This window comes from Carettochelys insculpta, chromosome 28, assembly GCF_033958435.1.
Source record: "Carettochelys insculpta isolate YL-2023 chromosome 28, ASM3395843v1, whole genome shotgun sequence".
NCBI lineage: Eukaryota > Metazoa > Chordata > Testudines > Carettochelyidae > Carettochelys > Carettochelys insculpta.
The window spans coordinates 4,265,105-4,326,052 of NC_134164.1; the positions used below are offsets into that span (position 1 = coordinate 4,265,105).

At 66.7% G+C, this 60,948-nt stretch overlaps 2 protein-coding genes across 3 annotated transcripts; one reads left to right on the forward strand and one right to left on the reverse strand.

Moving 5' to 3' along the window:
- Positions 1 to 11,646: 11,646 nt before the first annotated feature.
- On the forward strand, positions 11,647 to 46,051 carry THRA (thyroid hormone receptor alpha). Of its 2 annotated transcripts, none has more exons than XM_074979338.1 (10): positions 11,647 to 11,786; positions 27,116 to 27,194; positions 33,454 to 33,716; positions 37,773 to 37,834; positions 38,646 to 38,746; positions 39,232 to 39,379; positions 40,294 to 40,499; positions 41,681 to 41,827; positions 42,009 to 42,267; positions 43,283 to 46,051. In XM_074979338.1, the coding sequence occupies exons 3-10, from the start codon at positions 33,664 to 33,666 to the stop codon at positions 43,531 to 43,533; spliced, it is 1,227 nt and encodes a 408-aa protein (XP_074835439.1). In that variant the 5' UTR covers positions 11,647 to 11,786; positions 27,116 to 27,194; positions 33,454 to 33,663; the 3' UTR covers positions 43,534 to 46,051. The 2 variants fall into 2 exon arrangements, with proteins under 2 accessions (XP_074835439.1, XP_074835440.1); XM_074979339.1 differs by lacking the exon at positions 11,647 to 11,786 and adding an exon at positions 12,372 to 12,389.
- Positions 46,052 to 50,479: 4,428 nt separating this feature from the next.
- On the reverse strand, positions 50,480 to 60,456 carry NR1D1 (nuclear receptor subfamily 1 group D member 1). Its single transcript, XM_074979337.1, has 8 exons — positions 60,213 to 60,456; positions 54,813 to 55,136; positions 54,237 to 54,325; positions 53,226 to 53,370; positions 51,913 to 52,529; positions 51,534 to 51,719; positions 51,075 to 51,285; positions 50,480 to 50,886 (listed from the first exon to the last, which is right to left on the reverse strand). Exons 1-8 carry the CDS (start codon positions 60,262 to 60,264, stop codon positions 50,687 to 50,689), a joined length of 1,824 nt encoding a protein of 607 aa, XP_074835438.1. The 5' UTR covers positions 60,265 to 60,456; the 3' UTR covers positions 50,480 to 50,686.
- Positions 60,457 to 60,948: the final 492 nt, after the last annotated feature.

Below are 60,948 nucleotides of genomic sequence, written 5' to 3' on the forward strand. Positions count from 1 at the left end.
CGGGGGCCATTCAACAGGCTGGGGAAAGGCCTCGTCTTCCAACGCTGGTGCCACCGCACCGACAGCCCTGGAAGGAGCCGCTTGCCCTGGCGATGTCAAAACCCACAGCCCCCCACACGCACCCCGCCAGGCCTCCTGCACTGGCTCCATCTCCCTGGCGCCCCTCACTCCCGACCCGCAGCCCTGCGTGACGTGGATCTGCACATGCAGGGTCTCCCCACATGCCCAGCCAAGCTCTGCAAAGCCCTTGTCCGCTGCCCCTGGCTCACAGCAGCCCTTCCCCGGGGTGTGGCCTGTCTGCGGCAGGGCGGAGCCCCAAGCCAGTGACCCCAGGGCTGCCCCCCACATGCTGTGGCTGAGTCGTAGGAGAGAGATACCACAGCAAGGGTGGGGGAGGGCTGAAGCAATGGGGTGAGAAGTTCAGCGTAAAAGGGGGTGCTGGAGGGGACCCTCCCCCCTCTGCACGCAGTGGCCCCTCACAGTGCTGTGAGAGCTGTGTTACTCAGGAGCCTGCGCTGATGGAAGTCCTGGCCTGACAAGCCCTGGCTGGGCTGGTTTCGTTGGGGTCAGTCCTGCCTTGGGCTGGGGGCTGGACCTGATGACCTCCTGAGGTCCCTTCCAGCCCCAGGGTTCTCTGATTCAAAGCACTTTGCAGCTCAGGTGCCGTACTGTAGTGCTACAGATGGGGAAACTGAGGTCGGGGACAGCCTTAGTCCCTGGCCCCGCCCAGCGCTGCCGTCAGAGGAAAGGTGCCGGCTCTGGTCTCACCCCGGGAGAGGTCTGGGCTGCAGTGGGAGCTCTGGCCATGGGCTGTCCCACCTGGGGCCCTGGGGGCTCCAACCGCAGCCCAGGAGCTGGCGGGGTCGCAGCCAGGAGCAGCTGGCCAGCGTCAAGTGAGTTCCACAGAGTCAACAGCAAGCAGCTGGGGCTGGCCATGCAGACCGGGGCTAAAATATTTGGGTCGTTACAACATCGATGTCAGAAACAAAGATCGCGGTGCTGGAAACCGCCAGCCCCTGGGTCCAGTGCTGGAAAGGAGCTGGGGCCCTTTGTCCTTCGGGCGGTGGGACGGGCAAAGCTCTGGCAGCTCTGCCCAAGGACACCCGCTAGCACTGGAGCGTGTACGGGCTGCCGAGGGGGCAGCGGGGCTGGTGGCATGCTGGCCCTGGCGTGAGTCTGTGCAGCCGATCCTAGCTGAGTCCCGCTCCACCCAGCCAGCGCTGGGCCCTCCTGGCCACTGGGATACCTGCGCCCAGGCTGAGGGAGGGCCCTGCCTCCCACAGCTTCCCCGTTACAGGGCGCGCAGTGCAGCCCTCGTTCTAGAGCAGGGTTCTTAGTTATTCTAGAGCAGGGCACGTCCCCGGGTGCATGCTCGGGTAGGGAGAAGGTCTGGGTGGGTGGACCTAGTGCGCCAACGTTCTGGAACAGCGCGTTCTAGAGCAGAGGGTCCCTGGGTGTTCTAGAGCAGGGCATGATCTGGAAAGGGGAAGGTCTGGGCCAGTGTGGTCTGTGCCATGACATTCTGGAGCAGGGGAGGGGTATTCTGGAGCATGGCGTTAAGAGGGACGGTACCCCTGAACCCTTCCTCCCCCCGGGCAGCGAGGCACTCAGGGTGTGGCCGGTCTCCTGTGGCAGCAGCGGGGACAGGCTGTGGGGCAAGAAGCTGGATGAACTGGGGGGCGGGGAGGCACAGACTGCTGTGTCCTGGCGATGTTGGAGCCAGGTACATAGATGGAGCTCACTCTGCATCCCGCTGGCTCCCGGGGGCTGGCGCCTGTGCTGGGTGGGGAGCAGCCCCAGGGGATCACCTAAGAGCTCCAGCCTGAGACGCTGTAGCCGAGACAGGGCAGCCCCTAGCCCCACGTGCCCCAGCCCCTGGGACAGGGTGGGCTGCGGCCTGGGGCTGGGTCCAGGCCAGCTTTGCTCCTGGCCTAGAGGGGACGAACCGTGCACAGGCTCAGGGGCCGGTCAATTTGCTTCACTGCCCGGTCTGCCCCGGCCTGGCCAGCATCCCACCTCCTGCCCTCCCCCGGGGCCTCCTTGGGGGCTGCCTGACCCCTGCCCCCTCCCCCAGGGCACTTGCTCTGGGCTCAGCACTGCCCAGCTGGGGGCCCGCCCTGCCAAGGATGGACGCAGGGAGCTGGGAAGGGCGCAGCCCCGTGCCCAGAGCCCCCCGCCCGCCTCCACCCCCAGCCAAGGCCCGGCCCAGCCCAGGGAGTGGGCCAGGGGCTGCGCACCCGCTCCAGCCATCCCGCTAATGGGAAGTAACAAAGGCCACTTAATTCCCAGCCTTGTTTATTCATCCGGGCCCCGCGGAGCTCAAATCCCCCTGCCGGGGAGCGGGATTAGCGGGCTCCGGGCGCTGCCGGCCCGGCTGGGGGACGTGCCTCGGGGAAAGGGCAGCCGGCGCTGGAGGGGCCCGGCCGGGGCGCTGGGTATTCATAAAGGCAGATTTCCTGGGGGCCCAGGCGGCGCAGCTGCGAGCTGCGGGGGCTGCCAGGGGGCCGCGGGTTCGAATCCGGCCTGGGGGGGCGGGGAGCAGCGGCGGCTCCAGCGGGGGGGGGGCGGCTCCCGGACGGGGCCCTGGCCGGGTCCAAGGCGCGGGCGTAGCCGGTGGCACGGCTGGGCTGTCCCGTAGGCTGAGCGCCATCCCCCCCCCCCCCACCCGCTCAGGCCGGGAGGGGGTCTGCTCCCTGGCCAGGCGACGCCCAGGCGGCCACCCCTGAACCCGCTCCGGGTGGGGGTGGGGGGAACCGGCTGCCCCGAGGGCGGGGGTGCGGCTCAAGAGTGAAGTGGGGGGGCAGGCCCAGAGCGGGGCGGCCCAGGGCGCTTAGCTGCGCTGGCCGTTCCCTGTTTAGGAAGGAGGCCCTTTCCCGCCCCCCCCACCACAACGGGGGTGGGGGGCTGCGGCGGCTTTTCAGCCAGCGTCCCCCTCCTGGGAGCAGCCTTGGCGGGGAGCCCTGGCCCAGCTGCTTGCAGCCCCCTGGCAGCCGCTGCTGGGCTCCCACGGCCCGGGGAGGAGGGGGCTGCAGCCGTTCCCACCCCCCTGCAGACCTGGGCGAGCCCTGGCCCGGGGGAGCCTAGCCGGCCGCTCCCGGCGTTGCACCCCCTGCCCCGGTGCTGTAGGGCGAGGTGGGGCTGCCCGGCGCTCTGGAGCTAAGGGGCGGGCTCGCCCCGGCCACGGGTTCGAATCCAGGCCCCCTCCCCCGCACAGGGCAGTGAGGAAGGGGCGCGAAGCCACCTGTGCCCACGGGCAGAGCTCCCGCACCGACCCCGACCCCACCCCCTCCCCCAGCCGGCGATGGAACCCAGGAGTCCTGGCCCAAGCCCTTCCCCCTCTCCCCAGGTTGTCTTCCTGAACCCCTGAACCCCCCCCCCCCCATTGAGCGGCCCATCTCTCGCCCCTGGTTTCGGGGGCAGCTGCGCCCCGGACGGGTGTCTGGGGCGGGGGAGAGTGGGGTGGCTGCCTCCCTGCTTCCTGCATTGGTGTCCCCGCTAACGAGGGGGGGCAAAGGCAGCTTTCTGGGGCGCGATCGCTAACACCCGGGTTTACCGAGGGGTAAACTGAGGCAGGGAGCAAGTCCGGGCCATCGGGCCCAGCAGGGAAAAGAACCCGGGAGTCCTGGCTCCCCCCACCCCCATTCCAGCCTCCTCCCCATGCACAAGCCGCTGCCTGGTTCCCAGCACGGCTCCCCCAGCGCCTGACCCCCCCGCCCCCCACGCATTGTGCAACATCCTGGCTGGATCGGGGACGGAGCAGCCGCCAGCACCACGGGAACGGCCTGTCCCGCACTGGGGTTTAGCTGCGCATGGCTGCGGGTGCCTCGGCGGTGCCCCCGAGCGTGCTGAGCCTGGGGGCGGGCAGGGCCCGCGGGGCGCCGCAGCCCCCGGGGGGAAGAGAGGAGCCACTGTCCCCTGCAGAGCCCCCCGGGCACCCCACCTTCTCCAGCATTAGCTAAGCAAGAGCAGGGAAACTGAGGCACGGGGGGGGGCGACCTCCGGAGGCTGCAGAGCAGGGGGCAGAGAGAGCGGCCTGCGCTGCTGAGCGGGGGCTGGGCTGTACCCCAGAGCTGGGCGCATCCTCGGCAGGGGGAGGAGCCCCCCGGCTCGGAGCGGTTTGGCACGGACGGGGCTGGCGAGATGAGCAGCGGGCGGGTTGCAAGGGGCTGCAGCGACCACTTCGCCTCCGGCTGTGCCCGCGGGGGCCCCTTGCCGCACGGGAGGGGCCGGCGGGACCCGGCTGGGGCGCGTCCCTCTCCCAGCTGCACTGGGCTGGAACAAACTCAGGGGAACGCAGCCTGCGGCGCGGCGTCCGCGGGCCCGGCTGGGTGTGTCCCGGCCCCCCCCGCCCAGCCCGGGGAACAGCCGGGGGACCGCTCCGCAGCGGCTGGTGCGTCAGAGCTGCGCGCTGGGACCTGAGCGGGAACAGCAGCTCGGGCCTTGCACCGTCCCTGACCGCCAGCCCCGGGCTCTCGAGCCTGCCCCAAGCCCCTCCAGCTCTCCCTCCATCCCAACCCCGCAGGCCCCATCCCAGCCTCGGGGCTCCCGTGCCAGGGCCCTGTGCCAGCCTGCGTAGGTGCCCAATGCCAGACTCAAAGCTGGTCACCTCCCCCGGGGCCTGGCTGATCCCAGCTGCAACCCTAGTGGGCCCCACGTCACCCCAGCTGCTGTCTCACTGCGGGGGAGGGAGGCTGGGTCTCTGGCAGCAGCCTGGGGAGCAAATCTGCAGGGAAGCCACATGGCCACCCCCAAGCTTCAGGGCCAGAGCCCAGAGGTCAGGCTGTGGTCAGGAAGGGATGATCCTTGTCCCATCCCTACCCTTGTGGGAGGGTGGAGAGCAGGGGGGTCTGGGAACCAGGACTCCTGGGTTCCAGTCCCAGCTCTGTGCCTCATTCCCCCATGGGAATGTGGGTGAGCCCCTTCCCTGTGCATGACTCAGTTTCCCCCTCTCTTACCTGAGGCCGGTGATCCTGCCCCTCCCAGAGTGGGCTCAGCTGGCCTGCACAGACTACGCCCTTTGTGATCCATGGAGGGGAAGCCTGGGGGCTGCTCTGGGGTGTCACTCACTGGAACACCCCCCCCACACGCACCCTGGGGGCAGGGCAGTACATGCTAGGGGAGCCCTGGGGACATGGACTCCCCCATGCCTTGCCGAACAGGCCCCAGCGGATGAGCTCAGCCCTGGCGGGGTCCTTATCGCAGCCAGACACCACCGCAGACGCTGCTTATTTGCAGAGGATAAAGTGTACGGTACAGTGAGGGCCAGGGTGGGGGGAGCTGCACGGTCCCATCCCCACCCCCACCCTGGCTTGCTGCCTCCACACGGGGAGAGGGATGGATGGCTGTCAGGGGAAGAGGCAACCCAGGGTCCGGCTCCCAGCCTGGCAGGGGAACCGCTAACAGCCCTACAGCTAGCCCAGGGGAACCCTTCGGGCTCTGTGATGGGGGCAGGGGTCGCGGCCCACAGCAGACAGGGATGAGTGGCAGATGCCAGTTCTGTGGGTGACACGGTGCCTGCTCCCCCATCTACTCTCAGACAGCGGCTCTGTGCCCTTACCCAGCTGTGGGGTATTAGGGGAGGAAAGGTAGCGGGACACCCATTGGGCTGAGCCAGTGCCCCAGGCAGGGCTCGTTACCTCCCGCTGGGTTCCCTGGTAATATGACAAGGTCCCCAGAGTTCACGCCCACATGTCAGTCCACCAGGTGATGAGGTGGCACTGGCCCTTTAAGAACGGGTATTCTGGGACTTGTAGTGCCCAGGTGGGTGGGAGGAGCTGCAGCAATGCCTGCTGGGAGAGGAGACAAGGTATAAAAGCCAAGGGCTGGTGCAGCTCCAGTTCTGGGGGAGGTGGTACAGCTGGTGCTGGCAGAGCTCCTGAGGGTGCAGCTGTGCTGGGGTGGCGGGGCGGGGGTGGTCTGGTCTGGTCTGGTCTGGTAAGCTAAGTGGGGACCCTGTTCTGTATGCTAATGAACCTGCCCTGGTGGGGGACAGTGCTGGGGCAAGGTGACCACTCTCCAGGGCAATGGGGGGGGTAGAGGTGGTGATGGGGGGGTGTTTTTGGGACATGTCCCTGTCATGGAGCATGGGGGGGGTTCCCCTGGCCTTGCCCCCCACCCACAGGCAGACGTGACTCTCAGTTGGCAGGGGGAACAGGAGGGTTACGGGGTGACAGGGACCCGGCGCAGAACAGACTTGTCAGCACAGGAAGCAGAAGCCATCAGCACTGTCCATCTTGGGGAGAAGGGCCTGGGGGGGGGTCCCCCTTCCTCCCTCTCCAGCCAGACCAGACAGCCCCACACAACTGCCCAGCTCCAGTTCAAACCAGCCAGGCCCCTCCTCCCGCTTCTGTCCCATTTCCTGGGGAAGAAAGTTGTCCCCTGGTTGCCCAGGTTACAGGCCATTCAGCCCCATTGCCTACGTGTGAGAAGTCATCACACGGAAACTCCTGTCACTGCTGCTGTGCCTGGGGAAACTGAGGCACCAGCTGGTGTTCCTGTGGGACAGTAGAAAACACCTGCAGCCCAACCAGGGGGATAAAATCCCCACACACCCCACAGCCTCCAACCTTGGCTGGCTGTGGAGCGGGGGCTGGCTGGGATGTGCAGGAAGTAGGGTGGGGAAGAGACAGCTGGGAGAGGAGAAGCTGCCCAGATGGTGGAGGGCAGGGCCACAGCCAGGGCTGGTGACTGGTAACCAGGGGCGCCAGCACTGGGGGTGCAGAGCCTAGCATGCCAGTGGGCGACCCCATCTGTAGCACAGCCCCGCGCTGTGCCCCCCGCATCCTCCGAGGTTTCTGAGTGCAGGTGCCTGGATCTCCCCAGGGCTCTGGGAACACAGAGCTCTCCGCAGTCAGAGCTCCAGGATCCCCACGACACGCGGCTGCAAATCCGGGTTGTCTTCTCTCCGGCTGGACATGCTCCTGCACAATTTGGCCAGGCCAGGCCCTCGAGCAGGGGGCTGGGGCTGTAGAACAGATGGCAGCCCCCTCCCTGCCTGTGTCTGGGTGGGCCAGCACCATCCCTAGGGTGGGTTACAGGGAACGCAGCAGGCGTTGGACCCCTGCACTCGTTGTGGCTGCAGGAGATATGGAACTGGAGCGACCCAGCAGCCTGCGCTGATTGCAGGAGTGGAGCAGAATGGAGGGCCAGGGCTGAGGCTCTCTGCTTCCCACTACCACAGGCTCGGTGAGCTGGGGGGGACCCCTGCTGCCAGCCCCTGCCATCTGCCCTAGGGTCCACAGCTAACATGGATATGGGGGATCATCCTGTCCATAGGCCTTGGCTCCCTCTCCCCATGTTCCTTCTAATCTTTCCCACCCATGTGCGAGAGTTTTCTGTCCATGTGTAAAATAAATTTGCAGGTGCACCGAGGCTTAGCTGAATGTACACCACCGGCAGAAACAAAACCTGGCTGTGGGAGCTCTGCAAATCAGCTGGGCGGCACCTGAGCCTCTCCTGAGCCCAAGGGCCCAGGGTATGAGGAACACTGACCCCTGCCCCACTGGGAATGATCATTTTCACAACTAGGCCAAACCTTAACTGGAAGAAAAAAATTCCTGCTCAGTGACCCCTCTGCTTGCCCTGGCTGCTGCCTGTGCAGGGAAAGGAGCTCAGTGCTGTGTGTCTCAGGGTACCCTCTTTTAATGCCCTTCTCGCCTGCCGTGCTGGTCCCTTATTTGCTGGCTCAGACACCTGTGCTGCTTAGCCAAAGGATTGCTGCACACAACTCCAAAATGCAGCCACTTCTGGGGTGGGCTAAGGCAGCTGTTTAACCCCACGCAGCAACAGTGAGTTGCCGTTCAGTCTGGAAGGGGGCTGTGCTCAGCTGACACTGCAGCAGGGACTTTGGGGTGACAGAACAGAATGAGTCGAGTTGCTCTGTGGCTGGGACGCCGGGGTTCCCTGTAAGCTGAGTGCTGAGGTAGCCACATGGGAGCGATTCAGGGGCCGCCCACCTGATCAGCAGAGCTCCCCCAGCCAGCAGCCCGTGTCTCTGTTGGTGGTGCACCTCTGCACATGTCACAGTGCACGCAAAATTTATCCTGCCCAGGGATGGAAAAAGTTAGAGGGATCCCTGGTTCACACCCCAGCTCCTGCCAGGTTTGCCGTTTCCTGTGACGGGAGCATGAAGCACCTCTGAAACCCGGGCCCAGGAGACAGAGCAGAGCCGTGTCCTCGGACTGGCTGAGCACGACTAGACTCACTGGGGGCGTAGCTGTGTGGACCTTCCATCAGCGAGTCCCCATCCCCCATCCCTGGGCTGGTGCAGGCTGTGCGGTCCTGCCCGGCTCTGCCTGTGGGTACAGAGAACGTTTTCACTGCCAAGATCAGGGCTGAGTTCTGGTCCTGGCCTCCCCTGCTGGCACGCTTTCCTCCCCAGCTGATTTACGAGCCTGTCTGGGTGTGAGTGCATGGGCGCCTGTGTGTGTGTGTGAACCTGGCTGCACCTCTGTGTGTGCATGCAGAGGCCTGTGTGTGCATGGTGTGCGTGTCTGCGTGCAGCGGGGCACTTATCGCTGCCCAGGTGAACACATACATTTGCACGCCACCTACTTCTCTACCTTGCCAGGAATTTGTGTCCCCCTCCTGAGCCAGGTGTGAGCACGGCCGTGTTTTGCATGCACCAGCCCCTCTGCAGGGGTGTTTGCACACAGTGTGTGTTTGTATCTTGGTGCGTGTGTGGAATCACTCTTGGGTGGTTCCAGCTGGCCCTGAATTTCTAAGCTCTTCCTGGACCTCTGCCCGCCTGCTCCCAGCTACCTTGTTATCTTCCTGTCTGCTGTGGGCAGGAGAGACCCTGTTTTTGGAGCAGCCTCCCCAGGGATTTCCACCTTCCAATCCTGTGGCCACCTGGGGAGATGCTAGCCAGTGCAGAGGACTTAGAGCAGCAGTGCAACGAGGCTGGTGAGCTAAGCACGCCACTGATCCTGCCCAATGTTTGCAGCTACTTCCCTGGTGCTGTCCCTGGATATCCACCTGGGGCCTCAACTTGCCCTTGGATTGCAAACTCGGTGATGCAAAGACTGTCTCCCATTTTCACACCAGCTTGTGAGGCATCTCATCATCTGAACAATCCCTCAGGATTTCCCTGGGGGAACCGCTCAGGCTCCACAATCTTTTGATGGGGTCCAAAAGCAGGGAGAAATGACCAGGGTTCCCTCTAAGCTGAATGCTTGGGTGGCCACCCAGGAGAGATTCAGGTGCTGCCCAACTGATTAGCAGCAAGCCTACAGCCAGCAGCGTGTGTGTTTATGGGTGGTGCACATCCACACATCCCTGGATGCACATAAAATTTATTCTGCCCAAGGATGAAAAAAAATATATAGACAGAATCCTGGAAATGCCCCAGGGAATTTATTCCGATCTGCAGGAGGGTGGGTGTGAGTTGGCATTATTTTTAAACCATCCTCCAGCTCTCCAGAGCAGCAAGCAAACCTGCCGTGGGACGTACTGGAAGCCTGCAAACTGGTGATTACTTGTGTTCAGGTGGGCAGAGCTTTTCTAGCAAGGGGAGAGGGAAAGGAGATGTGTTCATGGTGCATGCAGCAGCATTGGCCAGCCACTGCTGCTTGGCTCCTTTGCCTCCCATCCCCATATTCCTCCCTACGTGGAGGGCTCTGCTTTAGATGCTGTCATTTATTATCATGAATGAAATTAACCTGCATGTTTCCTGTCTTCAAAGGGATTCATAAAACTCAGCTAATCCTGACTACACCCTGGAAGTTGCATGAAACGTAGGTCCAGCCGGTGTCTAGACTCAGCAGTGGATAAATCTCCCAGGCGCGGTGCTTGGAGCCCTGAAAATCTCTGTTCAGCCCTAAGCCGCCTGGGGACCTGTATGGTTATTATCTGACTAGCAGCAACAGCTGAAAGCACCTGCCATACGCCAGGCCCCATGGTGCTGGGTGCTGTTCAAACATGGACCACTGGGATGGTCCCTCCCTTCCTCAATGCACAGGATGCTAGGCCACAGACAGACAGGAGCATGCAGTAAAGGGGCTATGACACACAGTAGAGCAGCTCTTTGGGCAGCCAGCAGGGAGGCGCAGTGTGCATCAGCAGTGGAAAAAGTACCCAACAAGTTACTTGAGTAAAAGTGAAGCTGCTTTGGGGAGAATGTACTTAAGTACACGTCACCAGTGTCCCTCTGGAAAACTACTTGAGTAAAAGTAAACACACTTGTGCACAAGCACACACCCACGTCACTTCCTTATTGCACTCAAGTACATGGACGTGAAAGCAACTGCACTTTCACTCAGGTAAAACTTGCACCACTGGTGTGCATGCACCACACCCCGGCATGTGGTGGTATTCATGTTTGATAAGTGGGGAAACTGAGGCACCGGGCAGGGATCCTGGCAGCTGCTGGGACTAGAATCCAGGAGTCCTGATTCACAGGCTACTTTACTAGAGCACGTTGTTTAAAATGATAAAATAATCAGGATGCCTGTGCCCTGGAGGGCCTGGGGGGAGGGGCAGTGAGATGGGGTCAGGGCAGAGGGGCTGGAAGAGGGTCAGGGTGGGGTGCAGCATTCCCTGTTCTCTGTAGCAGCTCTGGAGAGAGTCCAGTGCCGCCCAGCTGGTTAGCAGAGCACCCCCCACCAGCCAGGTCTGTTTCTCCTGGTGGTACACATAAAAATTTATTCTGCACTTAGATGGACAAGGCGAGAGGGAACAGTGGTGGGGTGGGAAGGAAGGAGGTGCAGGGAAATGGGGTGCTGGAGCTGGGGAGGTAGGGCCAGGGCCTGGGGAGGGCTCGGGGTGCAGGAGCTGCAGGCCCTGTAAATGGGGGTGCAGTGGAACAGGGGCGTGCAGGGGAATGAGGCCACAGTGTAGGGGCTGGGACGTAAGGCCCAGGCCCAGGAAGCAGATATCAAGGAGGCAGACACCAGGCCTAGGGAGCAAGGAATGGGGAGTGCCAGGAAGGGAATGGGTATATAGGGGCAGTGCAGAGACAGAGGTGGTTCGGGGCCCAGCCTGGACAGCGGGGCATGGGGGCGCCCACGGGAATGCAGTGAGGTGGGGGCTGCAGTGCCATGGAAAGCCAGACTGGGTGCAGGGCCCAGTTGCAGGGAGTGGGAGGGCAGTGCTGGGACAAGGGCATGCCCAGGAGAATGGGGTCAGAGGGGGCGCAGAAGCTGCTGGTGCAGGGTGCTGGGACCAGTGTGTGGGGTGCATGGAATGCGGGGTCTGGAGAGCTGGGTCTGGGCAACAGGAGCTGGGGGCATAGGGTGGTGCAGAGCCAGAGGGGAGCAGGGAAAGCAGGGGGTGGGGTGGCACAGGGGCTGTGCAGAGCCACGCTGGCTGGGCTGGGGGCACAGAGCCAGAGGGGGACAGGGAGCAGTGTGCGGGGTGCAGGGAATGAGGGGGACGCCCAGGGGAATGGGGTGGGAGGTGCAGGCAGTGGGGGGGGTGCAGGAAGCAGGCAGCGGGGACAGGAGCGGGGGGCGCAGCGCTGGGGGAAGTGGGGGCGCAGGGAAGAGGGGGAGTAGGGGCCGGGGCTCAGGGAACGAGGGGAGCAGGGGCCGGGGCGCAGGGAGCCGGGCGGCCGGCAGGGAGCGGCCTTTCGCCGGCGAAGGGGGCTGGGGCCGCGGCAGGACTGGAGCCGGCGGGGCGGGGCGGAGTCTGGCCGCGCCGCGCTGCGCTCGCAGCCCGCTCCCGGGGACACGCAGCCAGAGCCGCGCTGCCAGCCCCGGATTTACAGCGCCAGCGGCCCGGGCCCGGCAGACGCATCCCGCCGGGACGGGGGCAGAGAGCCGGGGCAGGAGAGGCGCAGCCCCGCCCAGGTAAGGGACGCGCGGGGGGGGGCGCTGCGGGGCAGGATCCGGGGCCCGGGCATGGGGAGGGGGGGTCAGTGCATTGCACGAGGGTCGGTGCATTGCACGGGGGGTCGGTGCACGGGGGATCGAACTGGGGAGGCCCAGGCGCAGCCCCCCCGCCCCGCCTTACCAGCTGTCCACTTGGGTTCCTCTCCCAGCTGGGGGCCCCCTCCCCCCGCACGAGCCAGCCCCCCCCCCCATGAACCTTCCGGCTTCCTGGTTCCCCCTTGCCCGCTGCCCCGGGCCCTGTCAGTGCCATGCACGGACTGGGGGGGAGGGGGAGGGGTAAACGATTCCCCTCCCCCCCCCCGCACCCACTTGGCTTTGGGATTTTGCACCGTGTTGTGTTTCGTACTTACCCCCCCCCGCCCCCCCCGGGCCCAGGTCCCTGGGCCGCGCCAGCTCCTTCCTGACCCCCAGCTGTAATCCCCCTGCCCCTGCTGGCATTAACCTATATTTCCCTCTCCAGCACAGGCGGAGCTGTGGCCTAGCTGGAGGGGCGCAGGCAGGCAGGGAGACAGACAGACACACGCCCGCCCTGCCAGACAGCGCCAGCCCCTTCCAACCTCGGTTTGTTTACGGCGTGCGGCGCTCGCCCCGTCCGTGCCAGCCCCGGCGGTGGCACTCGGGGCCCTGGGCCCCCCCCCGCCCCCCGCGCCCGCAAAGCGCCTTTAATCTCCCCTGGAATGAGGGCGACGCGTCCGTGGCTTGCCCGCCTCCCGGGGGCGGGGGTCGTTGGCAGCCCAGGAGCTTTCGGGGGGCGTTAACCTGGCGGGGGGACCCCCCCCCCTTTGCTGACGTTTCTGCCTTTAAATCTCCCCAGCTTTGCACCGCCTGGCAGTGGCAGTTTTGCTTTTGCAGGGGGTGGGGTGCGAGGGAGCCAGGGCCGGGGTGCGAGCTGCTGGTTGGGGGGTGGTGGTGTTGGGGGGCTGCTGGCGCCCGGGTGGGGGGTGAGTCGGGAAGGGGGAGCGGAACGGGGAGGGAAAATATGGGTAAATATTTTCTTACAAACCAGGGCCATTTGGCATGTGCTGGCTGATCACAAGTCAGGGGGGCCTTAGGGGGGCTGCGTGGGTTTCTGAGCGCCGGCGCTCACACCGCTTGAACGCCCCACACTCCGCTCCGGTGGCGGGGACGGGCAGGAGCAAGTCGTGGCCCCCCCCCAGCCCCCCGCTTGTGGCCGGGGCTCTGACCGGGAGCGGGGTGTACAGCTGGGCTGGGAGGACCCGTGCAGCGGGGTTCCCCTCCCCAGCCAAGGGAGGCTCCCGACCGGCGGTGTGGGCGCAGCAGCGACAGCCGCCGTGCCTGCGTCAGGCAGGGTGACAGCCCCGGGGAGTGCGGTGTGGGGCCCAATCCGGCGTGGGGCTGTGGGGACACGTGGGCGGCCAGGCTGCCGGCGCCTCTGCAGCGTGCCCCCAGCGGGCCCAGGGTCCCAGTCTACTGGGCTGGTCTTCAGGGGTCTGTGCTCCCCCAGCACCCCGCCCCTTCTCCAAACTGGGCAGGCGGCCGGGGGCGGGGGGACACTCAACCTGGGGCAGGGGTGTTGTCGTGCTGGGGCCTGGGCAGGGGGCTTCCGACCGACCGTGGAATGTGCGTGGGCCCCTCTGGGCGGCGGAGGGTGAGTGGGCTGGGCACAGCACCCTTTTCCCCCGAAGGCTGGGGACAGGCAGGAGAAGGCGGTGGGGACTCCCGCAGGGGCTGGAAGGAGGAGGTCAGGCCAGGGGCACAGAGCCATGGGGCTGGGGCGGGGGGCTGGCAGGCACCTGTATGGCCCAGGATGGGGTCTCATTTCTGGAGCTGCTCAGCAAAACCCCCTGGATGCAGCTGTCTGTTCTGTTGTGCCCCCTCCTGCCCCTTCTTTGCCTTTCGCTTGTCATTGTGTCTCCCTGGCCGCATAGTCCCGGTGTGGCTGTGCTGGATCTTCTGGGAGAGCTGACTGACCCGATTGCCACCTCTGGAGACGGGGACCCTTGGTGGACAGAGGGGAGTCAGGCTGGGTCTGTGCTTATCAGCAGGATGCGAAGGGTGCTGGCTATGGGATGACTCCTCCTGGTAGTTTATGATGGGGTAGCATCAAAAGGCGCCAGAAGTGAACAGGGCTCTGTCGTGCCGGGGGCCGTGCAGGCGCCCGAGGGCCCTCATGCCGGGGGCCGTGCAGGCGCATGGGGGCCATCGTGCCAGGCCGTCGTGTCAGGAGCCGTGCAGGTGCAAGGGGGCCAAGCCTGGGGGCCGTCGTGCCAGGGGCTGTGCAGACACTGGCTGAGGCCGGCTTCGTCGCACCAACTCGCAAGGCAGGAGGGAGCAGGGGCTTCCCCCATGCTACGGGTAGGGAGCAAGACCGTGAGCTAGCAAGCTGCCACCCCAGGGGGTTGGGCCCTGTGCGTGTGCGACTGGGATGCATGAGCACGTTGGTAGCAACAAGGAAGGGTGGGCAGGCAGCTGGGGAGGGGCACTGGCTTCCTGGCACCGGGTGGGGGGGCCACCGGCTCTGCCTGGCTCGCAGGCGCACTGTGTCAACCTTCCAGACCCCGCTGCTGCTCTGAGGTCCTGCCCAGGGTTCCCTGTCAGCCGCCCAGGAGAGATTCAGGTGCCAGCCAGCAGCTTAGCAGAGCGCCCCCAGCTGCAGCCTCTGTGGCTACTGGTGGTGCACTCCCACGCAGGCCTCAGAGCACAGAACAAACTTTATTCCGCTTGTGGATGGAAAAAATTGGCAGGAACGCTGGTCCTGCCCCTGGTCTGCTCCCTGGGCCGCATGGGTGGGGGAATCCTCAGCTTGTCAGCATGACCTTTGGCTGTGCAGCCCTGGGAGCTGCCCTCTGCGTGGCCTGTGCTTGCCACCTCCCCTGGCCCGCTGCCCGTAGATCGCCGCTCAGGGGCAAGGCAGATGGTAGGGTCTGGCTGGGAACAGGGGAGAGTTGCTCCAGAAAACAGTTTCCAGGAAACCTGCTGAGATCGTAGTGGGGGTCAGTCCCTGCCTGGGCGTGAGGTGGGGCTGGTGGGTGTCCTGGCTCAGCGCAGGGCCCCCAGTGTGTCACTGGGAAAGGGGCGGGAAAGGGGCTACAAGGATTTCATTTCCTTCCCTGCCCTAGAGCTCGGGGCAGGCACACACCCGCGCCAGCACCTGGTGGAACCGGTTTGCAAGACCACCCCCCCCTCCCCGTCCCAGCTCCTGGAGGTTTTTTAAATTTTTCTCCTGGGCCCCGGGGTGTTTCTCTGGGTGGGGAACTCACCCGGGACTGGAGAGTTCTTTAATGGAGTTGTTCCCCCCCAACGCCCTTGGCAAACATCCCTGCAGCAGACAAATGACACATGTGTGCTGTGTACACGGATTCGTGCCTGCACATCCACACGCGTGCCCGTGCACACGCATGTCACCTTGTGGCCTCTGCACCCGTGCGTGCAAATCCATCCGCCCCCGCCGCGTGGGCCAGGGTAAAAGCGTGGCCCCGTGTGCACGGGTGATCCAGGCGTGCGCACAGACCGAGCAGCGTGTGCAGGCACAAGTCAGAGTGTGGTAGGCGTGCACAGGTGCTTGTGCGTGTTCCCTCGTGCGCACCAGCCTGGCTGAGCAGCTGTGTGCGTGGCAGAACAGAGCTAAGACAGGCAGGACAGGGTTTGATTGTCCAGCAGTGGGTGACCTTCCTGCCTTGCCCCACCCTGACTCATCCCTCTGCTGAGGCCCCGCCCACTCCTCTGACGAGGCCCCGCCCCTCTATGGAGCCCCTCCCCCACTCCTCCCTCCTTTCCCAGCGGGGTTCAGTGAGGGCTCTGGCGAGGGGTGCAGGGCCTGGGATGGGGCCAGGGAGGAGGGGCAGCCAGGGGCCCCAGGCTGGGACTGAAGGATTGGGAGGCGGATCAGGGCAGTGGCAGGAGCCGGGGGGCTCGGGCAGCACTTACTAAAAGCAGCAGCATGTCCCCGCTCTGGCTGCTGCACAGCCAGGCAGCTTTTCACACTGCAGGAGCCGTCTCCGCAGCTCCCATTGGCTGCAGCTCCTGGCCAGTGGGAATCATGGGAGAGGCTCTTGGGGTGGGAGCTTACTGGCCACTGGGTCACCCTAATGCCCCAGGGATGCGCTGGGCTCTGCTCCCTGCGGTCCCCAGGCGGCTGGTGCGGGGACTTCACCGGCCCAGCCAGATCCTGGCTGCAGGGAGGCCTGGAATTGAGAAGTGGGGCCAGGCCAGCTCTCCCAGCGCTGTGTGCCCCTGCCCGCCTGGGCCCTGCACTGGGCTCCCACGGCACAGCTGTTTGCCCGGGCAGAGCACAGGCGTCTGGGCCCCAGAGAGCGTTGGGGAGGGGATGAGGGGGGCAGGACCCCTGGGCTCCGTTCCCCTCTCTGGCCCAGCAGAGGCCCGGACCAGCCGATTTGGGGTCTCCTTGGAGACCTATCACTGCCCAGCGAGCCCCTCTCGGGGGCGTGGGGGGAGCAGCTGGAAGGAAGGTGCTGGCCCTGGGCAGAGCCTTGTGACAGAGGAGGAGCAGGGCTGGGAACCTGTTGGCTCAGCCGTCCTCCCCCTCTGGTGCGGAGCAGTGTGAGGCTGGTGCGTCTGCAGACACCTCAGGCTCCTTGGCTCCGCCTGCGCCCTGCCACTTCCTGCCAGGGCCCCGCAGCCTGTGGCTGAGCAAGGTCGCCCCAGCCGCAGCCCAGCCCAGCCCAGCCGGAGCCTGGGCCCTCCCGGGGGGGGGGGGGGGCAAGGTTCAGGTTGCCCGGCTGCAGTGCATGGACTCCCTGGGGAGGGGAGGTTGTGAGCGCTGGCGCACGCCAGACCCGGCTGCCCCGGGCACGGAGCACTGCTGTAGGGAATGGATGCTGTGGCTTTCTCGCCCGCTGAGCGCCTGCCACGGTGCAGCGCAGTCTTCCCCTTGGGGCATCCTCCGGGGCTGTCCTGGTGCCGCTTGGTGGGGCTGAGCTGTTGGGGACTTGCCTTTGACCACGGGCAGCTCCGTGCGTGCTGGGGTGCAGGGCAGGGCCCTGGGCCCTGTTTTATAGGTGGGGAAACTGAGGCAGGCCGCGGTCTGACGCCATGGTGATGGGTGCTGCTGGTAGACACGCAGTAGCAGTTTGTGAGAGGTCCCTGTCCCCGTCCACCTGCTCTAGCAATCGCTCCCCTGCTGCCGGCTCTTGGTGCATCACAGGCCTTCGGGTCGCTTGCGTGGGAATCGGCTGCAGGCCAGAGACGCCAGCTGGGCACTGTCTGAGTGGATCCCTGCCCCTGGCTTTGGGGAGCCCGGTGGGGGGGCGCGGCTGTTCAGTCACCGCAGCTGGTTCAAGCCTTGATGCGGCAGCCAGCCCAGTAGACTGATTGTGCTGGGGAAGCGAAGAGCTGAGCCCCAGCGCGCTCATCACACGTCAGTGGCGGGGGCTGGTAGCTCATGCAGCAGGCGGTCATGGCGGGAGTGGGGCTTCCAGAGCAGAGAGGGCCCCAACTGGCTCTGCGAGGCTGCCAGTCCAGTGGGGAGCCCAAGCTGGGGCCCTGGGCTGAGTGGGCAGTGACTCCAGCGTGCCGTGCGCCCCTGGTGGCTCGGGGAGGGTTGGGTGCCAGGCGGGTGCCGGCTGTGCAGAGATGGCCGTGGGCCAGCGGGAGCCGGGGATTCCCTGGGCGAACCACAATCGGAAGCAGGTGGCAGGAACTTCCAGTCTGGGGCCGCAGGGCTGCCTTCCTGCCCACCCGCCTGCCCAAGATGGCCCCCTCCTCCTGGACACCGCGCCCCCTGGGCTGCCCGCAGCCCCTGGGGTGGGACGCCCCTGCCAGCGGCCGCCCCTCCTGGGGGCCAAGTCCCAGGTCCCCAGGAGAGGGGGCAACAAGCAAGGAGAGCCTCTGACCCTGCCAGGGGGTGGTTGGCAGGGTGGGTCAACCCCTCCAGTGCCTGCCCCCTCCTCCCCAGCTGTGGGGGGGGGGCAGGCAAGGAGAGCCAGGTGGGGCGGGCGAGGGCCAGGCTGGCTGCTGTGCAAGGCAGGAGGATTTGCGGGAGAATTCCTTGGGGAATCCGAGGTGTGGATTGGTTCCCCCAGGGTGCGGACTCGTGTGTCCCCAGCCAATCAGCTGAGGCCGGGTCCTGGAACTGGTGAGATCTGGGCTGCGCCCCTTGGGGGTCCCAGCTCGAGAACACTCCAGGGCTGGGCATGGCTCTGTTGGGGAGCTGGGGGCCAGCTGCCTGAGGAAGGGCCTGGCCGAGCTGGGCTCCCAGGGGCGTTGGTGCCGGCGAGCCCTTGGGGGACTTTGCCAGCAGCGGTGCTGGTCTCTGGGGCTCAGTTCCCTCCGGCCGGGGAGGCAGGATTCCACCTTGTGCTGGCAGCCTGGGGTGCTGAGTCCCTCGCCCGCTGCACCTGCCTCCCCACCCCTGGGTTGGCCATCCGGCTGGAGATGGGGCCAAGGTGGTTTCTCAGGGATGGTGCAAGAAGGGGATCTGCAGCTCTCTGGCTGCAGTTGTGAAACAGGAGGGGGGTTGCAGGTTGTACGGGGCAGACCAGAAAAGCCTCAGCCCTGTTGCCACCCATGCGGACACTGAGTGTCCGGTGGAGTTTCTCGTAAAGCCAGCATTTGCCCCGGCCCCGCTTGGGCCGAGCTTCCCCTCCCATCAGTAACGGCCTCCCGTGCTTCCTCTCTGAGGTCAGCGACACTTCGCAACACCCCTGTAAGGTGGGGAAACTGAGGCAACCAAATGAGGCTGGTGACACAAGAAGGGCAGAGCTGGGACTGGCACCGAGGCATCCTGGCTTCCCATTTCCCTCCTCTGACCGCTGGGGCCCACGCCTCTCTCCCAGCTGGGAATAGGACCCAGGAGTCCTGGACTCTTAGCCGGAGGCACCAGCCCAGCGAGCTCTGGGTGCTGTTTGCTGCCCCTCGCCCCAGAGGTGGCTGCAGCCTGGGGACACGCTGGCTGTGCCCAGCTTGGGGGCTCCTTTTGAAACCGAGAGGCGACTAACGAAGCATAACATATTAATTCTGCTAACGACCACTGATCGGCTGTAACCACTGTCCCCTCCCCCTGCCAGCTCTGCTCATCAGCCAGTCCCCTTGGACTGGAGGTGCCCAACAATGAGCTGTTTATAACTGTCTTGAAGTCAAAGTCCCAGGGAAAAAAGTTTTCGAGAGAAGTCAATTTTCCTGTTTTTCTGGGTGTGGGCGAGCGGCTGGCCAGGCCGAACCTTGCGTGCGGGGAGGAAATGGCAGCTCAGCGGGTGCACGTGGTGCTTTTAACGTCGCGTCCTTTCTCTCACCCGCCGCGCACCCCGGCCCAAATCTGCTGCGGCCGGTTGGAGCACCACCGGTACCGTCCGTTGGGTTTCTCGGGGCGTGAACACCGCCGCCCCCGAGCCTGACTCGTGAGAGGCGATCCCCACCCCGAGGAGGGCCCCCGCCAGCCTGGGAGCAGCCCTGGCCCGTCTGGCGGGTGAACCTGGGCTGGCAGCTCCACTGCCCAGGACGGTCGTGCGAGGCCGGTGCTAGCGGCGGTACTCTGGCTGGGCGGGGGCAGGGCTGCCGGCGGGGGCTGGCGCACGCTGATTTCACAAGAGCTTGTTCTGTTGCCAGGTAGAGCCCGGCCTGTTGTGGGGTGTGGAGGCGTTAGAAGGCCCAGGGGTGTCACCTCCTTTGGGGCAGAGGCTGAGCCGGGTGCTGAAGCTCCTCCCCTGGGATCAGAGCCCTTGTCCCCCGGCCCGGCGGGGGAGAGGCGGGTGGGGGGGTCTCTTCTCCCGCATTGGGGGGAGGCTGCGTCCCACGTCTGTTATGTCATCCGCATGGCATCCTCCTTCGCGAGCAGCCGCTCCGAGCAGCCCAGCTGTTGCCACCAAATGTTTGGGATTCCAGCTGAATTTAGTCATGTTGGCTGTCCCCAGCCACCCATTGGCCTGTGCGTGGCCGGGGACATGCACGCCAGCCGGGAGTGGGGGTGTGCACACGCGTGTGCGCCCTGGTGCACCCGCCCAGCCGGGAGTGGGGGTGTGCACATGCGTGTGCACCCTGGTGCACCCGCCCAGCCGGGAATGGGGGTGTGCACATGCATGTGGGCCCTCCCATCTGGGAATGGGGTGAGCACATGCGTGTGCACCCTGGTGTGCGCGCACAGCCAGAGACCTTGCATGAATATGCACGCACACACTGTTGTGCAAGCCAGTGAGGAGGTGCACACCCAGGTGGGGAGAGAGTGCACACAATCACGGGGGAGCACAGTTAAGTTCAGGCTGTGTAAGTGACACTTGGACATGGATGTGGTCACCGACACCACCTCGTGTAGCTGCACACGCTCACATTCGTGCAGAGGACCGTGCATTCTCACACCAGGTCATCCCCAGCCCCGTGCGTGACCCTGTCCGTGTCTTTTAATTTGTTTGCACATGTATGAATGCTTCTGCCCTTGCACACGCTTGTGCACATACTGGGAGACGCGTTGCTCTTGCCCCCAGCCTGGCAGGATTTCCTCTTGGCGGTGCAAAGGCTGGGGGACGTTTTGGGGGCCGGGGTTGAGCTGCTCTCTCCTTGCCCCAGCCCCAGCATTTCCTCGGACTCCTTTTCCTGCGTTGCCTTTGAGTTCAGCAGCTCCCCTAAGCTGGCGCCTGGGCATGCGGCAGGCAGGGGGAGGTCTCCTTGCCCCCCCACAGGCACTCCGGAGGCTGGGCGTGGGGCTCCCAGCACTGCCCTGGGGAGGCGCATGGATCAAATCTCGAATCCAGCACTTCCCCGCGCCCCGTTTCCTGGCTCCGCCCGCCCCCGCCCGGTAGTGCCCCACGGCCCCAGGCCCGTTAGATCTAAACGCTCCAGGCTTCCGTCCCCAGAGGAGCTGGCTGAGCAGCCCGTGCCGGGAGCTGTCAGCGCACCTGGCACCACGCCACATCTGTGCCGGACAGCTCCCCTGTTGGCCTCTTCCCTCCCCAGGTACGTGTGCAGGCAGCTCCGCTGGTGCTCCCCACTCCTGACCCCCCAGCCCCCTGTCTGCTGAGCCCTCAGCATCTGCAGGGCCTATTGCAGGCAGAAACATCCGCCCCCTTGTGTACCCTGGTAACCAGCTCCCTCCGCCCCCCAGCTCTGGCCTGGCCTGGCCTGTGGGGGCCCCTCCCTGGCTCTGGCTTTGGGGCGCTCTCTTGGTGACCCCGCCAGGCCGTCCCCGACCCCGGCTTCCTCCTGCAGCCACAGGCCGAGCTGGGGTCCCGCCTGGCCCTGGACTTTGCCCGCCAGTTGTTTTGCAGCCCAATAAACCTGCCTGGTTTTGCCCAGCTCAGCAGTAAGCTCCCTGGAGGGCGGGGAGCCGGGTGGTGCAAGGGGACCCCTGGATGTCGGCGTGGCAGGGCTCTGACGTGCAATGAGTGCGTCGGGTGTCAGCCCTTTCCTCGCAGGGCAGGCACAGCCCAACACAGCTCCTGTTGGGGGTTGGTTGCCGGTTTACTCCCCTATTATTGGCAGGAATCCGGGGGGACGGGGGATATGGCCCGGTAGCCGCTACAGCCTGTCCCTGGGCTGCCAGCTAAGTGTGACCTGCCCTGGCTCCCTGCATGCTGGCCAGGCCCCAGCGCTGCCCACTGCCCTGGCATGACAGGGGTGCCCGTCGGTGGCGGCTGCAGCGTGCCCTCCTGCTGGGCAGGCGCTTGGGCTAATTAAAGGTTGTCTGAGCTGTGCCCGGGAAAGACAAATGAGCCAGGAACCTCTTGCCCTGGGGGATGGGGGAAGGGTAGAGAGAGCTGCTGCCGGGATCTGACGGGGTAATAGGCGCCTGCTCCCCATGGAGGCAGGGACCCCAATACCTCTGCAGCAAGAGACCCCTCCCCCCAGCCATGGCTGTGTCCCTCCCTCCTGGCCTGCAGACCCCCAATAGCCCCACCCTAGGCGGCCCCCCAGCCTGTACCAGTGCCCCTCGCTCCCCACCTGGTGCTTGGCTGCTGGGCCGTTTGCTGGGGCATTAATGCTGAGTCTCAGCTGGTTGATTTCATGTGGCCCTGGGTAACCGGTGGGGGCAAGGGGGGTGTTTCCTTCCCCCGGGTGAGGCAGGCTGGGCTGGGTGCAGCCTGGCTGGGCTGGGGTGGCTGGCGGAGGGGCCCGTCGTCCTTCCTGCGGGGGCCTTACCCGTGGGGAGGTCAGCGTCCGCGGCCCCCTCGGCCGGCATGGGGCCCTCTCCGCTCCCCGCCAGCTCCTCTGGGTTTAGCCCCAGGCTCCCTGCACCGCCAGCTGCCCTGTGCTGCCCGTGGGCCTGCGGGCATGGGGCTGGTAGAGGCTGCCGGGCAGACCGTGGGGTCCCAGCCGGGGGGCAGGCGCCTGCCTCTCAGCTGCTGAGACAGTTCCCTCGCCCCGGGCGCTAGCGGGCAGTCCGGTGCCCTGAGCCTGGGAGCTAGGGCAGAAGGGTCTGGGTGGGGAGGTGTGTTGGGGGCTGGCTTCGCTGGGGGGCAGTACTGAGCCAGCAGGACTCCTGGGGTGAGGGGACCCAAGCCAGCAGGGGGGATGGCCCTGCAGTGGGAGGGTGCATGGGGCTCAGTAGCTGGCTCTGCCCTCTGCCAGGCACGGCTGCCCGCTCGCCCCCAGGTGGGGTGGGGAGCTGCCAGGCCCCAAGCTGCAGCTGGGCTGGTTTTTCTGGCTGGCTGCAGCAGCTCCTCGGCCGCTGGGGAAGGCGGGGAAGGCGGCACCCAGGCAGGGCACGCGCTGTGGGGGTCGACCCTAGCAGGCTGGGTGCGGCGGGGGAGGGGCGTCACCGGCTCGGATGGAGTGGGGGGCAGAGGCAGAGAGCAGCCCCCTCCCCCGCGTGTCCCTATGCCCCTCCCCCACCCGCCGGGCCCCTGGCACTGTTGCAGTGGGATCGTCCCAGGCCGTTAATTAACCGTTGTCATTAGCGCAGGCTTAGCCAGGCTCAGCGCCGGCTTTCGCCCTAAGCCGCCGTGTGTGTTATCGGTCGCGGGCAAGGTGGGACGAGGCGTGCGGTGGGGCGCTTGGCTGGGTGGCGTTTGGCTCTGCTGAACGCCAGAGCCAGGGCCCTTCCCAGGAGAGGAACCGAGGCAGGGAGCAGCCGGGGAGCAAGCAGCTTGCCCAGGGTCACGTGGAGAGCTGGCTAAGGATGAGAGCTGCTTACTAGAGCCCGGTTGGGCTGGAGAAGAGAGGTGGCGTGTAGCAGCTGTCTGGGCAGGGGGTACAGGCATGGGGGGAGCTGGGTTTCTGGCGATGTCCCCCCTCGATTTTTCCCATCCATGGGCAGAATAAATTTTGTTTGGTGCACCGGGCATGTGTGGATGTGCACCACCGGTAGAGGGACACGCTGCTGGCTGGGGGTGCTCTGCGAATCAGCTCGCCCAGGCAGGCGCTCAGCTTACAGGGTGCGCTGGTGCCTGGCTGGGAGTAGGGACGGGGAGCTGGGGGTCTGGCTGGTGGAGCGGGGGCTGGGGGGCTGGTCGGGAGTCAGGGGGAGTTGGGCCTTTGGCCAGTGCGGGGTTGCGGGTGGCACATGGCCAGGTTCTGCTTATCGGGTGTCTACGTGGCCCGTGGCTGTGGGTTCTTACCGGGTGCTAGGGGCCGGGCCCCGGGGCTGAGCAACCACTCCCTACTCTGCGGCTGGTGGTGCAAATCTCAGCCCATTCCCAGCCCTGACTTGGGCCTAGCCCAGACCTCCACCCATGGCAGCATGTCAGGGCCGTGGCTAGGACCTGCCTTGAAGGTGTGAGGCCCGCACACACGTAGCTTTCTAGTACTGGCAGAACCGGCCTGCCCTGTGCCTCGGTTTCCCTGGGTGCCTTTTGGGGGCGAGGCCTGTAAGTCTTACAGCGCCAGCTGGGGAAGCCCTGATCCCCGGACGAGTTTGGATGTGGGGGTTTCTCTGCAGACCCCTGCGTTGTTCCTACCGACCCCCAGGGTGTTCCCGGTGCTGGGCTCAGCCCAGGCCTGAGCCATGGGAATTACAGCACCACCGAAGTGCAGCCACCTCTGGGGCGCAGCAGCCGCCTGCCAGGTGAGGGGGTTTGCGTAGTGCTACCGGGGCTGACCTCCCCCAGGAGAGAATGAACGATCCGAGCACCGGCCTGGGAGCCAGGACTCCTGGGTCCCGTCTATGGCTCTTTCGGTGGCGGGGGATTAGCTGGCGATGGAAGTGTTGGAGCTCCAGGCTGGACGGAGCTGGTGGCTGCCAGACCTGTTCCATCCCCTCCTGCGGGGCTGCGCTGGGTGCTGGCGCCTCTGAGCCGGGCACGCCAGCCTGGGGGCCCTGGTGCAGCTGGAGGGGGGTCTCCTCTGCCAGCGGGCGGCGGGAGGAGCGTGGTGTGGGGGCTGGAGCCGGCCGGTGAAGGCTGCGGATCCTGTGTCCTTGGCTTCCTGCCAGTGCCTATACTTGGAAGTGTTAGTGCGGCTGAGCCCCTATGAAACAAACATGCTGCGGCCCCTTGCCCGCCCGCCCGGCGTATTTACACTGCAGTGGGTGCTGCCTGGGCAGGGCGCAGCTGAGAGCTGGCCTGGAGCAGGGAGCGGCCTCAGCTGGCGGCCCCAAGCGGGCGCACCTTGCCTGCAGCCCGGGGGGCACCACCAGGGCCCGTGGGCGCCAAGTACCGCACGCCTCACCCAGCCCTGTGGTATCCGGCACAGGGGGGCAGTGCTTGGCCGGGGGTCACGGGGGGCAGGAGCCGGGTCAGGGATGGAACCCAGGAGTCCTGGCACCCAGCCCCCCACTCTCGCCCCCCCACCGGGTGTGGCCTGGGGAGCTGCGATGTGCCCAGGGGTGTAAACATGAGGCTGCTGGTCAGGCACCGGTGGGTTTGCGGACGCTTGTCCCTGTGCATGGGCTTGTGCGCTCCTGGCTCGCACGCCGGCCCCCCCCAGAGCCCAGAACCTCCCACGCTGACCCTGCCTGGCTCGGCTGCCCGCACGCCCATCTTCCCTGCCAGGTTCGCGGTGGTGCTGGGGCCCTGGGCAGAGCGCCTTCACCAGGAGCCAGGCGCTGGGGGCACCCAGCCCCGTGTGCTGGAGGCGGCCTGGGGGAAGGCTGTGCAGGGGCCACGGGGGGTCCCAGCAGGGCAGGAGGAATGGGGGGATGGGTGGGGGTCTCGTGGGGGGGGGAGGGTAGGTGGGGAGATCCTGGCGGGGTACTGGCGTGATCTGGGGGGGCAGGGCAGGCTGTGTGTTCTGGGAATCGGCGCGGGCTGGCTGGGGAAGGGTTAAAAGACCCCCCCCACCCATCACCGCTCCTGCTAAGTGTCTGTTTGTCTGGGGCGGTTGGGCCAGTGTCTGACTCAGCCCGATTGAGCAATGCCGGGGCTGCAGAGGTGGGGGGGGGTAGCCCTTGGGGGCTCCTTGGGGGGGACTCAGGCTCCCCCTGCCAGTGGGAAGGCACCAGCCCAGCAGAGCAGGGAAAAGCGTGGCCCTCGTGGGACCCAGGTGTCCTGGCTCCTGCTGCCCCGTGTGCCGGCTGGGAGCTGTGGGTGCTCTCCCCCAGCCACTCAGGGCTCGCGGCGTGTCCTGCGCCCCAGCACCCGGGGAGCAGCTTGGCCCCGGGCGCAGCAGGTGGCTCGGTGGCGCAGGGCTGGGGGGGCTCGGATTGGCTCAATGCGTTGGGTCCCTGGTGCCGACGGGGAGGCTGTGTGGCAGCCCCGGGTGTTGGAGGGGGGCCCAGCCAGCCGTGCATGGCCCGGTGCCATGGGGCCCGGTAGGGGGCACAGGAGCGGGGTGGGGTTCCCACCCCTGGAGGGTGCTGGGGAACCCTTTCTGCTCCCCTCCAGCCCTGGCTGGAGCCCCAGAGAACACCTGGACCCCGGAGAATCCCCTCGGTCCAGGCGTCTCTCTGCCGCGCCAGGGGAATTCCCGCAGGAGCCACAGCGCCCAGTGACCCCTCCGGGAAGGGTGAGGGAGGGGGCAGTGGGCGCGAGGGGGGCTGGGCACCGTGCAAGCTGGGGTGATGAGATCCCCCCACCCCACGCCCTCCGCCCCTCCTCAGCCCCAGGCTCCCTGCCACCTGCAGCCACTTCAGAGCGCTTGGCTGCCCCGGCACCGCTGGGCGGCCCCAGAGGGCAGGTCCCGGCCGCCAGCACCAAGGGGTAGCACGGGAGCCGGTGGGGCGGGTGGGGCCGGCGGAGGCAGCTGGGAATCTCCTGAGCTGGACTTTGGCCCAGACCCCAGGGTTCGCACCCACCTCTCGGGGAAGGGCCCCGGGAGCCCTCTGCGTGGTGATCCCGGCCAGGAGCCGACCCGCAGGGGACAGCAGCCTGCGCCTCCCCCAGCCGAGCCCCCCACCCGCCTCCCTGCGGCCCAGCACCCCCCAGCCGAGCCTCCTGCCCTCCACTGCAGCAGTGCACCCCCCGCCTGAGTGCCTGCACCCCTCCCTGATGCCCAGCGCCCCCCCGGCCGAGCCCCCCGCCCTCCTCCCTGCAGCACAGTGCCCCCGGCCAACCCCCCAGCCCATTCCCTTTGGCCCACCCCTCTGCCTGCCTCCCTGCAGCCCAGCACCCCCACCGCCCCCGGCGCAGTGCCACGCTGGGGCTATCTCTGAGACGCTCTGCCTCGGGTGGCTGCTGTCGGAGGAGGGGCAGCGGGCATGCTGAAGCTGAGAACCGGGCTGTGCCCCCTGCTCCCCAGACGGGCTCTGCCCGGTGCCCAGCTGGGCGCTGCTCACCGTATTGCAAATCCACACACGGATGCTCTCCCTCTGCCAAGACAAACTTGACCTACTTTCCTGGCCGGCCGTGCTCCGAGGCAGCCGCGCTCGGCAGAGACCGCTGGCGAGCCGGGCACCCCCAATGGGTTTGTGCAGCAGGGGGCCAATGGGAGCCCCCGGGGAGGCCAGCCGCTCTGTGCCCGTTCCCTGGGCACTGCAGTGGGGTGGTGACCCCTGGCCGTACCCAGGCCTCGTGAACCAGGTGGTGCAGGGGAGGAGGGTCTGGGGGCTGCAAGGGAGGAGGTCTTTGTGCCCACCGGCAGCCAGCAGAGGAAGGGCCGGCCCTGGGGCAGTGAGCGGTGGGCTAAGGGGCTGGTTTGAGTTGGACCTTGCAGAGGCCGGGTCCTTGGGGGAGGAGGAGGGTGTTGGTGTTTGGAGGGCAGGGGGTGGAACCCAGGTGTCCTGTGCCCAGCGTGGACCTGGCCATGCTCACTCTAGGCCCCTGCCTCTCATCTCACCCGCAGCTGCTGCTAAGACCAAGACGCTTGGGTTCTAGTCCCCGCTCGGCCCCGCGTGCTGTGTCTCCGTCCCGTGCCTCAGTTTCCCCTCCGTGCCATACGGACATCGAGCATGCCCGGGGTGGAGCTGTCAGACTGGCCCCTGGATCTCAGCCCAGGGCCCAGCTCGTAGGAGCGGTGCCCCTGGGGCTGAGCCATCACCTCACCCTGCTGTCACCCCTTCTTCGCAGGAGGGATCTCTCGGGCGAGGAGGAAGAGGGACGTGAGGGAGCCTTGCTCTGCCCCCGCACCCTGGTGTCACCTACAACTGTGAGTCGCCCTCTCTGTTCCCTTCCCCAAGTGCCATGTGCTCCCACATCTGCCCCAGAGGGGGCGCCGGAGGGGCTGGGTGTCACGGCTCCTTCTCGCGACAGGTCCACATGGAGGATAACAACCCACTGCTGCTGCCTGCGAAGTCGCCCCTTCCTCCCCAGCCCTTTGGGGACAGGGCTCCGGGCCAGGCGTGCAGCTGCTTCCCAGAAGCCCCCACGTGATGGCAGCTCTGGCGCTGGGGGCTGAGTTGAAAGGGCAACAGGGCGGCTCATGGGAGGAGCCCACAGGTGTGATGTGTTTGGTGGGGTCTCAGCCTAGTTCCCCTCAGAGAAATCCTGTCTGTGCCTGGCCTGGTGTGGTTTGTGGAGCCAAACAGGCTATGGATTATGACACAGGCTGTGGGGCGGGACGTGGGTGGGGAAGGTGCCCTTTCCCAGCTCTGGGACATGCACCCCCCAGGGCAGGATGCCAACACGCCTCCAGGAGCCAGACACCTCGTGGGCGGGGGCGGCGCCCAAGACCCTGCTGGGGCAGTGGGTGCTGCAGGGGAAGGTGCCATGGGAACGTGGCCGGCCCGGCTCTCCCGGGGGCGTGGAATGTTCCCCGGCGTGTCCCTGTGGGGCTGCCCCCCAGCCCAAGCCCCCACACCCAGGGCAGAGCCACCTCTTCTCCCCTGCAGCAGTAGGCTGCCCCCCGCCAGTGTCGGGCTCTGGGCCAGAACCGGGGCTGCCCGTAGGCTGTGGCAGCAGAGCAAGCAGGGATCTTGCCCCCTCAGGGTCCTGCCTTGGGTGGAGTGAGGCGCAGAGCCAGGCTTGCCCCTCCCGGCCTGACCCCAGACGGGACCTGCCCCCTGTGCCGGGTCCGTCCTGGGTCTGTCTGGAGCCACACCCACAACGTCTGAGCTGAGACCTGTCAAACTCGTCTCGCTCAGGCCCCAGCCAGCCTCGAGCCGGTGGGTGGGGATGTTCGTGCGTGAGGTCGCTGTCTCTCCCTGCCGGGTTCCCGCAGGGCTGCGTGGAGGGGCCCTTCCCAGCCATCGCTGCCGAGGGATTGGGGCCCCTTGCCCCCCGCCCAGGGAGGCGCAGAGGTAGGGGGTTGGGGCGTGGCTGCAGGGAGGCGGCTCAAGGCCAAGCCAGCGGGAGGACTGGGGGATGGGGACCCCAGCTGCAGGGCGGGGGAGTGTTAGGTGGCAGGGGGTGATGGGGCGGGAGCTGAGTGGGGGGGCCGCTCGCATACTTTGGGGGGGGCTCCCCACCTCTCCCTGCTCTGCCCCACCCAGTTCCCTTTGCTCCTTGGGCTCTTCCTCGCTAGTTGCTGCTCTGCTGAGCTGGGGCCCCCATTCGTGTCCCGGTCGTGCCGGACCCCACGTGGCGCGGCTCTGCCCTGCGACCTTGCGGCTGTGGGGCCGGGCTCCATGGGGCACAGGGACACTGGGCTGGAAACCCTCCAGCCCAGCCACAGGTGCGGGGATTAGTTGCCTGGGAGATGCAGCAACAAAGCCGGGCTGTCTGTCAGCTGCTCCGCCAGCCGCCGCGCCTGGGGGTCCAATGGGGGCGCCGGGATCTCCTGCAGGTGGCCGGTCCCCTCTGTGCCCTCCCCTGCCCCTCTCGGCCTCGGCAGAGACCCAGGGCGGTCAGGGCTTCGCGAGCGGTTACCTTGTGCCCAGCCCCTCGTGTGCCTGGTGCGAGGGGTTCGCCTGCCCACGTGGCCCTGTAGGGAGCCGACTCCACTGCAGGGCTGGTGGCTTGGATTCTGAGTCGCCGCCCAGGCAGTTTCCGAGAGAGGCCGTGTTGTGCTCCGCCCCAGAGGTGGCTGCATTTCAGCCCTGGGTGCACAATCGCTCTGCAGGCTGGCTGCGCGAGTGGCTGTGCCCCACCCCAGAGACAGCTGCATTTGAGCAGCGAGGGGGCAGTGCCGGGTGACGGGGCTGTGCTTTGGCATGGAGGCTGTCCTGTAGCTGGGCGAAGGGGCTCTGCCCTGTGGCCCACCCGCTCTCAGCCTGAGCCAGGAGGGTAGCTGGGTCAGGGCCCAAGCTGTGCGGCTTGCAGGGACCCAGTGGGACCGGGTTTGTTTCTCCTGACACCCGGGAGCAAGGAGGACCGTGCAGGCCAGAGTCTGGGGGTGCAGGGGTTGGTCTGGACCCTGGGGCCCTGCTGCACCCATCGCAGTGCTGATACCTTGCAAGGGTGCAGCATCCTCTCCCCCAAGCATGGCACCTCTTGCCCCACTCCAAACCTGTGGTGTTGGGGGAGGGAGGAGTCTGAGCCGGACTCCTGGGTCCCAGCAAAAGCCGACTCCCCATGTAACCTGGCTGGGCCAAGCAGCTGGTTCTGGCCTGGGTTTGCCGCAGGGCTCTCCAGCCGCACCAAGGAGCTGGACTGTGCCCTGCGAATGCCTCTGTGCCTGGGCGCAGGGAAGCCAGGCTCCAAGCATGGCAGGCTGGGCTCCCAGCTCTGCCCGGGGCTTGGAGAGTGTTTGTTCCTGGGCGGCGCCAGCTGCAGTCCCTGCTGTGGGAGTCTGGCTCGCCTGGGCGTGGCACTGGTGGAGCTGAAGCAGGAGGCCTCTTAGACGGGCCCCTGGGCGTGGGGTGGTCTGCTGGGTAGAGCTTGCGGCTGGGATGCGTTAAAGCAGGCGGGACTGGAGTTCAGGCCTCCTGGGTTCTAGCTCTGGCTCTCCCGCTGCGCAGACTCGCCGTGTGACGGCACAGCCGGGGGCTGCCTCAGTTTTCCCGTTTGCACAATGGGCTGTGAGGCAGCTTGGGAGTGCTGTGTCCTGGGTTTGCTGGGAGAAGCCGGGTTGGTTCGTCTCTTCGTGGTGCCCAGCCAGGTCCCAGCCTCCCCTGCCCACCGTGGGCTGCGGGCAGCCGCTGGCCCATGGCAGGGCAGAAGCAGGGAGAGTCCTTGACACCCCCACCCCCCAGCTCCTCCATCCTCTGGCAGCAGCCCCAGACTCCAGCCACTGGGCAACGCTGCCTCTGCTCTGTTGTCTGGGCAGCCGGGTCCGGGTGTTCCGTGGAGCTAATTCCTCTCGTGGCTGGGGGTGGAGGGTGAAGGGCTCAGTGCCCCCCCCCGCACTGCGGGGCTCTGGCCGGGCATGGTTCTGTGCTGCCAGCCCATGCCCAGTGCTGGGCTCTTGGGGAGCGTGGGCCGGGGGGGCACTGGGGCGGACCCTGGGCAGCTCTCTGAGCTGCAGAGCAGGGCTGTGGACCCACAGCTGGGGGGGACAGAAGGGGGCTGGCTGAAGGCAGACGTGCCCAAGCACACGCCTGCTTGCACGCTGGCGTGTGCGCAGACACTGACACGTGCTCACTGAGCCGTGCGCTTCCCCCACCCCTCAAACTTTCCACGCCTGGGTTCATTGCCCCTCGCCCACTGTCAGGCCAGGGTCCAGTGCCCCCAAAGGGCAGGTGGGGAAACTGAGGCACGGCAAGGTGCGGGGGCTGGCCCGAAGTTGTGCACCAGACCAGTGACAGACCTGGGGAGAGAACGCGGGATTCCTGGTCTCCTTCCCTCCCCCGCAGCCCTAAGGACTAACCCACCTCTGACCGGCCAGGGCTGGGAATAGTTTGCTGGCATCCCAGCTCCCACTCCCCAGGTGTAACCACTAGACACCACTCCCCTCCCAGAGGTGTCCTGGCTCCCAGGCCGGTGGTTTAACATGTCCCCTCCGTGTTCTTGCCAGGAGTGTTGAGTGCAGGAATTAGCTGGCTCTGGGGCCCAGTGGGGCCCCGCTCTCTGCCCCCCACTGTTGCTTCTCTCTGGCTGGTGAAGCCGCACCCACCCTCCCCCTGGGAGCCCATCACCCTGGCACCTGGCTGGCTCCAGGGAGTCCCCTGGCCTGGGCCCGCCCTAGGCATCCATCCTACCTGGTGGTGGGGGTGCTGGTCCGCAGGTGGGCCTGGCCCCTCCCTCCACCCATGCTCGTGTCCAGGGATAGCCCCCAGCCTGTGGGAGTGGGGATTCATTTGCATATCACCCATAAGCCCTTGCAGCACTGGAAGGGGAGGGGGCCTGCGTTGCATGGCTGGGGCTTGGGACATGGGGGAGCAGTGTCTTATAGCAGCCCTGAGAGGCAGTTGGGGCTAGTGGCTGGAGCAGCAGCCTAACAGGGTTCCTGGTTCTGGGAGGCAAGTGGGGCTCGGGGCTTAGAAGGTGGGAATGAGCTAAAAGCCATGACGCCTGGCCCCTCTGCCTGTCCTTGCCCCTCTGTGCCTCAGTTTCCCCCGTAGACTGGGGCTTTGGGTGCTGCGGGCGCAGCTGCTCTCACTCCCCTTCCTGTCTGCGCTCGTCTGGCTTGGCTGCAGCCCGGGAGCGCACGGCAGGCCCTGCTGCTGGGGGTTCCCCTCACGGGGAAATGGGGCACAGCCCCCCTCTCGTGGTCAGGTCCGGCCTCTCTACTGTGGCTGGCAGCGGGTGGGCTGTGGGGCGCTGGGCCGGGTACGGGGAAGCTGGATCACTCGGGAGCGGGGCTGGGGCTGGCCAGCCCAGATTGGAGCCTGCAGTCTCCCATCCCAGCCCCGGAGCTGTCCTCCCTTCTGCCTGGCGGGGTCTGTCATGGGGTCAGGGTCCCCAAGCCCTGTGCCCTGTCTCAGCCAGAAGCGACTCCCACTCGGCCACACAGTGGCCCCCCTTTTCCAGCTCACTCACACCCAGGTGTCCCCCCCCCCAGGGATCTGCAAACACAGCTCGAGGGGGACAGATGCCCCCGGAGGCGGGGGCCAGCCGGAGGCGTTCTGGGGGCCCTGTGGTGCCTAGCGCCTTTCGGCATGGGGCAGATAGGGCTGTGGCATGTGGGCTGGCTGGTGAAGGTGCCGCAGCTTATGATTCGTGCACACACGCCTGACTCTCGGGGCACACGCATGGCTCTCCCAGATGTGCGTGCACCCCTCCCCCTGCCCCAGACTCTCTGCAAGGGGCGCGTGTGCGCCCGTGCAGGACACACAGCTCCGCTGGCTCTCAGGGCACGGGTGTGTGCGCCCACCCCCGCACGAGGCTGCCCCCTTGCACGTGCTGCTCTGCTGAGAGCTGCGCTCTGCCAGGCACAGGGGCTGCCCCCTCATGCAGCCTGGCACGCCCAGGCACACCAACCTAACTGCTCTCGGCACACTAGTGCAAACCCTCGCCCACGCCCATGCCCACGTGCAAACTCCCGTGCTCAGCAGATGCGCCACCCCACAGCTGCCGGCCGACGCACCCCGCGCACCTGTTCCCCGACCCCTGCAGTTCTGTGCCCGGCCCCGTGCCCCCCACTCCCCATCTCCAGCCCCTGCTCCCAGGCCCCCTCCAGCTGCAGCGGGGCCGTGTGCCCAGGCTGGCCGCCTTTCCCACCGGGAAGCTGGAGCACCCGTCTCTTGTCCTCAGCTGACCTCAGCGCGCCATTGTTCCCGCCCGTGCGCCGGGCTGAGACCCCGTCGGGGTCAGCCAAGGACACGGGTCGCCTCCTCCCACCTGCCGGCACTTCCTGCCTCGGGGTGGCGGGGACCCCACTTCTCCGCTGCTCTTTCCGGTGTCTGCTGAGCTTGGCCCTGTGCCAGGTTGTTTGCAGACAGCCCTACGTTTGGATTGGGGGAGCAGGTGGCGGGGTGTGGAGTGGGGGGTGCCCAGGAGGGGGCCCCCCCCTCCGCTAGCATGCAGGAGGATGCCCGGCTGCTTGTTAACCTTTGGGTGAACGTCTGCCCTCAGCCGGGGACGGGGGGCTCCCAGCTCCGCGGGGCATGGGGGTACCTGGGCATTGGGTGGCTCTGAGCCTGGGCAGCCCAGGCGCTGAAACACCTTCCCCATGTCTGACCCTCTCACCCGTACCCCACCTCCCCTCCTCTGCCATCAGGCACCAGCCAGGGGGCAGAAGTGTTTGGGGGGGGCCAAGGGGGTCCCAGTCACCCCCCCCCCAGCTCCCATACTTCCCAGAGCAGATCTGAGCCCTTCCCAGCCCCTCTGCAGGGCACAGCCCTCCCCTGGCCCTCGCTGAGGGCAGCATAGCTCAATGGTTAGAGCATTGGCCTGCTAAACCCAGGGTTGGGAGTTCAGCCCGTGAAGGGCCATTTAGGGATCCGGGGCAAAACAGATTGAAAGGAAAAGTCTATGCATGAGTCCCAGAGCCTGTGCTCCCCCCAGAGGGGCCTCTGCAGGGCAGAGCTGGGCCCCACATTGGGGGGCATGGGGGGAACCCCGGAGGGGATCCGAGTCCCTCTCCGTCCGCGGGGGGGGGCTCCCCTGAGCTGGGGCTCCCCTTCCAAGGCCGTGTTTGTTTTTCGTAGGGTCTCTGCCGTGGGCCGGCCGTGGTGGGCTCGGCGCCCCGCCCCCTTCGGCTGCCCCTCCCCCCGGGGATGCGCTGAGCTGGGCGCCATGGGGCGCGCCTCGTAGGATCCCCCCCCGCCCCGCGTCTGCCGTGGCGGCCACAGCGCAGCACACCTGGGGGCGGAGCCCACCTCGGTCTCTCCTGAGCGCGCCGGATGGAATTGCGGTGAATGGAACAGAAGCCCAGCACCCTGGACTGCCTGTCGGAGCCAGAGGAAACCCGGTAGGAACGGGGCCGAGCCCCCCAGTGCACCCCACCCAGTCGCCCGCTCAGCCGCTGGCACCTCCCCGGCCTGGGGCCACCTCCCCTCGCGGTTGGGCTTTAAGGGGATAACAGCCTACTTCTGTTGCTGGCTGATGGAGCTCACCCTTCAGCTCCGGCGGCGGGGGCTGTGTGCTGCTGATGGGACGGGCCCAGGTTCAAATGCCCCCGTGACTCGTCTGCAGCCCGACCCTCGTCCCTGCGGATCTGCACCACTCCAGCAGGGCCCAGGCGATCAGCTGTCGCGGGAGGGGCTGCCTGGGCCTGGCTGGCCGTGGCCAGTCCCTTGCGGGGGACATCTCTGAGTTCGGGGCGGTGCGCGCTCCTTCCCCCGTGGTGCGCTCTGGGTGGTCGGCAGCCCCTCCCCTCCCTTCCCAGCGGGGCGGGGGCAGGGGTGGGGCGAGAGAGGAGGCGTGCTCAAGCGTGCACGCTCGTGAGCACGGGCATGGTACAAAGAGCCAGGCAGCTGTTTCCTGCCTTTTCCACCTGGGGGTGTGGGGGCAAGAGGATGGGTCTGTTCTCTGGCACTGGGACCAGCAGGTGTTTCCTGCCCAGCAGTTGGATGCCGGCAGCCCCAGCTGCTGCCTTGCAGTCTCCTGGCACCAGTGCCCTGCCTGTCACCCCTGGCCTGGCATGTGGTTGGCCATGCCCAGGGCTGAGTCAAATGGCTGAGTCCCTTCTGCCTCCATCAATGCCCCCTCCCACCTCCGCCGTCACTCCCTGTCCTAACTGGCTGTGCCCCCTGGCTGCGCTCCACCCTAGAGCCTGCTGCATTGCGGGGGAGGGGACCTACTTGTAAAAATCGCGGTGGAAATTAGACAGCCGGGGCTGTGACTCCTGCGGGGCCAGTGGGGCGCATGGCTGAGTGAACCCAGGGGGGCCAGGTTCGGAGACACACTCCCTGCAGGGGCCAGGGAGGCGGGCAGGGAACCCAGCCACCGTGTGCACATCTGGGGCTGTGACGTGTTTGTTGCTCGCCGATCCCCCCCGCCCTCCGGCTCCCGAGAGATGTCATCCGTTCACCTGCGCACCGGGACGCGCGTGGCTGGAAGTCGGTGCCTGCACACGCTGCCCTGTGCTCGCAGGTCTCTCACATGGCGGCTGCGGTGGCCGGGTCCCTGCCGTGGGGAGGCTGTCCTCTCCCAGGGGGCCTACCCCGGCCAGCGCGCCCCACAGGCCGGGGCCCTCGCACGGGGGAAACTGAGGCCCAGAGGCAGGCGGAGGCCTTTGGCCAAGAGCTGAGCGGGGGCACAGTGGCCGGAGAGGTGCCCCTGTGACTGGCACACCTGGCCACCGGGTGGCAGTGTCACTCCACAGAAAGCCAGCGCCAGGGCCTTTACCTGCCTGAGCAGTGACTGTGGGGCCGAGTCTGAGTGCTGGGCTGCCTCCTGCTGGCTGAGCCCTGGGGGAGGTGCCGGGGGGAGGTCCTGGGGCTTTCACGCCGGGGTCTTCCATCCACCTATACCCCCAGGTCCCCTGGGGCTGGAGGGCTCGGAGCTGGGGGGACCCAAGCCTCCATTTGCTGCAGGGGCTGTGCCGGCTGGAGCCCATGGGGGGATGGTGCTGGGGGGCTCAGAGGGGGCTGGGAAGTGTGAGGAGTCGTGAGCAGCGCTGAGCGTGTGTCAGTCCGACAGGCCAGCGAGCCTGGGCTGCACCGAGCTTGTTGGGTCTCTGCTCTGCCATCCTGTGTGCCAAGTGCTTCTCCGACCCACTCCCTCATGCCCTGTGAAGGCAGCCCCTGGGCGCCGGCGCCGTGCCAGGTGGGGGGGAGGAAGCCAGTGACCTCGAAGGCCCCTGTCCCCTGATGACCCAGCCGCCCTGGGGGGGCCCCATGCTCTGACGGTGCCCAGCTGGTAAACAAGCACAGGCTGGGCCAAGCCAGATTCCCCAGGGAGCGCATGCCCCCACCCCCGCAGCAGGGGAACCCCCTTTTGTGCCGCCGAAGGATGGGGCGCTGGGCCGGAGCAGGGTCTCTTCTGCCCGGTGCCCCCTTCCACCACCCTGTGCTCCCTGCAGGCTCAGGCCCCAGGCTGGGAGCCCCGCTCTCCCCTGCCCCTTGCCCCGGGGCGGTGTCCGGCTGGAAGGGCTCTGTCCTGCCCTCGCAGCCGCACTTGCCACCCACCCCGGATTCAGGCGAGGTTGGCCCCTGGCAGGCCAGCAGCCAGCGCGGATGCCTGTGCCCCCCAGAGCCATCTGGTAGTGTGTGCTGCCCGCCCCGGGGGAGGGGGGCTGCCCGATCTCCCCCGCCACTGCCAGCCTGTGGTGACGGATGCTGGGCGCGTGAACATCCAGGCCCAGTAGAGTCTGGCCAGGCCGGTCACCAGTGGTTTCTGTAGGGTCTGTGGGAAAGGCTGTCCTCCCCCCCACCCCATCTGTTGGAAGGTCAGCGGGCAGGGCTGCGCCCCTCCCCCGGTTTGTTATTGTAGGGTCTGCGGGGCGGGTGGGCAGAACAAGGCCGCATGGTGCATCCTTTCGGACCCAGAAATGCAGCCCCAGGCTCCCCCTGCTGGGCTGGGCCGGGCCGAGCCGAACCCTCCATCCCGCCTGGTCGCCCCGCCTCAGTGCCCCTGGTTTGCTGCCCCCCCCCAGCCTCAGCCCAGGCTGACCTTGTCCAGACATTTGCACCAATGGATTTGCTCCATGCAAATGATTTGCAGAGCTCTGGCTGCCGATTGGCTGAGCCGCCTCCGACGTCATTCGCCAGCCCGGGCCAAAAGGACATTTTGTCTTTGAATGTAACTGAGGTGAAAAACCAGCTGGAGGCCCTGGGGGCACCAACCCCCCTGCCCTGCCCCCCACCTGCCATGTCCCCCTGCCCTGCCCCCCACAGGCCTTGTGTCCCTTGCCCTGCCCCCAGACCCGCTTGCCTGCCCTGCCCCCTGCCTGTCCTGCCCCCAACAGGCTTCGTGTCCCCCACCCTGCCCCCCAGACCCACTAGCCTTCCCTGCCCTGCCCCCCACCTGCCCTGCCCTGCCGTGCCCCCCAAAGGCCTTGTGTCCCCTGCCCTGCCCCCCAGACCCACTAGCCTGCCCTGCCCTGCCCCCTACATGCCTTGTGTCCCCCCGCGCTGCCCCCAGACCCACTAGTCTGCCCTGCCCCCTACCTGCCCCATGCCCCCCCACCAGGCCCTGATGCAGGGGACCCTGGCTTTGTGCAGCTGCGTGGCCCCAGGGAGCTGTTGGAGCCCCGGTGGGCAGGTCCAAGAGGCCCATTGAATCTCTCCCTGCCCCACGTGCTGAGGCTCTGGGTGTGGGTGGGGCTGTTTGGCTCCTGGCCTGTCCCCACTTCCCACTGTCCTTGCCAGGGAGGCACCTGGGGCGTTGTTGCAGCAAGACCCACCCCCCACCCCCTGTGCTCGGCTGTCCCAGGCCATGCGAGGCCCCACCGCAACTTGCGTGTCCTTCCCCCCGTTGGGAGCTGGCCAGGGTCAGGCGTTGGTGCTGGGGACGACCCCCTCCCCCAGATCTCTGTACCATGGGGAGTGCGAGGCTGCCCAGGAGGGGCAGGGGGGCGGGCTCTGCGTTACAGAGGGTGTGGGGTCACTGTCAGAGTGGGGGACGGGGGTGGGGTTACAGGGCTGGGGATGGAGTTGCAGTTGGGGGGGTCTGGGGGGTTGCAAGGCTGGGGGACGGGCTGGGGTGACAGGGAGACGGACGGGATCAGAGGGAGGTTGGGGGCTGGCGCTGGGTTTGTGGGGCCAGAGGCCCGTGTAGGTCAGTCAGGGCTGGGGAGGCCAAGGCCCAGAGAAGGGAGGCCAAGGCACGGGGGGGGGGGGGGGGGGCGGTGTTCAGCGCCTGCCCCCGGCCCTCCCAAGCCCCCTTATCTCTCCTGCTGTCCCTGATAACAGGCTGTCCCCGCCCCCGGCCGGCTGGCCCCACGGCACCCGTGGCCTGAGCTGGGTTTGGTCTGCGGGTGTCTGGGCCTCAGTTTGCCCGACTGTGCAATGGGGATGTGGGGGCTCCCACGGGGGGCCGGCGCTGCGGCCAGTAACTGGGGCTCGTTCTCGCTCCGCTGCAGGTGGCTGGATGGGAAACGCAAAAGAAAGAGCAGCCAATGTTCGGTGAAGAGCAGCATGTCAGGTACGTCCGCACACAGGCCGCGGCTGCCCGGGGGCCCCCTGTCTGGGGCACCGCAGCACCAGGGGGTCAGTGCCGCTTCCCAGGCCCCGAGACGCAGGGACCAGCCCCGGTCGCTGCCCCCCGGGAATCCGTCCGGGGTACCAGGAGGGTGTTGGGTCAGGCCAGGGACCTGGCCCCGCTCCAAGTCCCAGGGCAGCTCAGGGTATCGGCTCCAGCAGGGCCCTGCGGGCAGGAGATAACCCCCCGGGCCGAGCAAACGCCACGGCCTCTGTGACGGGCGGCAGGTGTACTGGGTGAGGTGCTGCGGCTGCTCTGCTTCTGCTCTTCGCCTGGGCCACCCGCTGCCAGCTCCGCCTGAGGCTCAGCCCCTCCCCGGCTCGGTTCCCTGGAGTCCTGCCCCTCCCGGGTGCAGCCCGGCCCTCAGCCCCGTGCTGCAGGGCTGCAGTCTCACCTGGAGTGTGGCTGGGTGAGCGTGGTCCCTCCTGCCGGCATGGAGTCTGGTCACAGCTCCCCGGCGCCCCAGGGCCGCGCCAGGCCGGGGGATCCCTCTGCCGTGGTGCCTGCCCCCGCCAGGCCGAGGCCGAGGCCCAGGCCGGCTCCACGTGGGCGAAGAGCTGAGTATGTGACCGTGCTTCGAGCAGCTCTGCGCACGTATGCAGCTTGCACGTGTGCATGCGGGTGGGTCAGTGCGTTTGTGCATGCTCATGCGAGTGTAAGGGCCTGTGTGCGCACGCTTGCAAACCAGAGGGTCCCTCTCTGTCCCGGGTGCCGGCTCCACGGGGCTGTGACTTCCGGGCTCCTTCCTCCCCAGGGTACATCCCTAGCTACCTGGACAAAGATGAACAATGCGTCGTGTGCGGTGACAAGGCGACCGGCTACCACTACCGCTGCATCACCTGCGAGGGCTGCAAGGTGAGAGGCGGCAGAGCCGCCCCCACGGCCAGCAGGCACCTGCGACGGGCCAGGGAGGGCACAGCCAGGCTGCGAGAGCTCAGCTGCTTTAGCTGCTCTGCATGTTGGGAGGGGGCACCGTTGGCCTCAGTTTTACACCCTGGAGCTGGGGGGTGCTGTGTGGTGGGGGGCACACTGGGGGGGGGCTCTCCCTCGTGGGGCAGGGGAGCCCTGGTGACATGGGAGGAGCCAACCTGAGATCCTCCATCGCTTCCCGTCACGTCATTGTTGCTGTGTGGCGCGAAAGGGGCTGCTGTGTCCCAGAGGTGGCTGCATCTGGTGCCGGAAGAACCACCCCCACGGTACCAGCCTGGAGCCTGTTTGGGACCCTGTGGGGCTGCCAGAGGCTCATTTGCCTGGGGGCCTTTCCTAGTGTGTTGTGGGGAGGTGGCTCAGGGCTTTCCCATCCCAGGGGGTCTCACTGGGGCCTGGCCCGCTGCCCGCAGGGCTTTTTCCGACGGACCATCCAGAAGAACCTGCACCCGACCTACTCCTGCAAATACGATGGCAGCTGCGTCATCGACAAAATCACCCGCAACCAGTGCCAGCTGTGCCGCTTCAAGAAGTGCATCGCCGTGGGCATGGCCATGGACTGTAAGGAGGCGGGGTCAGATGGGAGGGTGTGGCCGGGGTGGGGCGTGGCCATTGACTGTGAGGGGGTGGGGTCAGATGGGAGGGCGTGGCCGGGTGGGGCGTGGCCGTGGACTGTAAGGAGGCGGGGTCAGATGGGAGGGTGTGGCCGGGGTGGGGCGTGGCCATTGACTGTGAGGGGGCGGGGTCAGATGGGAGGGCGTGGCCGGGTGGGGCGTGGCTGTGGACTGTAAGGAGGCGGGGTCAGATCGGAGGGCGTGGCCATGGACTGTAAGGAGGCGGGGTCAGATCGGAGGGCGTGGCCATGGACTGTAAGGAGGCGGGGTCAGATCGGAGGGCGTGGCCATGGACTGTAAGGAGGCGGGGTCAGATCGGAGGGCGTGGCCATGGACTGTAACGGGGTGCGAGGTCAGCTGGCGGGGCGGGGCTGAGCTGGGCTGGGGCCGCCTATGGCCTGGATTGCTCACTCAGTCCCTGCCACAGACATGGGGGACCGTTTCCCGAAGGGCGGTGCCTGCTGGGGCAAGGGACCCCGACCTACCTCCATCACTCGCCCCCCTCTTTGAGCCCCAAGCCAGGCCGGGGGTTGGCTGCAGCAGGTGGGAGGCAGCCACCAGGGCAACAAGGGGTTAAGGCTGGAGGGGTGGGTAGCAAGTGTGAGACGGTGACGTGGGTCGCGATCCCCCCCGGTGTGGGTCGCGATCCCCCCGTGAAGGCAGGTGGGGCGGAGATAGGTGCCGTTGCTGTGGCTGGCGCCAGCCCCCACCCTGGCCCGGGGCGTGGCGCTGGGGTTCCCCTGTCCCATGGGCCGCACCTCCTGGCCAATGGCAGGCGCCACGGCTGCCTGCGCTGGGATTGGCTGCGCCCGACCCAGCCCCTGGCGCTCATGCCCCGCCCCCTCTGGGCCGCCCCCCCAGTGGTGCTGGACGACTCCAAGCGGGTAGCCAAGCGGAAGCTGATCGAGGAGAACCGGGAGCGGCGGCGCAAAGAGGAAATGATCAAGACCCTGCAGCACCGCCCGGAGCCCAGCGCCGAGGAGTGGGAGCTCATCCACGTGGTGACGGAGGCTCATCGCAGCACCAACGCCCAGGGCAGCCACTGGAAACAGAAGCGGAAATTCCTGGTGAGCGCCCTGCCCTGGTCCCGTGCGCCCCCCCCGGCTGCGCTGCCCACGCACGCCCCGCTCGTGCACGTGGCCGCCTGGAGCACAAGCCGCGGTCACCGTGCGCACGTTTGCACGGCTGGCCCTGGGCACCTTGTGCAGGCGCTGCCCGCGTGCTCCCTCCTGGGCGGGCCCATCACAGTCACGCACCGACAGGTTCACGTGCTCACGCGCCACGGCCCATCGTGCAGTGCCCTCTCGCGCACGACTCTCCCCCGTAGTGAGCGCGATTGTTCCGCTGCCAGGAGCCAGGACTCGCACCCACCCCCGCGCGGTGCGACCACGGGCAGGGGCCGTGCGACCCACACGTGGGACCTGTCCCTCCCCCGCGGCGATGGGCCCCTTAGAAACCGGGCGGCCTGAGGCTGTCGTCTCCCAGCGGGGGACAGATCACGGAGCGCTAACCTGAGCAGGTCCTCTGCTTGGCTCTGCAAGGCACCCTGGGACCCACCCACCTCCCAACACGGGGGTCGGGGTGAGGGGTGGGTCTCCCGATGCAGCTGTTGGGAAGGGGGCTGAGACTCAGCAAACTTGTTTCATGTGTGGGTCACCCACATGCTGCCAGATGGGGGCCCCCTCCTGACTCTGCTGAGCTAGGCTGCGTCTAGGGGGTTAGAGATGTGAGTGCTGGGAGGCAGGACTCCTTTGTTCTTGCCCTGACGCTGCTGCTGGCAGTGCCCAGGGTTCTCGGTGGAAGGTGGTTGCGGGCAGCAGTGGCTAACTCCTGAACACGCAGCGCTGGGGAATGACAGGTCCCTCGGGAGTGAGCAGGAGAAAACTCAGCCCCCCTGCAAAGGTCTCGGCCATGCTGTGGCCCTGCTTCGTTGGCTGGCCCCTGTAGCCGCCAGGGGGCTGCATGGAGTGCGTCTCTCCCACACCAGCCAGGGCGTGACTGCCGAGGGGCCTCCCTCTCCCAGCCAGAGCCCCAGGACAGCCAAGGCATAAGGGACTGCTGGGTTCTCCGCCCAGCTGCTGCTGGCCCTGAGCTGGGCAAAAGACCCCCTCCCTTACTCCATCTCCGTTCCCCGCTCAGCCCAGCCACGAGGCAGGAGGCTGCTCCTGGGCGAGATTCACTGGGCCTGGGGTCAGGGAGGAGGCTGGAGAAAGGGTCCCCTGACAGGCTGTCCCGGCCTTGCCCGCAGCCCGAGGACATCGGCCAGTCGCCCATGGCCTCCATGCCCGACGGGGACAAGGTCGACCTGGAGGCGTTCAGCGAGTTTACAAAAATCATCACCCCGGCCATCACCCGCGTGGTGGACTTTGCCAAAAAACTGCCCATGTTTTCAGAGGTAGGCGGGAGCTGGGCTGGGGGGTGCAGACGCCCATGGGGGATGGGGAAGGGGCTGCAGGGGGAGGAGGGAAAGGGGCAGGATCCAGAGGGAAGGGGAGGCCCCAGCAGGGGGGCAGGCGGCTCCCCTGGCCGCCGAGGCCCCCCACCCCCTTGTGCCTCTGACCCGGTGCCCCCGGCAGCTGCCTTGCGAGGATCAGATCATCCTGCTGAAGGGATGCTGCATGGAGATCATGTCGCTGCGGGCGGCGGTGCGCTACGACCCCGAGAGCGAGACGCTGACGCTGAGCGGGGAGATGGCCGTCAAGCGGGAGCAGCTGAAGAACGGGGGCCTGGGCGTGGTGTCTGACGCCATCTTCGACCTGGGCAAGTCGCTCTCCGCCTTCAACCTGGACGACACGGAGGTGGCCCTGCTCCAGGCTGTGCTGCTCATGTCCTCGGGTAAGGGCCCACGGGGGGCGGCTGCCCCCTCACTCCCACAGGCCTCTGCTCAGGGGAGGGATATTCCCATCATGCACCGGGCCACATGACCACTGCTGCTCATGGGGCTGGGGGGCTTCCCTTCCTGTCCCCGCGGGCTTATCCAAGGTCTCTGCAGTCAGCCTCCCTGGCTGGAGCCCCCAGCATCTGCAGGGAGCTCACTGAGAGTGCTGGGGGGAGGCGTGGGGCACAAGATGGAGCTGGGCATGTGGCAGCCTGGAGCCCATAGCCAGAGCTGCCGCTCAGGTACCCAAGAGCTGGTGATGGAGGGGTGACGGTGGGGCCAAGCGTGGCAGGGGGGTGGCGGGTAGTTGTGGAGGTGAGTGGGTCAAGGGGCATTTACGGGGGGTAACAAGGGGAATGAATAGCCAGGGGCGGGGTGAGCAGAGGGGAGGTGATGTGGTGGGTGGATTGACTGGGGGCGGGGCGGGTAGCCAGCAAGGAGCAGGAGGGGTGGGCAGAGGTATGATGTGGGGGGTGGGGGTGGCTGGAGGGGGGGCAGGCGGCCAGCGCTGGGCAGGAGGGGTGGGCGGAGGCGTGACGTGTGGGGGGCTGGTTGGAGGGGGAGCAGGTGGCCAGCACTGGGCAGGAGGGGTGAGCAGAGGCGTGATGTGGGGGTGGGCGGGTCACCAGAAGGAGGCAGGCGGCCAGTGCTGGGCAGGAGGGGTGGGCGGAGGCGTGATGTGTGTGTGTGTGGGGGGTGGCCAGCGCTGGGCAGGGGGGGTGGGCGGAGGCACGATGTGGGGGGTGGCTGGAGGGGGCGGGAGGGTGGCCAGCGCTGGGCGGGGGGGGTGGGCGGAGGCACGATGTGGGGGGGTGGCTGGAGGGGGCAGGAGGGTGGCCAGCGCTGGGCAGGAGGGGTGGGCGGAGGTGTGATGTGGGGAGGGGCGGGCAGCCGGAGTGTTGGGGAGCAGCAGCCGCGTAGCTGCCGCCCTGCCCAACGCCTCTGTCCCATCCCATCCCGTCCCGCCCACAGACCGCACGGGGCTGCTGCGGGTGGAGAAGATCGAGAAGTGCCAGGAGACCTACCTGCTGGCGTTCGAACACTACATCAACTACCGCAAACACAACATTCCCCACTTCTGGCCCAAGCTGCTGATGAAGGTGACCGACCTGCGCATGATCGGCGCCTGCCACGCCAGCCGCTTCCTGCACATGAAGGTGGAGTGCCCCACCGAGCTGTTCCCACCCCTCTTCCTCGAGGTCTTTGAGGATCAGGAAGTCTAGGGCAGGGGGAGAGCGGAGGGGAGGAGGGGGCGGGGCCAGGACTCGGCGAGAGCCCCGCCCCCAGCCCCTCCCGGACACGTTTTACTTGGTTCTTTTTTCGTTTTGGTTTGTTTTTCTAAATACCGCGCGTGGGGTGGGGGGGGGGGGTCACCTGGCAGCGCCCATCCCCCACAGGGGGCGGGGCTGTGGGGGCGGGGCTGCTATGGTGGGAGGGGCAGAACTTTTCAAAAACCACACCAGACATGGGCTGGGCTGGGGGTGGATCTGGCGTAGCAGGGCAAGAAGCAGAACGTGGATTTGTGAACCCCTCCATTCGGGGGGTACCGGAGGGGTGGACACGTAGCCCTGATTTCAACTCGACTGCGGGAAAAATCCCTGCCCCCATACAGAATTCTCCGTCCCGTCACCCCCCTGGCACTGGTCTCAGCTGGCACCTCGTGGCTCCCCCCAAATAAACCTCTCTCGCTCCCCGGACTTTTACGAATTTTGTTGGTTTGCACAAGACAGTCCCAGACGTCAGAGCGTTTGTTTCCTTTGTTATTTTCTTAGATGATTTTGTTTGGGGTTTTTTCTTAAGCATTTATTCCCTCCCTGAGAGGCTAAAATATAAACTAACTGCACTTTGAGAAGAGAGAAGCTATTAAATTATTAGCAGGGACACCCCGGGCGCCGGGTGACGCAGGGCAGGGAGGCACAGCCACAGGGCGAACGACAAATGCACTTTTTTAGTAAAAGAGGAAACGCCAGCGGGAAGTCACTGGTTCGAGTCCTGGGTTGCCTCGAGGTCCCTTTGAACGACGGGGTGGGAAGCCAGGGTGCCAGCTGAACCCCCTGCCACGATGGCTGGGTAGGACCGCCGGAGGAGGCCAGCTCCCCGCTGCGCTGGAGAATCAGGGCTCTGAGGTTGGGCCGTCAGGTCCCTCGCCCCCTCCCCGCTTCCCCCTCCCCCCAGACCCCGCCACTTCGGCCCATCTACCTCTTTGGCTGGCTGGGGAGGGCAAGTGTGTCCTGACCCCCGCCACCTCCCCCACCCCTCCTCTGTGCAAGCCCCTTCCGGGGCTGCGCTGGGGCGGGGGGACGAGGAGCTGGTTGAGGACGTTTGCTCTGAACCGTCTCTCGTGGGACGGCTGGATTTCCCCCAGAGCCGTGTTCTGCGCAGCGTCCGCTCCCTGCGGAAGGTTTCGCTGCTTCACTGACGGGACAGACACCCCCGCACCCACAGAGCTGCATCCTGGGAGTTGCAGTTCGGGGGCCTCCAGCTCCTCTCCCGTCTCTGTGGGCTGGGCTCTTTGGTCGGACTCCATCTCCCATTATGCACCCCTGCCCCAAGCGCCGTGGCTGGGGGCTCGTGGGGGATGGAGTCCAGCCCCAGGAGGACAATGGAAGCTCGAGCCACTGGGGTGACGCCACCAGCCGGCCGCGGGGCCGGGTCACACAGGGTGTGGGGTAGTGTCGGTTTCGTGGGAAGCCCCGTTTTCTCCCCAGCTCCGCCTGGGCATCTCCCCCAGGCCGCCTCAGGATACCCCCAGGCCAGGGGCCGTCTGTCCTTGTCACAGCCGCTAACAGGAGAACCCCTCGCTCAGCTACAGCCTGGGGACGGGGGGGGCCATGCACTGAGCCCCCCACCCTCCTCTGCTTTCAGTGGCCCCCCGCCCTTGGCACACGCTTCCCGCAGGCCGGCCCCTTCCGCTCCCTGCACTAACGCCAGCCACTCGCGCGTGCTACCCTGTGCCGTTCCAGCCAGCGCTGCCAGCCGTCCTGGCACCTCAAAGCCTTGATTCTCCGGGGGGTCGGGAGCCCTGAAAATGGCACTTATTGGGCACCGGAGTCTGAGGGAAATCGTTTGGCCTTCCCAGGTATGGGGCGGGAGACAGGCCAAGCCAGGAGTCCCCAGCCGCCCCATGCATGCCCCCTGCTCCCAGCCCTGGGGTGCCTGGGGCTCCCTGGCCCCTCGCCCTCACGTCCCCAGCCTGGGGCCCGCCTTGGGAGCGAAGGAGGCCACAGGAGACATGTCCCACCCTGTGTCTGGACCCAGCTCGGTCCTGGGGTGCCTCACGCCTCTCCAGTCCCACCTTGGCTGCCTCGGCTTCCGCAGCCCGGGCGAGCTCCCAGCTCTGCCTTCAGGGACTAGACCCGGGGCAATGGGATGATAACGCCCCCGTGCCCCGCAACATGACAGCAGCCGGGGGTGTCCCAGCAGGGACCCCTCATCCCAGCCGAACGGAGCCTCAGCCAACAGCCAGCGGGAGCAGCCGCATCCAGCAAGGAGCTGTCTGTCCGGCTGCACTCGGCCCGCCGGGCCCCCCCCTGGGTGCGGTTCTCTTGCTTTCTCCTTTGCTTTCCTGCAGCCGCCGTGGGAATAGTCTTAAAGCACCTCAAACTGCCAGGGGCGACCTGAGGCCCGGCAAGCGTCCGGCTTCCTGGTCTCCTGGTGCTGGGATGCTGCACCACCCCACCCCTGCCTGGCGGGGGCACTTACTGGTAGTCAGCAACGCTCCCCCCCGGCCCCCCCGACACACACACACACACACACACTTTCCCAGCTCTCTGTCCGTCTGTCTGTCAGCGCCCCCCCTCAGCCGGTGAGTTGCGCCTTGTCTCTGTATCTATCCCTGTCGATATCCGGGGCGGGGGGAGGGGAGTTCCTTTCGAAGCTTTTTCTTACCCAGTTTCGGGTGTGAATTTTGTCTTTTTTTTTTTTCCCCCCCCTCTTACCTCAGGCGAGAGGCCGTGGGGGGAGGGGCGGGGGCTGCTCCGCGGCGCGGGGGAGGGGGCCGATTCTGAATGTACCGTTTTTAAGGTTCAGGGCCGGGCGAGGCAGCCGCCGCAGGGTTAGACGCCGCTCCGATTTAAGCTAATATATATATAATTATATATATAAATTTTTTAATTAAAAAAAAAATTCTTTTTACGGGTTATTTTAAGAGAGAACGCACACGCGCCCCCGTTGGGTGGGGTGGGGGCCAGCGCCGGGCCCATGTGAGCCTTCAAGGGTTGGGCAGGGGGCCTGGCGTGACGATGGAGCCGGCCGCAGTGGGGGGAGTGGCCGGGGCTGGCAGGAGTCAGTTCTTTGGGGGAGCCCCTTGTGGCGTTAGCCTCCCGGGCGGCCGCATCCCCGTGGCGCTGTGCCTTTGTGGGGATGGAGGCACCCGCAAAGGACCCAGGTCGTCAGGCAATCTCTGACCCCAGTGTCACAGGCTCTGTGACGCGCCAGGCTTGGGGCGCGGTCTAGGAGTGCATTTCCCCAGCAGACCCTCTGGCTCTGGGGCGGCCGGCCTGGTGCGAGCGGCTCCATCTCGGCCCCTGACTCCGCAGGGCTGACTCTGCCGCTTTTCTCAAAGCCCCAGCTCCCGGAGTCAGGGGAAGTGCAGCTTCGTTGACACGCAGAAAAAGCTGGGAACCGAGGGCAGCTGGGAGGGCAGGGCGCAGGAACCCAGATTTGATCAGTGATTAAAACAGCCCGTTGGAAGGCCTGGGGCTGTGATTGGCTTTAGAAGCTGGGAGTCTCTTCCAGCCTGGCTGTCTTGCATGCGGCTGGAGTGATGCTGGGCACTGGCCTTTGCCGGGGGAAAGGGGATAAACAGGGATCAAACTGGGCTGATGTTGATTTGTGTAAACCTCGAGGCAAATGCTGAGGCTGGTGCAGAGTCTGAAGCAGAGGGGAGTTGGGTCTGGTTCTGCCCTCTCCCCTTCCAGGCTCCCCCCACCCCTTTAAACCCGGGATTGGGCCCTGCTTTGGCGCGAGCATGGCAGGGCAGCTCAGCCAGATGGGTCCTGCCCCTCCACAGTCTGATCCCATTCACACCCTGCACCCCTCCCCCCCTCTGGGCCCGGCCTGTGAGTTCGGCGACCCATGGAGCTGGCCAGGGAGGCCCAGGCCTTCTGTCTCCTTGCACTAGCTGTGCACAATGTCTTAAGCTCCTAGGAAAATGTGAAGTCCCTGCCTCAAGGAGCCACGCTGCCCGGCGCACCTCAGCGCCCCGGAGCAGCTTGTCTAGGCAACAGGAGGGAGGGGGTGGGTCAGGAATCTTCAGCCCCACATCCCTCCCTCCCCTCCACCTGGGTTGTTTTGGGCTGGGGGTGGGGAGGGGAAGGGAAGGGAAAGCCAGTCCAGCTGTGAGTAATGCCAGCTGGCGGGGGGGGGGGGCGGGGGCTGCCCCCCCCCAACACTAATGACCAGAGCTGGAGGGGCCCAGCTGCCCAGGGACGGCTGTAGCGAGAGCCTCGCGCCCCCTCTGGCCTTGCACAGGCCGGGGCTGTGCTTGAGGCACGGGGGTCGGGGGGTGTCATCACCATGGCGTGGGGGGGGGGCAGCAGGTTCCAGCAGGTCCCTGCTCAAGCTGAGGGAGGGGCCGGGCTGCTGCAGAGCCCAGGTGCGTGTGCTTGCACTCGAGTGCACCCCATGCACCCCACCCCCCGTGCACTCCCTGGCACCTGTGAGTCCACATGTGCACACTAGTCTGCAGAGGCCTGGGCAGGAGCCATGTGCCGGGGGCGGGGGTCTGATGGTACCGGCAGCTGGCCGGTCACCTGGTGTGCTGCTCGCCCAGACCCATTGCCTCTCTTTTCATCCTGGCCCCCTCCCCCTGGCTGCTCGGCCAACCCCGCTGAGCTGAGCATTGCAGAAGCGGGGGGCTGGTGCAGCCTGAGCAGAGGTGACAAGGGCGGGCACCAAGCGCTCTGGCTCCCAGCCTCTGCCACCTGCCTGCTGCCCAGCCGCCGGGCGTTAGTGCCTCAGACCCAGCCAAGGGGGCGCCAGCTGCCCATGGCTAGAGGAGCTGGCTTGCCTGGAGCGGGTGTGTGGACACCCCCCATCCACACTGAGGCTCACCAGGCCTCCCCCACCCCCAGGTCTTTGCATGGCAGGTGGGGCCAGGCATGCCATGGCTTTGCCAGGGGCCACCTCCAGAGACAGCGCCAAGGCCACAGAACTGTGCCCTCTGCCCTGGTGGGGAGGAACTGAGCACCTCCCCCTCCAGCAGGGCTGGGAAAGGCTCCCTAGGGCTGCAGTGGCCATCTGCTAGGGCCCCCTTTCCTGGTCAGGGGCAGCCCTACGAGCTGCCCCCTTCCAGCCAGCCTAGGGCCTTGCATTGGCTGGGGTGGGTGGTTTGGCCAGGGGACAGGCGCTTCCAACAATCCATTCCCAAGGCCCCCGTCAAGCAAGGTGGAACCGCCAGGCCTGGGTGTGGGGGGGGGGATGAGGGAGCTTGGGGGGGGGGTCTCACCTTGTGCAATTGCCCCATTGGGCACGGTCATTTCCCTCGGGGGGGTGGGTACTGCCCCCTGCCTGCTTGAGCACCTACCCCCCCGCCCCCCACAGCCTGGCCGCCCCCCCTCCCCCTCATTACACCCCAGCAGGGCCGTGCTCCCCATGGGCTGGGGCCCTGCTTGGCTGCTCATGTTGTAGCTCTTGGCCCCTCCCCCCACCCCCGGAACCTGTCTCTGCTCCCCAGGACTCCAGCCGAGCCGTGCCATGACACCCCTGCCCCCCCAACTCTGCTTGGGGGGGGCAGTGAACCCCAGAGCCGCCCCCCCCCGGCATGCCAGAGACCACCTGTGCCCCCTGCTGTGTTCCACACCCTTTTCAGTATTTGGTCACACATATGTACCTCCTGGCACCCGGAGCTGGTGTCGCCCCCCCGCCCCCCATAGCCTTGCCGGGGGGGAGGGGTGCGCACGGGGGGCGGGGGGGGGCAGCCTCACGGCTCAGCCCAGCTCCTGCCTCTGAGCTCACTTGTTCCAGGGGTCTGTCCCTGCTGTGTCATCAGGGGATGGGCCCATCTCCCCTGCCCCCCCACCACTATGCATTGCAGCTGGGGGTGGGGCGGGGGCAGGGCGGCAGAGTCAGAATGTACGTCAGTCAGAGTTTGGGTCTCGGTGTGCTGGGGGGGGCGGGGTAGGCTGGGGTGACGAGCCCCCTTCCCCCTCCCCTGGGCCGGGGATGGGGAGGGGGCTGGCGCTGGGGCTGGGGCTGGGGCCGGGGCCGGGCGGCAGAGCTGCTGCTGTACATGACAATCACCGTGTCTGTGACGTGCGATTTTAAACCCTTTGTGTTTTTGGTCAGGATTTTAAAGAAAGATATTTTTATGGTAATTGTCGCTGGTCTATTTTACTATATATTTATGTAATAAATATATGATGAAAAACAACCACCCCCACCCCCACAGCCCCGCTGGCATCTGGCCTCTGCTTTCTGTCGAGGGGGGTGGGGGAGGCAGGCGGCCTGGGGTGGGGGGGTCTGAGCTGGTGCTTAGGGTGCTGGGGGAGGAGCACAGGCCCTGGTGGTTGCCCCAGGGAGCTGGCCTGGGATGCAGGGCAGCACCTGCTCCATTAGCACAACGCTTTGGCGCTAGCCCCCGCCAGGCCGGGATCCCAGGAATACTGGCGGCTCTGGCCCGGGAAGCGGGAAAGGGGCAGAGACGTCCAAGGGCAGATCCAGCCGCCTCCCCAGCAGACCGGCACTTGGCCTGAAGCCACAGCCGGCCTCAGCACATGGCAGGAGGTGGCTGCAGGGCTGCCCAAGCAGAATCATTTACCTCCCAGGTACCCACTGCTGTTCTCTTTGCCCCATGCTCTAGAGCACGGGAGTGGGGTTAGGGCACCCCACAGCAGCCAGCCATGTGCCCTGGGCCAGGCTGGAGGTGCAGAATCCCCTGGCAGGCGAGAGCGAGCAACCAGTCTTCAGGCTGCGCCCCGGCTCAGCAAGTGACTCGCCCCAGGGCTCGCAGGGGCACCGACCCCCCAGACTTCACAGCACCAGGGCTGCAGCAGTCCTGGCCCTGGGGCCTCCCCTAACATGGGCTCAGCCCCTGCTGGGAACAGAACTCAGGCTCCCAGCTGCCCGCCATGCTCCAGGGAACCTCACTCCCTGGGAAGCAGGCGGGCTGCTCTCGGCCCAGGATGGGAGCAGGGGGCTGGGCTCGCTCAGGAAGGGATGGACCAGGCCGAGGAGTTGGTTTAATCTATTATTTCCTGCATGGCTCCAGTCCTGCGCGGGGCAGCAACGCACAAGAATACGACTCCAATATACACAGATCTCTATTTACAGGGGGCGGCCGCCCCGGGGGCTCTGTCTGGGCTGAATAGGCAGCAGCAGTATGTCCAGCGGGTTTCCGGGCAGAGGCTCCTGGGGCAGGAGGGCCGGGGCGGGGCCCTACTGGGTGTCGATGCGGAAGGAGAGCAGCTTCTCCGAGTGCAGGTTGTTGAGGGTGCGCAGGTCAGGCAGCTTGAGCAGCAGCTTGGTGAAACGCGAGGTCTCCGTGGGGCGGTTCTTGAGGATCAGTGCTCGTAGGGCCCGGATCAGGGTCTCCTGCAGCTGCTCTACTGACGCCGCGTTCTCCATGCCGGAGCGATCTGGCCCGTAGGGGAGAAATACGCCATGAGCTGGGGAGAGGGCAGTGGCGGCCCACGAACCAGCCTCCCGCAGCTGCACCGGGTCCGGGCCTCCCCCATCTCCAGCCTGGTCCCTCAGGCTCATGGCACTGGGCAGCTCTCTGCTCCCAGCTCTGCCTCCCCCGTGGGTGAGTCAGGGCCAGACCCACCTGCCGAGACCAGCACCACGGCGGTGAAGAGCCCCAGCTCCTCCTCGGTGAGCTCCAGGGAGCTGAGCTTCTCGCTGAAGTCGAACATGGAGCTGAGCAGGTCCCCCATGCCCATCCCCCACAGCTCCTCCAGGCTGTAGGTCGTGCGGCTCATGAACATCACCGTCTGCTCCTTCACGTTGAAGAGGGAGGCGAAACGCACCATCAGCACCTGGCGCGGCGAGATGAGCACAGTGAGGGCCAGGCCCACAGGCGCCTGCTGCCAAGGCCCAGCCAGGGACTCATGGGCAGCCCTGGGCAGAGGAACAAGCACCCCTTGTAGAGGGCCTGTTCCAGGAGACGTGGGGCTGCCACGCCCGCCCCCCCAGCGACCCCCAACCGCAGGGTGATCTCCCGTGGGGGTCTGGCAGCTCTAAGGGCCCCTGCCCTTTGCAGGAGAAGCCAAAGCCCCGGGCGTACCTCGAAGGTGCCGGCTTTGAGCAGGGCCACTTGGTCGTGCTGCGACAGGTCCTTGAAGCCTGGGATGTGCTTGGCGAACTCCACCACCTCCCGGACGGCAGGCGTGAAGCTCAGCGAGAAATCCTCCCAGATCTCCTGGACGGTTCGGCCGCTCCTGCTGTGCGGGTGTGCGTTCATGGGGCACGCCTGCGGGGGGCGGGAAGAGAGCCTCAGACATGGAGTGGGACAAGGTGGGCCGGCCCTATTCCCTGCACTGCGGGCGCCGCGCCAGAGCCCGGCCGCCGCACCAGAGACGCCGCACCAGAGCCCGGCCGCCGTGCCAGAGCCGCCGCGCCAGAGCCCGGCCACCCCTGCTTTCCTGAAAGGCTCTGGCACTCACCAGCAGGATGTCCTTCGTGCCCTTTTGCCACAGGCAGCCCTGGCCAGCCGGGGTCTCGGCCTCCTGGGCCAAGGAGGGGTAGCCAGCAGGGCACAGGCGCTGGCTGTTCAGGTTGTTCTGGTGACAGGCGCTGGGGGAGCCAGGGGGCCAGGTGGGGAAGCGGGAGGCGTCAGGCTGGGGCAGGTTGTTGTTGTCGTGGCGATAGAAGGCATTGCCATGGTAGCCGTTGGCACGGCGGCTGTTCTCCCAGTTGAGGGCGTTGTCGCAGGGCTGGGGCAGCGCCGTGCCCAGCTTGTCGTGGGCATAGACGAAGATCTCCTTGTGTGCCTTGGTCACCTGCGAGATGACGTCGTCCACGGCCTCCGTGGGGCTGGGGGAGCGGGGGGGCGTCAGCTGCTGGGGGAACTGGGAGTAGCAGGGGGGCGGCGGCTGCGGCGGGGAGGCAGGGAGCTGCTGCTGGGGCTGCTGGCGCGGCAGCGGGTTGGCTGGCTGGGGGTGCCCCAGGAGAGCGCCCTCCGCCAGGCACGGCCTGCTCAGCTGGTTGTTGGTCATGGCGCTCTGCATCTCTGCCAGCATCCGCTGCTTCTCCCGCTTGGGGATCCGCCCGAAGCGCACGGCTGCAGAAACGGGGGGGTTGGAATGAGCCTCCGGCGTAGGGCAGAGCACAGCCAGACACCCTCCCACCCCGGCACTGCCCCCACCCTCCACAGCTGTGCTGCGCAACCCCAAAACTCCCCCCCAGATGCGGGCGGGGGCAAGGCAGGCTGACTGCCCACCCCTCACAGCCGCTCTGACCCCCCCCAGCCGGGCGGTAGGGAGCCAGCTGCTCCCATCCCAGCTGAGAAACCAACCCGCACAGTGCCCCCGGGACACATCACACAGAAGCGTGCACGGCGCAGGTCCTCTGGAGCCAGGATTTCACAGAGGGACAGCATGTGGCACAACGGGACCCCGATCCCGGGCCCCAGCCTCTCAGAGCCGCAAATCCAGAGGTGTGGAGCAGCGTTCTCTTTAATTTTTTTCCATCCGTGGACAGAATAATTTTTTGTTTCGTGCACTGAGGCATGCCTGGATGTGCACCACCCATAGTCACACAGGCTGCTGGCTGGGGGCGCTCTGCCAATCAACTGAGCAGCACCTGAATCCTTCCCAGGCAGCCGCCCCAGCGCTCAGCTTACAGGGATCGCCGGTGAGGAGGAGGTACTATTTGCACAACGGATAGAAGCCAGCCGCTGCTATTCTGGGGTGCAGGGGGAGGACACCACCGTGCTGGAGAGACCCCCCCCACCATGCCCCACCGGGTGAGAACTCACCGTCCCGGGACATGCCGACGGACAGGCATTTCTTGAAGCGGCACTGCTGGCATCGGTTCCGGTTGATGCGGATGATGGAGCAGTTCTCGTTTTTCAGGCACTTTTTGTACTGGATGTTTTGCTGGATGCTGCGTCGGAAGAAGCCCTGCGACGGGGAGAGAGATGTGGGGGGGAGACGAGGTGAGGCAGAGCTGGGCAGGTGGCAAACGGGGCTGGATGCAAGGCCCCAACCCTGGGGTGGAGCTCGGCCTTGCCCCAAACGGCGCCGTAGGCTGGCCACACGCTCAGGCTGGCTTGCCGCCGGGGTTTGCATCAGAAATTGCAGCCAGCAGGAAACAAAGGGGACGGGACTGAGCATTTGGGACTGAGCTCCCGGGGCGAAGGGCTCTGCTCACTCCCAGCTGTTGGCGAGCTACGCAGGAGCTGCTGCCAGAATCCTTCTCCTCCCACAGGGCAAGAAACCCCCCCACATCTGGGGCGATAGCAGGTGCCGGATGCTGGACCCCCAACGCAGCTGCCCGGGACGGTGGGGAGCCAAAGCCCAAGCGGAGGGAAGGTGATGGACATTTACGGCTTAATAACCAGCGATAAATCCCGGGAAAGGCCTGTGACCAGCTGCTTTCACAAGGGCTGGTGACTGGGGGTCTGACTGGAACAGGCAGACAGCCAGGCTGGGTGCCCTGGGCGCTCCTCTGGGCCAGGCACAAGGGACTCCCGCCCTGACTAACAGCCAAGCCAGTTGGGACGTCCTAGGCTCTGAAAATCATCAGCTGCTGGGGGAGCACGTGGGCCGCATCTCGAGATACGCCAGTGCCAGCCCTGCCCGAGTCCTTGGCCGGCTGGAGGGGCAGACGGGGTGAGGGATTAACAACGCGCTAGGACGCCGGTGTCTGCTCCCTGCCCTTAGCGAGCTGCTCTGGCGGTAACAGCAGCACCCCAGCGGTGCTCCTGGCTCTGTGGGAACCCCCTGTTGCCACGGTCCCCCGGCCTGGCCCTGGCCCACCCTCTTACCTTGCAGCCCTCACAGGCATGGACACCGTAGTGGAAGCCTGAGGCAACGTCTCCACACACTTTGCAAAGCAGAACCATGCCGTTCAGCTCTGGGAGGGGAGAGACAGCCGGGTGAAAGGCTGCAGCCCCCAGCCCTGCCCTGCCCTCTGTCCCTGGCCCGGTGGGCGGCTGCGCCCGTTGCTGCTCAGACAGGGTGCTCTTGGGGGCACAGCATCCGCAGCAGGAACGTGGCTGCCACGCTGGAAGGGGCCCAGCGAGCACCTGTCACCCGGGGGCGAAGACAGACTGACGGAGGGGAACCAGCCATGGAAAGGGGGCACCAGCCGCGTTCCCTGTCAGCTGAGGGGTTGGGCATTGCCCAGGAGAGGCTATGGAGCCGCCCAGCTGACTGGCAGAGTGCCCACCGCCAGCAGCCTGTGTTCTATGGGTGGTGCACATACACACAGGCCTCGGTGCACAGAACAAAATTTATTCTGCCCGTGGATGGAAAAGACTGGAGGGCCCCCTGGGCACCACACTTACCCCAGTGCCCCACCACACCCTGCCAGGCCCCCGACCTCCGGCTCCAGCACTCACTGGTGATGTTGCTGGTGGTCTTGCTGGGAGAAACTCGCCTCCCATCATCCATGGTGACCTGCAGGCCCCCAGGGGAGGTCCCGGAACAGCTGTACGAGGAAGAGGAGGAGGAGGAGGAGGAGGAGGAAGGGGAGCCGTCCTCCCGCGAGCTCTGCAGCCCCCCACCGTAGGGCCGCGAGTCCTGGGTCAGGGAGCCGGTAGGCGAGGGTGGGAAGTAGGAGGCGAAGGCCTGGGGGCCGCCGTCGGAGCTGTCGCTGCACAGGGAGACGGGGCTCGTGCAGCTGGGAGATGAGGCGCTGGAGCCGACGTAGGTGATCACACCACCTGGGGAGACAGCGAGAGGCTGAGACCAGGGCCCTGCAGCGAGGGCAGGGGCTCCCCACGTGGCTGCGGAATCCCAGGCGAGACGGTGAGGGGGGCAGGAATGGAGCAGGGGCCTGGCCCCCTGCCAGTTCCGCTGTGACCCGGCACTACTCCCACCCACCAGCTGCTCAGCAGCCCACGTGTGCCACGAGTCTGGCAGGTCTCTGGGCCAGGTGACCACAACCCACCCCCCACGACAGGACCCCTTGAGTGTCCCAGTCTTTTCGCCCGAGAACTCAGACACGCTGGAATGGGGGAGGAGAGGGATTTTTCTCTGCCCGTCTGGAGCACCTCTGCTCTGGGCCTGCCTTGAGCCAGGACGACACCTCTCCGCTCCCCAGCCCCCTCCAAGGGGGCCTCCCGCCTCAGTTCACAGGCAGGAGGGGCTCACACACACATGCATACACACAGTCGGGCTTGGAGGTGCTAAAGGGTTTGCCCCCCAAATGAGCCAGAGGCAGAGAGAGGAGACACTGGCCTGCTGGCCTCACCTCCTGCCTCCCTGAGCCAGCTCAGGGCCAGGCCTGCCACCCAGGAGCTGAGGGGGCAGGCGGCATGCCTCAGCGCCCCAGCAGACGGGCAGGGCTGCTGCTGGGGGTACCCATTCCCCTGCAGGGCTCTGGCACCTCTGCTGAGCCAGAGCAGGGACAACGCCCCCCGCCCCAGCCACACTGCTGGGTCCTCCCAGGGGGAGGCACTTTCTCAGTCCCGCTGGCGCTGTTCCCCACCCCTGCCACGCCGCAGCCTGCCAGGTCCAGGAGCTGCATCCCCCCTCCCCACGCTCCCCCTCTGCACTGCGGAGGCGGCAGCTACTGCTGAGCCGCACAGGTGGGGAAGAGCAGCATTGCAGGCATGCCAAGGACAGGCAGGGCGACGGCAGCGCGGCTGGGGAGGGCAGACGGGGGAGACCGGATGTGCAGCCTCCCCCTCCCCACGGCACAGGCAGAGGCACTGGGTGTTCCTCAGCCCCTGGCTGCGACCTGCCTGGAAACACATGGCTGGAGGACTGGGGGGCTGAGCAGGAGCCGTGCGTGTCTGTGCACAGGCAGGAGGGGCATGTGGGGCGTGCATGCATGGGGCGCCTGTGTCCGTCTGTCCCCGCGTGCCCCCCACCTTCCCTGCATTTGTAGATCTGTCCACCCCTCGTCGACTCTCCCGTGGAGGCCCAGCCACGATCGGCCATTCCACATGCTGCTCGTGGCTGGCTCCTGCCTCCTTTCCCTTTCTCCCCGCGTGGCGCTCAGAGACTAGCGAGTCTGAAACGCTCCAGCTGCCGCTGAGCACAGCAGGGCCCCAGCCACCCACTGGAAGGTTTGAGCTGTTGGAGAACGCAGGGGCCCAGGGAGCGGACCTTGGGCACCTGGAGCTCATCCCAGGGCTGAGGAGGCAGGGGTGGGGGTCGCAGCCAGCAGCACTGAGAGGGAGGGGAAAGCTACAGGAGCAAACCTAAGCCACTCAAGCAGGCAGGGCCGTGTATTCCCCCAGCCAGACAGCTGCTCCCGAGCCCAGGAACACAGCCAGATCGGGATTGGTCCTCTTCCCAGTCGCAGGGGAAGGCGCACGAGCCGCCCACGCACATGGCGTCTGCACGAGAAGGCTACCCCCAGCGGTCAGTCACTAGCCGTTAAAAGGCCAGGACCGCAACCTAAATCCATCGTGTTTTAGAGTTGCTGGGTCAGATCTGCCCCTCTGCTGGTGTCAATGGGTACGAACGCCAAGTTACACCAATCTGCCTGCCCCAGCCCAGGAGCTGGCCCAGCACAGGGGAGAAAAGCAAACTCTGGCCAGGTGCTGAGAAGCTAAGGCAGCCAGCCCTGCTCCCAACAGCACGAGGGGGGGATGAAACTGTGCAGCACCCGAGCACCCCACTGCACCTTGCTGCTTCGCCGGGTTAGGGGCACAGCTCTGACACCCACCTCGGGATGCAGGAAACAAAGGAGAAATTGGATCAAAGGAGAGACCAAAGGATTGTTCCAATGAAAACAGAGCTCCAAAGAGCCACCCCCAGAGAACCCGGGAGAACTGGAGTCCCCGGCAATGCAGGCGTGGAAGGAGAAGGTGACGAAATTATGACCCAGTCAGGCTTTTTAAAGGCAGGCTTTGAATTCAGTCGGGGAGCGGGGCGGGGCAGGGAATCCCGGCAGAGCTAGAGGTGCCCTGTGAGCAACGCCTGCTCCTACCAGCCGCCAAACCCTCCCCAGCTCCAGTCATTCCCAAGCTGCAGCGTCAGCTTCAGCGCATTCCTCTCCTCCGCTTTAAATAGAAGCGATTGGGAAACCACTCTGGAAGTAGGTCACACAAGGCAGACCGCTTCCCTGGCCGCACCCAGCAGCCAGCTCTCTCCCCACCCCACCCCCCGCTGCTGCCTCCAGCCCGGGGAAGGGCTCTGGGGGCAAAGCTGGGACTAGTCCAAAGGGGCACGTGGGCGGCACACAGGGGCGTGCGTGTGACTGACGAGCACTGAAATCTCCTAGCCCGCCCAGGCAACAGGACTGCCGAGGACATTTGGCTTCCTACACACGAGTCAGGAGCACCACGACATGTGGCCAGAACTCTTCTCACACACCGTCTCCCCCAGGGCCATGTGCTCCCCCACAGGCTGCACCCAGCCCACAGGCCGCCCACAGGAGCCAGCCTGGTGTCCCTGGGCACAGAGAACCCCCTGACTCAGGTGCTCATCCTCCAGGGTGACGATCACCGTGGCAACCGTTCTGCATGGCAACTATTATTCAAGCCTTTGTTGTGGGGCCAAACGCTATCAGGGACCCCTCTGTCCTAGAGCTGGGCTCCACGTGCTGCCCCCAGAGAGCGAGTAGGGGGCAGGACTCAGGAGCCCAGCTTCAGACACCTGAGACAACTCCAAGTCCCTTAGCCTCTGGGCCAGATCTCACCCCAATTCCAGGGAAACCTGCCCGGACCTGTCCCGGGTTTATATCCATCCATCCATCCCAACATGCGAGGAGGGCCCCAAAAGCCACAGCAATCAAAGCCCAATAACCTCCCGAGGCACTAGAGGGATGTAGGAGGCAGACAAGTCACCGGCTCCTGGGAGCCAGCACCCCATCTGCAGGGACAGGCGCAGCCTTGCGGAAGCACCTGGGGCTGCAGAGCAGGTCACAGGCCTGGGTGATCCGAGGGTGACCTCGTCCTGAGGACAGGCTGGGTCAGACTAAGGGTTCACCTAGCCCCGGGGCCTGTCCTCTTCACGGCGGCCAATAGCTGGTGCTCCAAAGGCAACGAATGGAACAGGCGAACGCCAAGTGACCCCTGTCATCCAGCCTCAACTTCGGCACCCAGAGCACGGGCCCCTGCCCCCACCACCCTGGCTGCCAATCCCCAAACTCCTCCAGCTCTTTTCTCAACCCAGGCCTAACTCTCGTCTTCACAACACCCCAAGGACTGGGCTGCAGAGGTCTCCCCGGCGGGCGGGGGGGGTGCAAGCTCAGCGTGGGACAGGTGGAGCAGGGTGGGGGGTCATACGGGGGGGCTCAGGCCGGGGTATAGGGGCTGGTCTGGGAGAATCCCGCGGGGTGAGGCACTGTAGAGCAGGGGCTGGTGGAGATCCGGAGGGTGGAGAAGGACTGGGGGTCCCACTCGTGGGGCTGGGGTGGGGGTCGCAGCCCTGGGGGGTGGGGGCGGGGCGCAGTCCCGCTCGAGAGGGGCGCAGCCCTCCCCGCCCGGAGCTCGGACTCCAGCTCCCCACGGCCCAGCGGTCTCACGTCCCCGCTCCACGTGTCGCGGCCACACGAGGCCACTCCGCCCCCGGCCCTGCCCATCACGCTTTGCCCCGCCCCCGCCGCGCCACTGGCTGCCGCTCGTTGCCCGGCGATGGCATCACGGCCGCGCGCGGCTGCTTTTTACATTTAAAAAACGGGGGGGGGGGACGCGGCGCCAAACTTCCGGGTGTGACGTCAGGGGAGTCCACGAGGCGGGGCCTGCAGGGGAGGCGACCAATGGGAGGGGGCGGGGCGGAGAAGGGACGAAAACAAAGTCCGCACGTGGCAGAGCCAGGGAGAGGGACACGTGAGTCGGGGGAACCCCGGGGGGAGGCGCCGAGGGGGGCTGCAGCCCTGGGAGGGATGACACAGTGGGAGGGGGGACTGCAGCCTAGCGGGGGGGTGACACGGGGGGGGCTACAGCCTTGTGGGGGGTGACACGGGGGGGGGGGGACTGCAGCCCTGCGAGGAGTGACACAGGGGAAGGGGGGAGGGTCTGCAGCCCTGCGAGGGGTAACACGGGGGGAGTGGGGCTCCAGCCCAAAGGGGGGGTGACACAGGGGGAGGCGGGGGGGGGCTCCAGCCCAGCGGGGGGTGACACGGGGGGAAACGGAGGAACTGCAGCCCAGCTGGGGGGGTGACACGGGGGAGGGGGGCTGCAGCCCTGCGAGGGGTGACACAGGGGGAGGGGGGCTCCAGCCCAAAGGGGAGTGACACAGGGGAGGCAGGGGGGGGCTCCAGCCCAGCGGGGGGTGACACGGGGGGAAACGGAGGAACTGCAGCCCAGCGGGGGTGACACGGCGGGGGGCGAGATGTCAACCGAGGGAGAACTGAGAAGTAGCTCCCCTGCTCCAGTGGGATCAAGGATGGGGGGAGGGCTGATGCCTCCTCCCGGGCCGCCACCGCGGCTCTCCCCCAACCGCATAGTAACTGGGAAGCCAGACCTGCTCCCTGCTCGGGTTAACCCTTGTGGCGGCTCTGCTGCCCATGCCGGGGTCCCAGATAATCCAGGGGAGCGCGCCGCCCCTCATTCAATTAAACAGCGCCAGTAGCTTGAGCGCCGGGACCCGAACCCCCCTCAGCCTGCAGGGGCGCGGGGCTCCCCATCTCTCTCGGGCTAGAGCGGACAGACTCAGCCCTCCCCACGACAGCTACACGAGGGAGCCTGGGACCCCCCCCAACCCGCCCACACTTCGGGGGACCCCCCAGCGCCCCTCAACGCGGCGCAGAGAAGCGGGGGGCAGACAGGAGGGGAGAGGTGGACGGTCACCCCGGGGGTGACACCCGGACGGGGAAGGAGCCGGGCTGGAAAGCGCATCACCTGTGTTGTTGTTGGAGTCCAGCGCTGCCATGTTGCAGCGGGGCGCTGGCATCCCACGCGGGGGGCTTGGCCGAGCCGGGACAGGACGGGCAGGGGGCGCGGACGGGACGGAGCCCAGCGCGCCGCGGCCGCTCCCTGCGCTGCAATGTTTGACTGTGCCAGGGCTCCTGCGTCTGTTGCAGCTGCGCACTGCCCGGCACGCGGCTCCGGAGCCTCCACCATGTGATTCCCGGGGAGCGCCTCGTGCCCCAGTGACACACTTTCGCTGAGCGGCGGGCGCCTGCCCAGCCCGCTGCCTGGCGGGACTTGTAGTCCCCCCCGTCCTGCCCCGCCCCGAGCAGGGACCCTGCTTGCGGCCGCCGGGGAACGTGGGGCCTTGCTGGAGCTGCGCCTCCACAGCGCCGCGGGGCAAGCGGCCGGGGTGCAAAACCAGCATCAAAAATGCTTTGGTGGGGGAGATATCCCAGAGCTGCAATAGCAGCCCCCCTCGGCCCTGGCTCCCCCCCCCGGGCACCCAGCCCCCCTCGGCCCTGGCTCCCCCCCCCGGGCACCCAGCCCCCCTCGGCCCTGGCTCCCCCCCCGGGCACCCAGCCCCCCTCGGCCCTGGCTCCCCCCCCGGGCACCCAGCCCCCCTCGGCCCTGGCTCACCCCCTAGGCACCCAGCCCCCCCATGGCCCTGGCTCCCCCCCCGGGCACCCAGCCCCCCTCGGCCCTGGCCCCCCCCCGGGCACCCAGC

Bases quoted from the DNA above. Each gene is read 5' to 3' on its own strand.
- THRA (XM_074979338.1), top strand. From the start codon at position 33,664: ATGGAACAGAAGCCCAGCACCCTGGACTGCCTGTCGGAGCCAGAGGAA. The intron at 39,380-40,293 runs GTAAGGAGGCGG...CCGCCCCCCCAG, and splicing joins CGTGGGCATGGCCATGGACT to TGGTGCTGGACGACTCCAAG. The intron at 41,828-42,008 runs GTAGGCGGGAGC...TGCCCCCGGCAG, and splicing joins AACTGCCCATGTTTTCAGAG to CTGCCTTGCGAGGATCAGAT.
- NR1D1 (XM_074979337.1), bottom strand. From the start codon at position 60,264: ATGCCAGCGCCCCGCTGCAACATGGCAGCGCTGGACTCCAACAACAAC. The intron at 53,371-54,236 runs GTAAGAGGGTGG...TCCCCGTCGCAG, and splicing joins ATGCCTGTGAGGGCTGCAAG to GGCTTCTTCCGACGCAGCAT. The intron at 51,720-51,912 runs GTGAGTGCCAGA...CGCCCCCCGCAG, and splicing joins GCACGAAGGACATCCTGCTG to GCGTGCCCCATGAACGCACA.